A 71,708-nucleotide genomic window follows, 5' to 3' on the forward strand; every position below is an offset into this window, starting at 1 on the left:
TGAATTGGAACTAGACTGACAGGGACCAGGGGAATCTTCCCTAGCAGATCCACTGGTTATAATGGAGCTAGGGGACAAAAGAAAAAAAAAAAAAGGAAGTGGAATTTTTGGTTGATACGGGCACAACGTATTCAGTGTTAAACAAAGCTTTAATGCCTTTGGGGATGATTATATTATGGTAAAAGGGGCAACTGGCTAAGGTGAAAAGGCTTATTTTTGTAAACTATTAAAATACCAATTGGGAAAACAATGAGGCATCCGTAAGTTTTTGTATATGCCTAACTCCCCAAAAGCTCTTTTGGGGAGAGATTTGTTAGAACACTTGGGAGTGACCATTACATTCAAAGGAGGCGAGATCACTTTAAAAGTAAACAACCACCAGTACATAGAGATGTTAAAGCTTAGTTTTGATCACTAATCATGTCGAGGGAGAAGTCAGATTGAATATACTGGATCAGGTATTTCCAGGGGTACGGGCTACAAACATACCTGCAAGGGCCAGTAATGCACCCCCGATACAGATTAAGCTCAAGGAGGGAAAACAGCCACTCAGGATTAAACAATACCCCCTGAAAAGGGAAGACAGGGAAGGAATTTGCCCAATGACTGAAAATTTCCTACAGCTAGGACTGCTAAAAGAGTGCCAATCTGATTTTAACACCCTTATTTTACCTATTCCTAAACCTGATGGGTCATACCGGGTGGTACAGGACTTATGGGCTGTTAAAAACATAACTGAGGATCCTTACCCTGTAGTAGCAAATTCATACACTTTGCTAACATGCTTAACATCAGAGCTAACTTGGTTTACCATTCTAGATTTGAAGGATGCTTTCTTTTGCCTCCCTCTCCATGAATCCAGCCAGAAAATCTCTGCATTTGAATGGGAAAGCCCTAAGAGTGGGTGCAAAATCCAGCTCACGTGGACGGTGTTGCCTCAGGGATTTAAGAACAGTCCCACCCTGTTTGGAGAACAACTTTCAAAAGACTTAGAGTCCTGGGAAGCCCCACCAAAAGAGGGGAAGTTATTGCAGTACATAGACAACATCCTAATAGCTACCCAGACAGAAGAGGCCTGTGTGGCCTGGACGGTATGACAGGATGGTGTAGATTGTGGATCTACCATCATGGACTGATTGTTAAGCCTCTATATGCACTACAACAAGAATCTTCAGTGGGCAAAGGAAGCCACTTGAGCCTTCCACCAGTTAAAAAAAGCACGCCTCGATGTCGGCACCAGCCTTAAGGCTCCCAGACGTGAGTAAACCATTCTTTCTTTTCTCCCATGAGAAACAAGGAACTGCCTTAGCACAGGACTTGGGCCTGTACCGGTGAGCAGTTACTTTTTTTTCTAAGCAATTGGACTCTGCAGCTGAAGGATGGCCTGGATGCCTCAGGGCCGTTGCAGCAGTCGTACTAAACATCCCAAGATTCACCCTGGGCAGAAAATGACTATGCGGGTGTCCCATACAGTGTCTGCAGTGCTGAAAGTGAAAGGCGGGCAGTGGCTTTCCCCACAAAGGTTTCTGAAATATCAAGCCATCACGGTAGAGTGGTGGAGCAAGATAATGTAGAGATAGTGGTAACTAACATTGTCAACCCAGCTTCTTTCCTCAGCAGAAACGAAGGAGAACCAGTACACCGCGACTGCCTGGAGACTATTGAGGCCACATATTCCAGTAGTCTGGATCTGAAAGATACCCTTTTAGATGACGCGGAAACCTGGTTTACTGATGGGAGCAGCTATGTCATCAGTGGGAAATGGCATGCTGGATATGCAGTTAGCTAATAGAATCCGGACCATTACCCATAGACATCTCTGCACAGAAGGTAGAACTGATTGCTCTGACTAGAGCTCTGGAACTGGCAAAAGGAAAAAGCATAAATGTCTATACAGACTCAAGATACGCATTTGGAGTTGTGCATGCACATGGCGCCATTTGGAAGGAGAGGACTGTTGAATTCACAAGGAGAAAAAAAAACATTAAACATGCACAAGAAATATTGAGACTGTTGGAAGCAGTCCAACTACCTGAGAAGGTGGCAATTATGCACGTCAAGGCACACCAGAAGGTGAGCTCAGAATTAGAGGAAGGAAATGAGCTGGCAGACGGAGAGGCAAAAGAAGCGGCAAAAGGTGAGATAACAATTGAAGGAGCTTTAATTCCTGATGGGAAAATTTCTCTGGAAAGTAAGCCAAACTATAATAAGGAAGATCAGAAACTGATTATAGATCAAGATGGAATATTTAATGAGGAAGGGTGGGCTAGTACACCACAGGGGAAGATAATTGTTCCCTCATCTTTGTTATGGTCCTTAGTAAAGAATGAACATCAAAAACACACTGGGGAGTGGATGCTTTGTATAAGTGTTTGATAAGCAAAATTATGGCTAGAACTCTGTATGCTACTATTCAGCATGTAACTCACCAGTGTGATCTCTGCCTCCAAACAAACCCCAAAAGTAATCCTAAATCCAAAACGGGTCAAATTGGGAGGGGCAACGAACCAGGACAACAGTGGCAGATCGACTTTACAGAACTGCCAAGAAAAGGGGGATATAGATACTTGTTGGCATTAAAGGATACCTTTTCATATTGTCCAGAAGCCTTTCCAACTAGAACTGTGAAAGCTTGAGAAGAAACGCAATTGATACTAAGGACATATGCCTTGATACAGAACAAGGCATTTGTCACTTTGAAATTCATCCAGACATTACTCAAAGGACTGTACTTGCATATATATTGTATATATTGTATATACGTGTGTGCTTAAGAACTGCTTGTGCTTTTGCGAGGATAGATAATGATAATGAAATCGTCACTGTTAAGAAACATTCTAATTTTTGTATTTGTAATTTTACTAAGATCACTGGGTGTGACTTTACATATTCAGCACCAGGGGATCAAAAGGGAGGTGATCCACCATTGTTGTCTTTTGTTTACTCTAATGTTCTAGAAGTCCCAGGCATAATGAAGGGACCTGCTTTTCGGTAGCTCTGCAGGACCTAATGACATTGTAGATGCATCGTGAAGAGTTTTCAACACAAGGCAGGCAGGAACTGTGGCAGTAAGTTGTGGGTGTGCTGCAACAGCACTCCAATATGGACCAGTGTGATGACAGCAGGGTCGCTTTCTCAGCTGTAAAATATTCCAGGTTTTAGTCGTAAAGGCAAATAACTCAGACAAAGCATTCTGAGAGGTGCTTTTTTTCCAAAAAAAAAAAAAAAAAAAGAAAAAACAAACCAAGAAAACACAACTTCTTCCGTTCCAGGATGGAGAAAAAAACTTGCTCATTCTGTAAAGATAACTACCTGCAGCATTTGAATTTTGATCTCTATTCAACCTTTCAAACACCATCTCCTCACAACAGCACAGAAGACCTTCTGCGCTAGTATTGATACTAAATATGTATAGGCATATTGAGTAATCTAATGCATATGTATACCTTAAGAGAATAAATGTAGAGGGAAAAATGACCCTGGGTGTGCATACTTTGAGGGAACTATCCCCATGCACCTCAGCACTGAATAAAAGCATACCTACTTTACAACTTTAATGAGTTGTGGAGTCAGTCTGCGTATCAGTAACATGCTTTGCTAAGCATTATATTCTAATTTTATTTTATTTTTTTAATGATGGTGCAAACTACATCCATGGAGTACAGGATAAAAAATGGCTACAGTCTACTGAGGAAAAGATGCATCTTTCTTTTATAGATGACTTATTTCTAATACAATGCATTCAATTTTGGTCCTTAAATGTGACCTCTGCCTTCCCCTCTCACCCTCCCCAAACCAACAGGCCTTTTTGAATTATATAAAACCTTGTTTTCAAAAGCAGTTTCTTTGGGTGGGTTCTGGGACTTATGTGAGATGCATTGGTGAAGACTGGAGGAAATGCACTTACATCGAGCTTCATCAAAAATACTGATGGGGAGCTACTAACTGCTTTGGGAAGTCATTGAATGACAGTGATTGAAAGGAGCATGACTAGATATTCCGGTTTTTAAAAGGATTTTATCTATCATTATAAATGATCTATAAACTAGGAGAAGTCATTTAATCCATCACTGATGTATTAAATGATGTATCACTGGTGACTATTGTAAGTGCGCAGTCATTAAATTTGTCTGTAACAGTTCATGGAAATCTCAGAAAATGTCAAGAAAAGGCCTTGTCAAGAAAAAAGGAGAGAACAGAATTTCACTGCTGAATGTCAGTTTACAACAGCTTGCTGCCTAGGAAAGTGACAGTATTTTTCTTGAGTAACCCTGCAAACAAGAACATTTGAGTAGTTATTCAGTAATATAACTATTAGTTAAAATTTAACAAGTCAGCCTGTGTATGCTGCGTGACATTTGATAGCAACAGCACTTGAAACATTTACTTATTGTTTCCTTACCATTAATAATTAAATACCTAAGTTCCCTTTTGCTTTTCCCTTCTGTTAAACAAAGCACATCCATTTGTAGATTTAAACGGGCCACATTTTCTGTCATGAGCTACCAGAAATTTCAGCTATTTTTGTACGGTGCAATTTACCCTAATGTTAGAGCGAAATTATGCAGTTGTGGATTTGCTTCTAATTTTCTTCAGTGCAAGTTTCATATGATTTATTTCTTAAGCTTGTTGTTTTCTATCTCATAATCCAAAAGATTGCACCAGAGAACAGTTGATAGGAAGCTAGGTTTGGTTACAACATGGGGTGTGTTTTTGCAGAGTATATATGTATGTGCTTGAACAGGTTCTGGAGTGTGGCATCATGTTTCTAAATACAGATATTCAAGTATTGGGTGTCAAAGTAGAAGTGGCCTAGTTGACAGTATGGTGAAGGTTTGCAGCTTCACTGAAGTAAGCAGTTAAACTCTGACATCAACTGAGCTTTCTAGTAAAAGACTCAAGCTCACAGCTCTTAAATTAAAGAGGAAATTATGGTTGGTGTAGATCAAATAGAGGAGAAAATACAGGTCCAATGTACAGGTCAGGTACACATCCCTCTTCTACCCAACATGGTAAAGAGGAAGCAACAGAACAGGAATACAACCTCATCAGATGCAACAACATCCCATTAGTCTGAGGCTATAGCACCATCTATGGGTTAGATTCTTGTCCAAACCACCTGTCCTACTCTCCCCTTCTGACAGTTCTGCACAAGAAATCCCGAGCCCCAGCCCCTTGCTCCATAACCACCCCGCTCTCCAGACAGGTAGAAATGCTATGTTGCCTCCTCACAAGTACCTACTGCTTCAATGGGGAGGTCATCTTTCTTTCTGCTCTACAGGACTGTCATGGTTTAAACCCAGAAACCACACAGCTGTTCTCTCTCTCTCTTCCCCCACCCCGCTCCTGGAGGGATGGGGAGGAGAATTGAAAGAATGTAACTCCCACGGGCTGAGATAAGAACAGTCCAGTAACTACGGTATAACACAAATCACTACTGCTGCCACCAATAATAATAATGATAAAGGAAATAACAAGGGAAGAGAATACAACCGCTCACCACCTGCCAACCGATACCCAGCCTGACCTGAGCAGTGATCTAGCCCTTCCGGGTAACTGCCTCCAGTGGGCATGATGTGTGGTGGTATGGAATGCCCCTTTGGCTAGTTTGGGTCAGGTTTCCTGTCTCTGCTTCCTCCTGGCTTCCCCTCCTCCCTGGCAAAACATGAGACTCGGGAAGTCCTTGGTCAGAGTAAACATTACTGAGCAGTAACTAAAAACATCGGTGTTATCAGCGATGTTCCCAGGCTGAAAGTCAAAACCACAGCGTTGCACCAGCTACTAAGAAGGAAAAAATGACTGCTACTGCTGCACCCAGCACAAGGACCCTGGCCACATTTGAGATCCTTTCCTCAGAAGTGCCTGTGACCAGCTGCCCACCTGCACTTCAGATGCGCTGTGTGGCACACGAGTCCTCACTTGGGTCTACTTGCACCTTTAGGTAGGACCTGCTGTTTGGGGGCAGGACTTGGAAGGCACTAGGGAGGGAGAGAAAACTGACAATTTCCCTAGGGCGTTCTGGTGAGAGGCTGAAAGACAAGATCTTTCTGAAAAAGTTTTTTCCCTCCTCACAGGCCTCTGGTGTGGTGAGACATCTGTCTCAGACCAGAAGAGTTAGGGCGAGGGACATGTACACCCTGAGAGTGACTTTTGGACACGGCCAAACAAGCTGCTGGGGGCAACAGCCCCGCAAGCTTGTTATTTCTAGTCCTTAGTACTCACAACAGGGGCGACACTAGCCTTCAAACTTTTTAAGCTGGGTGAAGCAGCAGTGGGAAGGTGCTTAGGGCCTGAAGCGTTGTCAAATATGGATTCTATCTTGCTCCCACAACACACGTAGCAGGTCTGAGCCTGATGCACAACTTCCAGCGCAGCCACACTGGCAGCTGTCCCGCCGCCACGTAGCAGCCAGTATTTCTGCCTGGTACCAGTGAAATGTATGGGAGAAGGGAGCTCCTATCCTGGTTGCCTCCACAATGTCACCATGGCATGGGCAGGGGCTGCCACACGAGCTGGAAGAGCTGAGGGGACTTACAGATAACACGTTTTTAAAATTATTTTATTACTACTTTTTTTCTCATCCAGCATTCTTTGGGAGCTCTGAAGCGAGGTGGAGAAGGCATCTGGTGTCAAAGCAGTCCCTGATGAGGCAGGATGACTTTCCAGGGTTCACCGTTAGCTTCTAGGCTTTCAAAGAGCCGCCACTACCCCCGCACTCCTCCCCTCCGACACAGTACGGCCGGGATAACAAGGAGCCAGTCTCCCCCGCTGCTCCCCTTCCCATGCGAACGCCTCGGTGCGCTTCAGGTTCATTGGGTAAAGGCGGGGAGGAGCCGCAGAGCACCGCCCGGCCGGCCATCACACAGCCTCGGCGCACGCGCGGCAGTGGCACTACGCAGGATGGCGGAGGAAGAGTGAGTGTCGTGTGGCGTGGCGTGGCGTGGCGGCGGAGTGGGTGTCCGCCGCCATCCGCGGGGACTGCGCGGTGGCAGGGCTGGGCGCTGCGGTGGTGTTGGATGTGACCGGCTTCTCCTTCCTCGCAGGCCAAGGAGGCGGATACCGCTGGTGCCGGAGAACTTGCTGAAGAAGAGGAAGGTCTACCAGGCCATCAAGGCTACCCAGGCCAAGCAGGCGCTCCTCAACAAGCGCAAGGTAGGGGCTCGCTGGAGGAATGCGGGGCGGCGGTCCCCGGCCCGGCTTTGCAGCCGGGAGCTGACGCGTGGAGGAGTTGGCGGCTGGCGGCAGGAGCCTGGTTGTAAGGAACTGCAGTCCAGAGCGGATCTGCAGCGTTGCAGCAGCCGTCTGTCCACATTTTTCGGAGGAGGAAATCGTGATTCCCTGCAGGCTTAGAAACGATCTGAGTAATGAGCTTTATCTGCGAGGGGGATGCCCGAGCCCTGAGGGTGGGCAAAAGCTAGGTGCTGACACTGTATTGATAGCAGGATGATCCTTTGGGTTGTCTCTTGAGGGGAAGCTTGAGTCCATTTCTTAAGTGGTTTGAGCATTTTCTCCGTGTGTCTCTGAAGCCTCTAAAGAGGGCAGAACTTTTTGGCTTGTTATACTGAAACACGAGCTTAATGAAGTTCCTCTTAGATCAGTGATTACCAGGGTGCCTGTGTGTAAAGCCACGCGTGATAAAATGTAATGCTCCTGAGTTGTTTTGTTGCCGTGGGATTAACACTGTCTGAAACTAGTTCACCTTTGCACCATAAACCTTGATGGAGAAGGTGTGCTTTTCTGGAGCACGTTTAGAGTTAGCTGCCTGTCATGAGCTAGATAAATCTGTTAGAGCATAGGTCATCATGAATCCTTTTTCTGCATGTAGGGTGGCACGTGTTCCTAATACAGAGACTCCTTGCACACATCATGTGGCTTCCAGGCTTGCAGAGCACAGCAAACCTTTATATTTAAGAATTGCTCAGAAATGTCCTGCTATATCTCAGATAATATAGCAGGTGCCTGTCTTGGAAGTGGTTTGAAGCTTTCCCAGTGACTGTTCTTTGGAGTTGATGCAGTTATGTGCAAAGCTCCAGCCATTTTTGATAGATACTGCATTTGTGTTTTTAAATATCTCAGTAGCTTGCTGTATTTCTAAGGTGGAAATGGAGGCATAAGCAATAATGTTAAATAGCTACATGTAAGATTCTAATTAGAAAAATTACCTTAGTGATGAGATTTTGAATAGGGCTTCTCGTTTTGAAAATTCAGAATGATTTTATAGGTAATATCTAAGGTGAAATAGAAGACACATAACATCAGATTCTTTAATTTAAAATAACATATAATTTAGACAGTAGTGCATGTAAAATATTAGGAGTTGAATATGCAAGGTAGTTACCATATGATTTAGGTGGATGTACTTGTTCCTGAGCTAAGCTAAGGATAGGCATTTAAATATCTTAAAAAAAAAAAAAAAGCTCTAAATTTTCCCATAATTCTGATTTTTTTTTTTTTCCCTAAGTGCTCTGGATGTTCTGTATTTAAGTTAGTGATACTTAATAGTTATTTGAATGCTTGGATGTTGGTTGTTTTGTTGCCTGTTTGCCTTAGTAGAAGAGGACTTTAAAGCTGGTTTTATTCTTTGGGATGGTAATTTTGAGTCACACCAGGGTATTGTTGTAGCATCTGTTCTGCAGACACATAATGTTGTTTCTGCCTCTCTCAGTGACTGGCTGAGCTGTGTATGCAGTTGTGAAGCTCTGTCTTGTCTGTGGCTGTAGATGCTTCCATTTGATTTCTCCTATGCCTGCTATGCCTAGAAGTATTATAGGTCTTGTTCTGCTTTTTCTAGTGTATATTTTTTCTTGAGGGGAAAAACTGTCAGTTCACTGTATATGAATTCTAGCTAGCTACTTGTAAATTTGTATGGTTTTCCTCAGTTCTGTCTGTTTTGGGCTTAGATTACCAATTTTATTTTCTTCCAGTTCTGGAGAAAAGTAAGAAGAGTATAGTTCATCAAGTTCTGAATTTCTCTTGGCCTTTGGAGATGCAAACCCCTCAGACTGCTGGGAATGGTGATGACCTTTTATCCTTTTGCCTTTAGCACCAGAAGGGAAAACAGCTCCAGTTTAAACGCCTGGAGGCTTTTGTTCGAGATTCATGGCGCAGACACCGAGATGACACCCGGCTGAGGCGCATGGAACAGAGACCTGCGCAGATGGCTGTACCTCAGGAGCACAAACTAGCCTTTGTTGTGCGTATTGCAGAGTAAGAAACTTGTGTTACTCCTTCCCTTTATTACTGCTACGATGTATAGCTGTCATGTCTAAGCAAAGGAAGCATGATCAACCTAGACATACCTCCTTGCAGGTAATCTGAGGCCTTTTGTTGCTGTATTAGAGAAACCTGGTTACTAATAGTATTTGTTTTCTGACTCAGTATTAAGGGGGTGAGCAAGAGAGTAAGAAGAGTGATAGAGTTGCTGCGGCTCAGAAAAACCTTTACTGGAATATTTGTTAAACTGACTCCGTTATTGCTGAAGATGCTGCGGATTGTGGAACCGTATGTTGCGTGGGGGTGAGTACCAGTCTGTGACTTGGGAATAGTTTGCATGTAAAGGTCATAGCTTAGTCACTTTGCCACCAGAGAAGTAGGATAGGCTTTCCCTGTGTCTCATGTCTCTTTGTTAAAAGATCTGATGTTTTCTTTTGTACAGGCACCCTAACCTGAAATCTGTACGAGAGCTCATCCTGAAACGGGGCCAAGCCAAGATTAAGAAAAAGAGGATGCCTCTGACAGACAATATGCTGATAGAAGAACATTTAGGTGAGGAGGAGAATGAAGAAATGAATTGAGGGAAGAGGAGGATGTTACGAGTTTGTAATGTGACCTAAGAGGGAGGGAGGAAAAACTTGCAATACCTGTATATGGAGGAATGGCAATTCTGATGTAGTGTGAGGAGAGATAATAAAGTTGGCGTCTTGAGTACATCTTGGTGGGGGCAGGAGGGAGCAGGCAGCTTTTTGTTATTTTACTGATTTCTGGTTGACTGTTTTTTAATTTTGTTTTTTTTCCCTGCAGGGGACTGTGGTATTATTTGCCTGGAAGACCTTATTCATGAGATCCATTCAGCTGGGAAGCATTTCAAGAAAGTCACGAATTTTCTCTGGCCATTCCATCTGTCAGTGGCTCGCCATGCTTCACGTAACAAAGTAGGTTTCCTCAAGGAAATGGGTAAGCCTGGCTGCAGAGGCGAAGCAATCAACCAGCTTATACGTCAGCTGAACTAGTCAGGTGAGGAATGCCTGTTGTATAACTTCTGAATCTTATCCTTTATTGAGTTTCCTAAGAATAACTGCCACAGAACATGAGGGGGGCTTCTTTTTGATTCTTCACTCTACAGAAATGATGTGTATGGTAGGGAAAATAATGGAGAGTGTGGGTCCCATTAGGTGTCAGCAAATCTGTTGGATACCTCCATAAGGGTCTGGCTCCTGGGAGACTGCATTCATGTGACTTCTTTTTTTTCTTTGCTGTTCTGCAGGGTCTTTGTGAAAACTTAAGGATTTGGACCCTGTTCCTTCTCATATGCAGTTCTCATGGACGTTATCTCTGTCCAGTGATATACTCTAGCTCTTGACTGTATATATTTTTATGTACTTTTCTCTATAAATTAAAAATACACAGCTGGTTATGGAGATGGGATTTTGGGCTGGTCCTTCTTAAAGCAAATAAATTGTGCTTGGTACAAGGAAAAAGTGACTTGAACTCCCTGGAACAATCTGACTTCTGCATCTCTGCAACACAGGTTTTTTTTTTTTAATACTCATTACTGCTGGCTCTATACCTGTCACTTCCTGATCTCATATTGATAACGCGGATTAGCTCCACAACTTGTTAAAAGTTGTAAAGTAGGTATGCGTTTATTCAGCTGAGGCGCATGGGGGATAGCTCCTCCAAAGGCATGCGCACCTCAGCGGCGTCTTCCCTTTACATTTATCCTCTAAAGTTAATCATATGCATTAGGTTACTCAATACATCTATACATATTTATGTCTTATTCCCGCTTCGAATTATAATGAGCAAAAAGTCCTTTGTGCATGTGCAGTGCCTCCTGGTGGTCGTTGGGCAGGGGTCTCAGGATGAAGGGAGTTTTCTTCAGTCTAAATGTTTCACCTTTTGTTGCTGCACATGCTCTCTAGGAGTCTTCAGGAGTCTGGTTAATATCCAAGTTGCAAAAGCTGCTTTTTACGAGAATTAAGTAACTGTCTTTCATTATCAGTAGCTGATGCTCTAGTACTGCATGGTAAGCACGACAGGTATTTGCTGAGCAATATAAATGTTAAGCAGTCAAGCAGTTTAACTTGGTATCCCCTTGTATAACCCCCTGTATGGTTTATATATTCTCTTGTATGGACATTTGTACATTTCTGTACGGTTTACTTAACCCCCTTTGTACATACATCCATATATTCCCTTGTACAATAGTATATCAATATCTGGTATAAAGCAGTGGTTGTCAGTTCCTTATTTAAATGTACATTTGATTTCCGCTCACACTTTCCATCCTGTACTCCCCAGTGGAAACACTTGAAGCTTCATGCCTTGAAGTGCACTTCCTTAAGGCTAAAGGGGTGGTGCAGTCATCTCTTCAACATATATTGCTGACAGGCAGAAGGAAACAGGTGTTCCTCTGTTGCTGCAGTGCAAGCCCTAGTAGTGAACAGTGTAACATTTTTGAAGTACCTAGATTTTATTTATTTTAAAAAGCAATTATTTTCATGCTAGTGATTTACAAAAGGCTGCATTTTCACTTGTGTTAGGTTCACACTGCTGGAGCGAGCTATTTTGTGATAAAGAGCTCAGAAACTTTGTAATAGAGTGATAGAGTATATGTTTAAAGTTGTGGGTTTTTTTAATAAACTTTTAAAAATACACTGTTATAGCAGGAAGAATTGTGTGTATATGGCTCTAGAAGAGTGGAAAGAGGTAAATACTCTGCTTCAGCAGAGATTGGTGAAGGACATGAACAAAAAACACTGAAGAACCTAAACCTTTGGTTTTAAATCTCTAGTTTCTTCTAGTGTAAAAATGAGCAAATAACACAAGAGGAATGCTGTTTAACAAATATGGAAGGCACTGTGCTAAATCATTCCGGCACTGTGACTATACTGTTCCTTGAAGACTTAAGTGGGGGAAACAATCCATGAATGGATTTCAGAGTGACTCCACAGCACTCATTTTGAGACTGAAAGGGAAAAGTTACAATGCCTTTAGGGGATTAGTTCTACAGTAGTTGTAAACTTAATGTAGGATTCATAAAACCAGCTAAAGGATGAAGTACTGCAGACTGAATTAGAGAACGCTATACAGTTTCAACCTTTATTTTGTAGAACAAGAATTACAGACATAGACTGCTTGACAGACAGTAGAGACATACACATACTTAGTAAAACACCATCCCCCAGTCTCAAGCCCAACAGTCATCAATATACAAGGCTTCATCTGTAAGATTTTCCTGATAAACAAGCTGCTTTCATTGGTAAAGAGGTACAAGTCACTTTGGAATTGTTCTGCCAATTAGTTTTAGGATTGTTTCTGGTAATAAAACAGCCCAGGCTTTTACACAAAAAAACTGGCATGTCAGGAGTGAGATTTTCTGAGAGTAAACTTAAGCCTGCTAATAGGTAGCAGTTTATAAAAAAAAATACTGAAGTAGCAGGATCTGAGGACAATTCTAGCAGTTAATCTCAGATTCAGGCAGTTTTTCTATTAATGTGAATGTTTAGCGCTAGTAATTTAGCTCATATTAATAAGAGTTGAAATATCATAACAAATACCTTATTTAGACCTTTAGAAACAGTGTCAGCTCGGTCTAGTGTTACCCCATGTCATCATAAACACATCGCCTTTTTTCTGTATCAGCAAAAGCAACAGTAATGATGTGTTCATGACTTAGCTACCCTAGGAACAGAAACTATACAAGGGTATGTACAACCCCCTGCCCCATAGCTTATGGGAAGGAATCTTTTTTGTAAGCCACTGTGCTGTTCACTTTGTGGATTGTAGTAGTGAAGGAACGAAGACGAACCTCTTCTGAATTGGCTATGAATTGTGGTCCTGACTCTTCCCACTTTTCTGGCACTGCCAAATCTTTATCTGTGTATATCAGCAAGTCAAAGGCACCTGTAAGTAAGTGGGAACAAATTAACTCATGCATAAGATGGCACATCTTCTAGAGTTGAGACGTGTACCAAGGTTCACAGAAATTACACTGATACTAGTTCTGGGAAAAATAATAGTTGAAACATGAAAAACAAGTCCTGGTTATATTCATATGTAGCCATTTTAGTTTTCTCAAGCAAGTGTGATGCAAGGGTTTTTTTTAAAACGTTAAAATAATTGTGGAGCGCTTCATATGAATTCAAGAGTTACTTACACAAGCCTGTCCACAGCTAGCCGCAAAATAATTATTTGTGAAAGCTTACATTCCTCAGAGTACATATACTAGTTTCATTTAGTTAAGCTACTCTGAGTTCTGTCCTTGTCTCAGTCTAACAAAATGTGGTCCCAGAAATGTGGTGGTATATGACATGTAATAACCAAAAAGCCTCAAAGTTAGCAGAAAATATTTTCTAAAGTAGGAAGGTTGAAGTTTCTAGAAGAAGTAACCAATATCGTCAGTGAAGTCAATACTCACAGGCAGTTTCCAACAGTGGCAGAAAAGTTACCGTGGCAGTGATTTGTCTGATAACAGATCGAATTTCATCCTGAATAACTTTCTGAGATTTTTCTCGCAGTTCACTGGAAAAATAGGAAAACTCTGTTAAGAAAGAAACTTTCTACCATCCTGACAGTTTTCTTCAAATATAGTTCTCCTAATTCAGCTCTGTTGGTCTGTTACAGAATTTTTATAGTAGTGACTATGGCCTAGGATAGGTAGGCTTAGAAAAGTTAAGTGATAGTTTACCTTTACTGTTGTGAAGCTTCACAGTATTCGTAAGGAACTGTGACATTTATTCTCAGTCCAGAATGGATAAAAACATTTTGATGTAACAACGCAAAGTAGTAGTACTTAAGGGCATATACCTGGTATGGGATTTTATATACTTTGTTGAAGATTAAAAATCAAGTCCTGATCTCATGCTTTACAGAAGGAAAAAAAAAAATCACGTGAGGATTATGTTTGCTTCATATAGTTTACAGTTTACAAACATAAGGATGAGCAGTAAGAAAGAAGGAAGGCTTTGTAAGGTTTGAAGACACATCTCCCATGCTCAGTGAACTACAGCTCTCTCAACTGCTCCGAGGAACCAGAACAGCACAGATACACATGGCATGTATCGTCTTATATCTGCACAGCTACTAGATACAGGGAAGAGCAGATGTAGAGGAGCACCATTACTTACTTCTCATCCTTTGCAGTTTTGTCGCACTCGATATCAAACTGCCACCGCTCCAGAACCTCACTGTTTTCAGTACTCGAGATCACCACCACCAGGCGCTGCACAATGCACTTGTACAACCACTCTGAAAGAACACACAGCAGTTACTTGCAGCGTGCAAAAGATGAGAAGCACTGGCAGAAACATGTCAAGAAGGGCAGAGCAGCCTTCTGCCAGCAGTACTAGCTTGGCAGCCTGAAGAACCCCCCTCAGCTCCCCAGCCTGCCCCAGGCCTCCACCACCTTTCATCTGCTCTACCACGTTGTTGAGATAGTTCTTCAGCTCTGGGTCAGTAGTGATGAGGAGAGTGAGCCCATACTTCTGGACGCGGGTGAAAGTCTCAGGGGGGTAGATGCCCCGCTGATAAAGGATGCTGTTGATTCCATAGGCTGCAACAAGGAGAAGGGGAAAGTAAGGGGGGGGGTGTGAGGCAACCAGTCCGCCGTCCCTGCCGGCGGCCATGTCACCCTACAAGAGGCCTATTAGCAGCCAGTCCATTCTTTTTCCCAGCCTGGTCCCGGAGCCCCCTGCCAGTCCCTTCTGGCAGCCCCTTACAGAAAAACTCGGCGACAATCTCGGCGCTGCCCCGCAAGGTGATGCCCTGCTGATCCCGACCCACTTGTTTGGCCATGGCAGCTGAGCAGACTCTGCTTCCCCGCCGTCCTGTTCAAACCGCGCCGCGCCGCGCCCCGCCCCGCCTCTTCCCGGCCCCTCAGGCGGCGGCAGCAGCAGCAGCAGCCGCCGCGCACGCGCACCATCGATCCCGCACCTCCCTCCTCCCAGCTTGCGCACGACCGTTGGGAAGTAGACTCTTAAGGCGTGCGCGCATGCCTGGCGGGAGCTATGAGCGAGAGGTGCGTAAGGCAGTATGAGGGAAAGTTCTTAAACGTTGTTTTGTGGTGGGGTGGGGCTGTGGCGTTGCTTGGCGCTCGTTCGGCAGCGATCTGTTAGGGAAATAAGGGTCTTCTCTTGTTAAATTTTGCATCAACTCGCGGTGCTATTGTTTGGAGCTGAGGGAAAGCGTGTGAGTGGAGCGAGTCCTCACCATGGAAATGCTGCGGAAGGTCGGTTTCAGAGGCTGTTCATATGCATTCGTCCCTGTGAAGGGACTTCTGAACTTAAAAAATGATAGTTTACAGGGGCAAATAAAATTAAGCGAGTACCTCTTTTAAGGGTGGTTTTTAGTAGTAAACTGGGCAGTCGCTATCGAAAATAGAAGTGGTCTGTTCTGCGAATGCTGTCAAAAGGCAGGCAGAAAGAACCTCGGAAAGCCGGATGGAACACACTTTTCCCTTAAATCTGTACGTTAGAACGTAACATGCAAAGAAAGGTTTTAAGAGGCATTTGGAAATGTAGGGAACTCACAAGCTCATCACTCAGGGCACACCCGCCCTTGTGGTGAGGCTGCCACAGGGCGGTTGGTAGTTGGTAAAATCACCTCAATCGTGTTATTGCAGGGACAGCAAGGAAAACACTGCAGTTAGCCGTAACTATCACACGGAGACTGTCAGAGGTTAGCAGGTAAGAGACAGAGTGAAACAGCAAGTACATGTGTAGTGCTGAAATATTTATATAGAATCACGAAGAGTGGAAGCTGTAGTGTGCTGGGATACTATCAATCTAATAGGCAAATAAGTGAAAAATTAATGGATTTGTTGAGAATGGAAGAGCTGCAAATAAGATCCTTCACTGAATACAATTTTCTGAAGGTTCTGGAATGATTAGACATTATCATCTGCGGCATATCTGTATTAGATGTCCTTATTGACCTTAAAACAAACGGATAAGAACAGGCTTCAAATTAAAATGACATTCAAAACTGATACTTAAGCCTAGGATAAAAACTGCCTGGTTATTACATAGTTCAGTAGACCAGATGCTAAAGAGTGAGTCAATGCCACAATTGTTTATTTTGTCATAATAAATGGTAAAAACAAACTAAAAAGGTAAGACTTTCTGTTGGTTCCAATTTTGGCTCTAAGAGGAATTACAGTTTGTTTCAGTGTTCGCTGTGCTGTTATTAAAACCAATAGTATATCCTGAAATCATGCTGAAGTCTGAATAACTTAGTTATTAACCTAGAGGACCTTTATCCTGGGTCTTGATCATTAGTGGTTGTGTTGTATATTTGTCTTCCAAATAAAATATTTTCGTTGTTGTATTTCAAAGCCTTATGGTAGTAGAAGCATTTTTCATCTGAGTCCCAGCTTTTAGAAGCTAGATAGAGCTGTATCAGCTGTTTTTGCTTCAGACCTTAGGTACTAGCGTGCTACTTTTCATCTGTTCCAAAATGGTCTCATCCTTCCAGCCCCACTTTTTTTTCTTTTTTTTCCCCCCACACTTGAATTTTCATTCATTTTGCTTGCTTGTTTTGGAGAGCTGCTTATTTTTGATTAATAATTGCACATTTCTCGTCTAGCTGTTTTACTGTTAAAACCAAATGGAAGAAAAAAGCCAAAATACTTCTTGATTTACTAGATGTATTTTGCCACATTTCAATGTAGATGGCTTAAAGATCTGTTGTTGATGTGACTGGGCAGATATCTTTATTAACATCAGATTTAATTGCATCTTCTTTATTTCTGCCAGCATTGATCTGAAAGGTATTGAGAGTTGGTGATCCCCAGTACCTCTAAAATTCTGAGCTTCCTTCAGTAAACCTGACATATTTGGATCAGTTCTCTGTCCCTAGTTCTGTATTGCAGTTAACACTGGTTTCTGCCCTGATGTCCGTATGTTCCCCTCTGCCTTCAACAACAAAAAAAAACCCCAAACAAAAATCAGAAGGCAACCCCCTCTCCACAAACACCCAACAACCCTAAGAACACCTTTAAATTTTTTTTATTTTGATTTTTCTCTCTCTCTTTAGAGAAATACATTACCCTTTTATGATATGTTAGTAGTTATATATGCTGCAATGTAATGGCAGGAGCTGCATATTTTCAGTACTTCTCAGCTCCTAGTATTTCCCTTTGTCTTTTAACACATTATTTTTCCTTGGCCAATTAATTAGTTTCGAAAAGGTCAGTCTTTTAAGTCCACTAAGTAGTGTCTTTCTTAATCTATTTCTTCTGTTACCTTCACCTCTTTTACTTCTCATGTCATCAAGATGTGCCTCTACTTTCCCCTGCCAGTAATTCACTTGCATGAAGATTTAGTTATCTGGCAGTGTGTGTTTGCTGCTTCTTCGCTTTGTGTTCTCCGATTATCTCATTTTTTTCCTGTTACAAGTCCTAAGATCCACAAGACTTATCTTTATTGTCTCCACTTCATTTAGGTTGGTGTGACTCAGCTTCTCTTCCAGGTCAATCCAGTATCCCCCAACAGAGGCACCCAGGTACTGTGTGTTTATCTGTCGTGTAACTAGTCTGCAATTATTACCTGATCATAGCCCAGACAAGTGTGACTGGTAAAAGTGTATGTATGCACACTCCATGTGATGTTGACCCACCTATAGTTTGTGTTTAGGGCACGTCCCACTACAAATAAGAGGAAGGCTGCGGGGAGACTGCTATGTGTTAGTGAATGATACGTATGGCTGACAGCAGGCTTCCTGACCAGCTCTATGGGACTCTCAGAAATGAAGATGACAGGCTGAGTTATATATTCTGGCATATTAGGAGCTGGCTATCCTTGCTTTAATTATCTCATTCTAAAACCTTAATTTTCATAAGGAATGTGAAATCCCAGTTGTGTTTCATTTAAGTCTTTTATAATTCTCTAGTCATTGCTCTGTCTCTCAATTATAATTTGATGTTATGACATTTTTATTTTTTTTTATTCTCTTTATGTGGAAGAAAATGTCCCATGTTTAGCTTGGCTTTTTTTGCAACATTTAATGATTGCTTCCCCGTGGCAACCGACAGTGAACCTGGAACAATCCAGATCACCGATATGCCTTCAATCCTTTTAAAGCAATCCAAGTCACATTCCCATAGTTGTTCAGCAGACTAGAAGACATAATCCATTTGCAAGAGTTCATTCCCAGTTGTTGTTTTACCCTCAGGATGATGTGGACGGGTCTCTCCTTCCAGCATAGCAAAATGGTCTATAAAATGAATGTTCTGTTTGCTACAAATGCTCTTGTATCACATTAACAAATTGTCATATTAAGCCTCAGTAAAACTAGTTTTGCCTGTGCAGAGAAAGGAAGTCTTACTTTGGCCAACAGAGCCTTAGTGCTTCTCTTTTTCTGGTAGATCTCAAGCTCTTCTGAGTAATTTCTTTCTACATTTTAGGAGGTGATTCTGTGCTTTTAAGCCCATAGAAGTAGCTAGCCCTTTCGCCTTCTTCCCTATTATCTGTGCATCACTTTAATTCTCCTTAGTCTGTTAGAATGCTGTCTATCCCTGTTCTTGCCAGTACTCAAAAATCGGGGTAGGTGTTCATTCTTTTTTTGTGGATTGGATGTTCTGCTCCCTCGCTTCCTCAGCCCTGCTTGTGGAGTTTGTAGGTCATATACTGGGTGCAGCAGTTGTCAGTTTGCAGAACTGCCATGATTTTTTAGTCAAACATATTTTTCTCTATTAGCTGTTTAGGTTCGGTTCTATACAGGTTTTGACATTTGGGTGGTTCCAAGGAAAAGCTTTTCCTGAGCACAGGGTAGGCCACCAGCACAGTCAAGTACCATCACTGTTCCTTTTTGTAAGAGTTATTTTTAAATCTTCCAAGTCTCTAAATCACTTACCTATCTTTAAACCACTTTGCTGTGCATGAGCTTCTTTACTGCCTTCCACTGCATCTTCACAGCTCTCACCCAAAAATACCTTTGGTGATTTATTATTATCTGGAATTAATTCTAGAATGAATGTAAAATACTGCACTTTTTGATAGGCATTGTATTACAAAACTAATTTGCTGTTGTTCAAATTTGTTTCTAACAGTCAGTAGTATTAAAGCTTGCAGGGTAGGTACAGGTACTTTGTGTTAACTGTCAAAATAACTATAACATATATTTTCAAGTTGGATGTTGCTATTTTTTAAAACATGAGCCATGGAATATTCTTACAAATAGCAGTACTATATTCTTTCACCAACAGCAGCAGAAGAGTGATGCAAGTAGGAAGGCTTGTTTTGAATTTTAAGTATTAAAGAATTTATTTTTTTTTTTTTTAAGTAAGTATGAGCTAATAAGCTGTGCTATAACTTCTAATACGATGAGTAGACTTCGCAAAGTGACCTGACATATTTCTAAAGGATACCTAGGGAGAAAGTTCAGCAAGGTATTTGTGATGGTTTTACCTCTAAACTACCGGGAGATGGCACCAAACACGTTATCTGTACCCTTTTCAGTCTGGTTTTGAACTAGAGTGAATTTACTGTCACATGCTTTAGACAAGTTTTAGATTCATTTATTTTTGCTAGTTTTAAAAAACATTGTTCCAGAATGAAGGAAATACTTAATGTGATGCCAGGTTTTGATGTTTATGTTGCCTTAACAGCAACCTTGCTATTGCACTAAAGACAATTTAGCTGTTGAACACTTATTCTTAATAAGTGCCCATTTTCAAATGAAGACAGAAATCCTGTTTCAGAATCAGAAAGAGCAGACACTGATGAGTTTTCCAAGCCTTGAAAACTGTATAGTGCTGGATGATGTCATGTTGCAGTGTTAACAGGTAAGAATCCAGCTCTTTATGACTTAATCGCCAACCTGAAGGATGATAATTTTAGAAGACAAATATTAACCCAGTTCATTAACTCCTGTCACAGCTGAAATTTTCCTGTTAACAAATTAATGGAAAACTAAGGAGTTCTCACTCGTTTAGACTTACTAGGCAAGTATACCACACTTTAGCTTTAAATTCAGAGTGGGTCTTCTAAAGAATAATTGAACAGATTTATCAGTGGAGACTTAGACTGTCAATGGGTCATCAAGCAAAAGGGTCCAGAAGATTGATAGCATAGTAAATATCCCTAGATAAGGATTATTGATTGTTACACAATCACAGCATGTTAGATGACAATTGTTATTTCATGATTGCTTTCTGATCGTGTCACTTCTGGTATATAACCATGATCATAGAATCATAGAATCATAGAATAGTTAGGGTTGGAAAGGACCTCAAGATCATCTAGTTCCAACCCCTGCCATGGGCAGGGACACCTCACACTAAACCATCCCACCCAATGCTTCATCCAACCTGGCCTTGAACACTGCCAGGGAAGGAGCACCCACAGCCCCCCTGGGCAACCTATCCCAGTGCCTCACCACCCTAACAGGAAAGAACTTCCTCCTTATATCCAGTCTAAACTTCCCCTGTTTAAGGTTCAACCCATTACCCCCTGTCCTGTCACTACAGTCCCTGATGAAGAGTCCCTCTGCAGCACCCCTGTAGGGCCCCTTCAGATACTGGAAGGCTGCTATGAGGTCTCCACGCAGCCTTCTCTTCTCCAGGCTGAACAGCCCCAACTTCCTCAGCCTATCTTCATATGGGAGGTGCTCCAGTCCCCTGATCATCCTCGTGGCCCTCCTCTGGACTTGTTGCAACACTTCCATGTCCTTTTTATGTTGAGGACACCAGAACTGCACACAGTACTCCAGATGAGGTCTCACAAGAGCAGAGGGGCAGGATCACCTCCTTTGACCTGCTGGTCACAGTCCCTCTGATGCAGCCCAGGATACGGTTGGCTTTCTGGGCTGTGAGCGCAAACTGCCAGCTCATGTTCATTTTCTCATTGACCAGCACCCCCAAGTCCTTCTCTTCAGGGCTGCTCTGAATCTCTTCTCCGCCCAACCTGTAGCTGTGCCTGGGATTGCTCTGACCCAGGTGTAGGACTTTGCACTTGGCATGGTTGAACTTCATAAGGTTGATATCAGCCCACCTCACAAGTGTGTCGAGGTCCCTCTGGATGGCATTCCTTCCCTCCAGTGTATCAACCGAACCACACAGCTTGGTGTCATCGGCAAACTTGCTGAGGGTGCACTCAATCCCACTGTCCATGTCAGCGACAAAGATGTTAAACAAGACCGGTCCCAGCACCGATCCCTGAGGGACACCACCTGTTACTGGTCTCCAGCCGGACACTGAGCCACTCTGTGTGTGCGGCCATCCAGCCAGTTATTTATCCACCGAGTGGTCCATCCATCAAATTTATGTCTCTCCAATTTAGGGACAAGGATGTTGTGTGGGACAGTTGTCGAACGCTTTGCACAAGTCCAGGTAGATGACATCAACTGCTCTACCCTTTTCCATCAGTTCTGTAGCCCCATCATAGAAGGCCACCAAATTGGTCAGGAGGATTTCCCCTTAGTGAAGCCATGCTGGCTGTCACCAAGCACCTTGTTGTTTTTCATGTGTCTTAGCATGCCTTCCAGGAGAATGTGCTCCAAGATTTTGCCAGGCACAGAGGTGGACTTGTTCAGTTAATTGTGTTGCAAGGAATACAGTACAGCTTACATAATGCCTAAGATGTATAATGGCTGAAGAGGTAAATATATTGTGAAAAGTATATTATTAGCATTAGAAATATTTTAAGCAAAATATGAGTAATTCCTTAATTTCATCTTGAAAATTAGAGTGTTTATGAATATTTCTGTCCAGTTAGATCACCAGGCAAGTTAGGTGCCCAGTTGTCAGAACAATACTAATTACTGAAAACAGGCATGCCAAATATTCAAGTTCTTTCTCCCAAGTATTGGACAGCTTAAAATGGTGAAGGTATCTATTCCCATAAGGAGGGGGGAATTCTTCAAAGAACACAATTTATTTCAAGAAAAACATCCTTTTTCATGTGTTTTGAGAAATTTGTGCATGCCTTTCTTTAAAAAAAAAGGAAGACCAAATGGCCACCAATGTGTCATGACAATTTGATGAGCTAAAATATTGTATGAGGCACCCAGGCCACCTCAGGACTATGCCCTGAGCCATTCCTCCCCCCTCCTCCCCACTGCCTGCACTTCTCACTACACTGCTGCTTTGGGAAGTCCAGTCCTGTAGCATGGAGACAAATGCCTGACTTCTGAACTTCCTGTGATGTCTTCATCAGAACTCCTCTGCTCTGCTGGTTAATACCAGAAGAAGCATGCACAGTATAGGAGTAGCATGGATTGTTAAAAATTGAGAGCTTTAAAGCAATTAAGATGTCTGCACAAGAACAGCACTGAGCTAGGCATGGGATGTATCAGGTACAAAACCAAGCTTATAGAATTCCACTATAAATGTAAAGCTTCTCTCAGTTTGTCATAGATCACATGTAAGGTGAAAAGTCCTACTTAATTATTTTTGTATCACTCATCAAATAAGTGCCTAAGTGTTTCTTAGAGTTTAGTCATTGATTCAGTCACTTAAGAAACCAGGGAAAACTATTTTGTGTTCCATTGGCCTTTAAAAAATTGTTTATGGGTAGACAGTAGGAACATCTGCAAAATAGCTAGGAAAACAACTGAAGAAAGGATTTGTTAGTACAACTTAAGTACAATCCCTTTATTTTCTGTATCATTAGTGAGCCCAGAAGGACTGCTTGTTGTGTTAGTCAGCACTGGCTATTTTTTTTAGGTGAAAAATTAGAAAAGAGCAGAACAATACTTGAAAGCTCATGCTAGTTATCTGTATCTCCTGCACAATGGATGGCCTCATCCAAAACTCATGATCTGATGTCGCTTGGTGCATAAAAATGTAAACCAGATGGTTTGGTAATTGGAATAGCAGCTTGATGCTAACTATTCCTTACAGTCTTCCTTCCTTGAAATCCAATTTGAGGGAAAACATGGCTTTATTGCTCAAGGTAAGCTACTCCTTGGTTGTAGTCTGCCGGTTGGTGACAGGTAGACCAGGAATAGATATTTAAAGGTTAACAGAACTCTTGCCACCAAGGAAAATTCACTGAGCTAAAGCATGTCTTTGATCTGATATGTTCTTTTAAGCCTTTGAAGATGTTAGTGAAGAAGTCCATAGACTTGCACGTAATGAAGCAGCAACCTAAGCAATGATCTAACATTGTCTGAGAAAATAAAAGAAAAATATAATAAATATAGAATCATAGAATGGTTAGGGTTGGAAGGGACCTTAAGATCATCTAGTTCCAATCCCCTGGCATGGGCAGGGGTGCGTCACACTAGCCCATGTTGTTGGACAGACCAAGGCTCTGTCCAGTGTGGCCTTGAACACTGCCAGGAATAGAGCATTTACCACTGCTTTGGGCAACCTGTTCCAGTGCTTCATCACTCTCCCAGTGAAGAACTTCTTCCTCATATCTAACCTGAACTTCCCTTTTTTAACTTTAAACCCATCACCCCTTGTCCTATTGCTATAATTGCTGATGAAGCATCCTTCTCCATCATCCTTGTAGGCCCCCTTCATATACTATAAGGCTGCTATGAGGTCTGCATGCATCTCCTGTTCTTCAGGCTGAACAGCCTCAACTTTCTCAGCCTGACTTTGTACAGGAGGTTGTCCAGCCCCCTTATCACCCTTGTGGCCTCCTCTGTTTCTGCTCCAACAGCTCCATGTCCTTATTTTAAGGACACCAGAACTGCACACAGTACTTGAAGTGGGGTCTCATGAGAGCAGAGTATAGATAGATACTTTTTGTTAAATGCAGCATTACTTCAGTTTTTGCAGAAATGCAATATAATCCATTAAAACAGGAGAGAAAGGTGGAGAGAAAGGCCTGCTGCATGAGAAGTCACTGGGTGGTAACTGTTACTTGGTTACATTGAGGGGTCCTGTCACTGGTTTGCTGTGCATTTTGCTTAAGCTGCATGTTGGCCCAGGGTTTCTTTTTTTGTTACAAGCTTGCTGCAGGGACCATGCAGGGTGACTGTAAGGTGTCTTACAAGGTGATGCTGTCCCTTGTGGCTACTGCAGTTGGGAGTTGGCACTGTTTTATTTCCATCCTTGCTTGCCAGGGACTTTGTATTAACTTGGGCTAATCAGCTTAGATCTAGGTTTCCAACAAAGGATTTGTAAGTCCTGCAACTTAGGTACATTGTATTTCTGCAACTTCTGCCTTGGAGATGCCTTGTTCACTGACATCCTTTTATTTTAAAGAGCGGGGAGGTTTTACTTTTCTTTTTCTAGAGATGTGATGGTGATGATGACCACACTCACTTATTTAATACTGTGATATGAGAACAGTCATCTAGCATTGAAAAAATACCATTCTTCAATTTCACATACTTCAAGATGGGGTTGCAGTAGTCATGGTACCATAAATAATGTAGATTTGTAAATGGTTCCATGATGTTTGTATGGGCACCACTCATCAGCCATCTCTGCTTGAGAGAGTTGTTCTGATATGTGTTGTTAGAATAAACTGAACTTTACAGCTGCTGGGGATAGCCTGAACTGGAAAATGATTTGGTCTAAACTTGCATAGAAACATCACAAATGATAGACTACTGGCTGCACAGTATTTTGAGACTTCCTGAAGATGTAGGCAAACAATTTACAGGGCCCCATTTCCTGAGATGATGAATTAAGATGGTGAATCATCCTTATTAAGGATGATTTAGCCAACTGTCAGTATATTAAAAGCTCATAAAAATCATCTGTAACTATTTACAGAGCAGCTCAAGTCAGAGCTGTTGTGACAAGGGAATAACTTGTGTTTGTGTGCAGATGACAGTGCAGACCTTCTGAGAAGGTGTTGAAACACTTCTCACCTTTAAAATTCAATTCTTGTGATTTTAAAAGCATTTTGGAAAACTTAATCAAGTTCTAATTCACAAACAGCTCCTGACCCAGTAGTAATGAATAATGACCAAAACTTGTAAGACAGCGTGTATTGGTCTGAAACAAAATACTGACTCATCTACTGCAACTTCAGCTTTTCTTTATGCAGAGTATTTCTGTTGTGTTAAATGTCTCTTGGTGTTCCTTAAAACAGGCAGTATCAGTCCCCACTCAACCATGTCATGACCTTTTTTTTAACCCCCTTTCTTTTTCTGGTTCTTTCTCATTGTCTTTGAGTGGAGGAGAAGGACATGTTATGCGAATGTTGCATTAGGACTGCATGTTTCTTTTATTTCCTCTTGAGATTTGTAGTGTGAAATTGCCAGTATCTCTAATGGCATTAAGGTGAGATTTTATAGATCCAGTCTTTTCTTGTGTATGGTAAAAGTGCTGCTACTTACTTATGTGCTTGAGAATGTATTTTCTTGTATTTGCTTTATTGTATTATTAAGTGGAACACTAGAAACCATGCTTATGTTGGAAGAGGGCTGCCTTTTATAACTGGGCTCTGTTTTGTGAAGCAAAATAGCTGCTCCTAGAAAAACATACTCCTTCCCCATCAGTCCTCCGTTCTATTTGATACACTGGCTGTTCATTCTCTGGGAATATAAAAACAATTTTTAGTGATTTATGGGCTACTTTTGGTAATATTTCAGTGATTCTGTTAAAAGTTTTTCCTCAGTGCCCAGCGAAAAGTAAAGTTCTGAATAATGTAAGGAACCACGGAAGGTGTAAATTTACATGGTGTGTGGCAGTGAAATATTCACAAGTCAAGTTAAAAATATTCCTCATTTGCATTTACTGTGTTTTATGCTTTTGTATTACTCTATCTCAGACATGGTTTTATATATGTATACTTGCTCTCATGGATTTGGTTTCCTTTTCTGTAATGATTTTTTCAGATAATAAGAGTGAAAAGCTTATACGTGTATGTCATGGTTTAAACAAAGTCAGCCATAAATCACGCAGTCGCTCTTTCATTCCCCACCTTCTTGTCCTCCCTCTACTCCTGGAGGGATGGAGAGGAGAATCAAAAAGAATACAACTCTAACGAGTTGAGATAAGAACAGTTTAGTAACCAAGGTATAACACAAATCACTACTGCTACCACCAGTGATAATAATGATAAAGGAAATAACAAGGGAAGAGAATACAACACCTCAACACCAGCCAACCGATTACTCACCCCACCCTGACTGAGCACTGACTGATACCTAGTCCAACCCCGCAGTGCACTAGCCCTTCCGGGTAACTTTCCGTTACATCCTGGGCATGACGTGCTGTGGTATGGAATAGCTCTTTGGCTAGTTTGGGTCAGGTGTCCTGTCTCTGCTTCCTCCCGGCTTCCCCTCCTCCCTGGCAGAGCATGAGACTCAGAAAGTCCTTGGTCAGACTAAAACATCAGTGTTATCAGCTCTGTTCCCAGGCCGAAAGTCAAAACACAGTGCTGCACCAGCTACTAAGAAGGAGAAAAATGACTGCTACTGCCGAACCCAGGAGAATGTAATTCAACATGTACTTATTCATAACACATGTTATTTCTAGCACTTTGAAGGAGATACAGAACTGTTGAGAGCTTTTTAACAAACAATGGGCACGTGAGAGATCCAGAACTCGTGCCATTGGTTAGAGTTTGTAGTAAGGATTAACTGCCTAGTTCACAGATTACTTCTGTGGCCACGTATGTGGAAGTTCTGCAGGAGGGAAACAGCTCCCAGATGCTGAAGAGGGAAGCAATCAGATGCCTTTGCATTATGTGTAGAAACCAATCATTATAAAGCTTAAGCGTGGGACCAAGCTTGGAAGCTATGAAAGGCAGTACTCTGAAGTCAGTAAAGGTCAGTTTCTGATTATATTAATCAGCGTGCTGTCCGTTGATCTTCCGCACAGAACCACAGAATGGTTGAGTTTGTAAACGAGGTCATCTTGTACAATCCCCTGCTTGGTTGGAGAGGTCATCTTGTCCAGCTCCCCTGCCCAAGCAGGGTCACCTAGAGCAAATTTCCTAGGACCATGTCCAGATGACTTTTGAATATCTCCAAGTATAGAGATCTCTCTGGGCTGAACAGTCACAGGTCTTTCAGCCTTTCCTCATAGGAGAGATGCTTCAGTCCCTTCATAATCTCAGTGGCCTTTCTTTGGAGTCTTTCCAGTAGCTCCATATTTCTGTTGCTGGGGAGCATGGAACTGGACCCTGCACTCCAGGCACAGCCTCGTTAGTGCCAAGTGGAGATGAAAGATCATCTCCCTCAGCTTGCTGTAACAGTCCTTCTAGTGCAGCCCGGGATACCGTTAGCCTTCTTTGTGTAAAGGACACATTGCTGCCTCATGTTCAACCTGGTGTCCAGATCCTTTTTTGCAAAGCTGCTTTCTAGCTAGATGGCCCCCAGCATGTGCGGGTGCATAGGGGTTATTTTATTCTCCCACAAAAGTACATCCCCTTGTTGAACTTCATGAGGTTCCTGTCAGCCCATTTCTCCAGCCTCTTCAGCTCCTTCTGGATGGCAGTATGGCCCTCTGGTGCACCAGCCACTCTTCCCAGTTTTGTATCATCTCCAAACTTGTTGAGGGCACACTCTGCCCCGTTATCCAGATCATTAATGAAAATGTTACAGGAAAGCTCTGGATAAAGAGCTTACCAGTTTTTTCTCTGAAGAGGAAGCTTCAAAATCCTAGTAAATTAAGTGGGTCTTTTTATGTTGTGCCTCCCCTATTATTATGGTTTCTTTGGGCACTATGCACCATAGCCATCTTATGCACTCTGGTACTAAGCAGTCTTCTTTGTCTTTTGTCAGTATTAGATTTCATAGCCCCAGCCATCTCGTACACATCATAGAAAGACTTTAAGTCTCTTAATTTTCATATGAAATTTGGCAGAACAGGGGAGACCTCAGGGATCCACAGATGTGTTAAGCCTGCTAGAGGCATACATTTTACTTTTTTCTTCGAATAGGCTCAGTGTCCTCTTCTCCATCAGTGACGGCACAGTGGCTCTGCTCCTTTCAGCACCTGGGGATGGAAAGGTTGGCAGCAAAGTCTGGCATATTTGTAAAGTGAAGACGATGTTGGTTATTCCTGTGCAAGAAAACAAAACACCTAACAGAACAGTGTCTCAGTAGTGGCAAGAATCCTAACTGGTTGTATAATAGGCTATGCAGCTGGGTGTCTGATAGTGGGGTTTTGAGTTTGACCATGTTCTGTGTCTCTTTAAGTCTCTTCTTTCTCCTGAACACTTGTGCGAGTTAACTCTGCCAGTATAACACTGCATGTGATTAATAAGGAGTGAAAGGTTTCAGCCTACTCATGACATGGTAAACCCCACATCAGAATACCTTCAAGAATGATGCTTAGTAACTCATCTGTGCCCTAACAGTTAAACAATGAAACCGGTATATTTACACTATCTTTATATTCATGAAAATGGGAACAGGCTTTGGCACAATACCTATGAAGCCAGATGTCTCTCAGTAACTCACAGGAAGCAACAAGGATACAGGATATGTGTAACATGATATTTCTCTTACTTTTTAATGTTACCCAAACTGGACACCTCAGTAAATGTATTTATTTTTCAATAAATCATTCTGATGCTCATGTAAAAGTTTCTGTTTACAAATTATTGAAACAGCAGCTTTTCTTCAATAATCAACCTTAGCACATAAGCCTGCTTTTTTACAGTGAATGCTATAAAAAAGGTTTATTAAGTATTTCTGGCAGAGATTTTTCTTGTCCCTTTATGTTCATCTTATCTCAGTGCATTTTATCCTAGCGGGGATAGGCTCATTGGTAAATCTATTGAACTGTTAGTGCTGAAAGGGGGAACAAGAATAGAGGCATTCAGATAGGAAGAGCCTCAAGTTTAGTTGTTATTAATGCAGAGCACAGTCTTTTGGGCTGTTTTTATTGAAGAAGAGGAAAAAAGGAGGTAAACCTTTGATTCAGTATATTGTTCAGTGTGAAAATTAGTTAGAAGTCTTTGCTGCGCTTGCAGAGCCTATTACTATCATGGTGTGGTACAAAGCCTCTGCTAAAGTGGGGTAAATGAAGCAGTCCAAGTGCAAGGTATCTGTAGTGCCAGGTAGTCCCAGCTCAGCACTAATGTTGTTCTGTGGAGTCCCACTTCCTGCCAGTGTTACTCTAGTTTTATTCTTAGCCCCATCCTAGATGCCCAAAGTATGCACAGCTTCTTTTCTCTGCATGGCAATAGCTGGTTTACAAACCAGCAGATACCTGTCCTAAAACAGATACAAGGATCTGGTCTGGATCAAAGTGCTATATTGTTTGGAAACCGAGTTCTGTCATTTGGTTGATGACTGCTACGTAATTTCTGCTGCTTCCAGTTCAGTTGTTGAGTTAATCTCCTGAATTATGTGTATTTGTCTTTGGAGGGAGACTGTTGCTGTTCCTTTGCTGTGGGTGTGTGCTCCAGGAGGGCACTGTAACAAGGGTCTTTTTCACACAACTCTGTGTGTGCGGCCATCCAGCCAGTTATTTATCCACCGGGTGGTCCATCCATCAAATTGATGTCTCTCCAATTTAGAGACAAGGATGTTGTGTGGGACAGTTGTCGAACGCTTTGCACAAGTCCAGGTAGATGACATCAACTGCTCTACCCTTTTCCATCAGTTCTGTAGCCCCATCATAGAAGGCCACCAAATTGGTCAGGAAGGATTTCCCCTCAGTGAAGCCATGCTGGCTGTCACCAAGCACCTTGTTGTTTTTCATGTGTCTTAGCATGCCTTCCAGGAGAATGTGCTCCAAGATTTTGCCAGGCACAGAGGTGAGATCGACCGGTCTGTAACTCCCCGGGTCCTCCATTTTCCCCTTCTTGAAAATGGGGGTTATATTTCCCTTTTACCAGTCGTCATTAACTTCACTTGACTGCCATGACTTTTCAAATATGATGGCCAGTGGCTTAGCAACTTCATTTACCAGCTCCTTCAGGACCCGCAGGTCCCATGGACCTGTGCACATTCAGATTTTAAAGATGGTCTCAAACCAGATCCTCTCCTACAGTGAGCCCAAGGTCTTCATTCTCACAGTCCCTGCGTCTGCCCTCCAAGACTTGGGTGGTGTGGTCAGAGCCTTTGCCAGTGAAGACCGAGGCAAAGAAGTCATTCAGAACCTCAACCTTCTCCAAATCCTGTGTAGCCAGTACTCCCGATAGCTTCCAGAGGGGGCCTACGTTGTCCCTTGTCAGTTTTTTATTTGCTGTGTACCTATAGAATCCCTTCCTGTTATCCTTAACATCCCTAGCCAAGTTTAATTCTAACTGGACCTTAGCCTTCCTAACCTGGTCCCTAGCTTGCCGGACAACATCCCTGTACTCTTCCCAGGCCGCCTTGCTTCCACTTTTTATAAGCCTCTTTTTTCCTTTGAATTTTCCTTAGCAGTTCCTTATCCATCCAAGGAGTTCTCCTGGCCCTCCTGCTACACTTCCTTCTAGTTGGGATGCAGCACTCCTGAGCTTGTAACAGGTGATCCTTGAATATCAACCAAGAGTCTTGGGCCCCACCTTGCCCTCCAGGGCTATATCCCATGGAACCTTACTAAGCAGGTTCCTGAAGAGGCCAAAGTCTGTTTGTGGAGGATTGGCTTGTCGAAAAAGGTCAAAAGGTCACGTTCCCATCAACGAGCTGAAACAAGACATCTGTGTAGAACATGGTGCAAACCTCTCACGCCAGATAATGAGGAACTGAAGGACACCGGCAAACAGCAACATACTATGACCAATCACAGCCAAGGACACTAAGTGATAAGTGCATGAGAAGGAGGATGGTGGGGGGGTGCACGGTGTAGCTGCAAAAATATAGAGCTTACACAATGCCTTATCTGTGGCAGAACCAAGTGCCTAGTATTTGCATATTCACTGTTATATTAACCGAAGGTAGAAGCCCAATAAACGAAGCTTGCTGTTAACTCATATTGAGTTGTCCAAGTCTTCCTTTCACGACATCTGTTCTGCTGAAGTCCAGGGCAGTGAGCTTGCTGCATGCTCTTCTAACTGTCCTGACGATCTCGAATTCGACCATCTCGTGATCACTGCACCCAAGGCTGCCCTGGAGTGTCACATTTCCAACCAGCCCTTCCCTTTTGGTGAGTACGAGGTCAAGCATGGCACCTCTCCTTGTCGGCTCCTCTATTGTTTGCAGAAGGAAGTTGTCTTCCACACAGTCAAGGAACTTTCTGGATTTCTTGTGCCGGGCCATACTGTCCCTTCAACAGATATCAGGGTGGTTGAAGTCCCCTGTGAAGCCCCTGAAGGGCCTGCAAGCGTGAGGCTGTGCCTATCTGTCTATAGAGTGCTTCATCCACAGGTTCTCCTTGATCAGGCTGTCTGTAGCAGATCCCCACAGTAATATCTCCCATGGCTGTTTTCCCTTTAAACCTGACCCACAAACTCTCTGTAAATTGCTCACCTGTCCCTAGACAGAGTTCCATGCTCTCCAGCCTATCCCTAACATAAAGGGCAACTCCCCCTCTATGCCTGCCGGGCCTGTCTTTTCTAAAGAGCCTGTAACCTTTCATTCCAACACTCCAGTCATAGGAGCCATCCCGCCACGTTTCTGTGATGCCTATTATATCATACCCCCGTAGACGTGCACACATCTCTAATTCCTCTTGTTTGTTCCCCATGCTACAGGCGTTTGTATAGAGGCATCTGAGCCGAGCTCCAAATGAAGCCGGCTCCTTGGCTGGAGCATCTGGAATATATCTACATTGCTCTGAGCATTTAATATAGGTGTTGGCAACTGACTGGGTATGTTGGGATGGAATGATGCCCCCCTCCCCTAACACATCTAGTTTGAAGCCTCCTTGACCAGTCGATCAAGCCTCCTATCAAAACTGCTCTTCCCCTTCTTTATCAATCCACCCACCTCCACCAGCCCCCAGTAGACCTGGCCTACAAACTTCAGTCCTATGTTCAAGACACCCAAACCCCTGACTATGACACCACCCTTTTAACAATTTATTAACTTGGCTAATCCTCCTAGCTTTTTTTAGGTCCTCCCCTGTGTCCTGGAGAATTGACAAAAAGACTATCTGAGCTCCAGAGCCCCTAACCACCTCTCCCAGGGCTCTGTAGTCTTTCTTTATGGTCCCCAGGCTACTGGTATCTATATCCCTAGCACCCACATGGATCACTAGGAGTGGGTAATAGTCTGTGGGACTTACTAGAGCAGGCAGCCTCTCTGTAACATCCCTGATCCATGCCCCTGGTAGGCAACATCCCTCCCTCGAGACTGGGTCAGGAAGAGAGACGAGTGCTTCTGTCCCTTTCAAAGTAAAGTCCCCTACTACTACGACCTGGCGCTTTTTCTTGGCAGCACCAGTAGAGATCTTTACCAGTGCATCAGCTGGCTGTTTCTGGTGCAAGTGCATTTCCTCATTAGCCTCCTGCAGGACAGCAAAGCAGTTCTCCATGGGGACAACAGATTTAGGAGGAAGCCCCTTGCTTTTAATTGTCTTTTTCCTCCCTTTTTTTTTTTGTTTGTTTGTTTGTTTGTTTGGGTTTTTTTGTTGTTGTTTTTTTTTTTTTTTTTTTGTCACAAATTCACAGCTTCCCGGGATAACAGCCTCCTTCTTTCCTTCATGAGCTGGAGGGGAAGCTTGAGGCCCCTGCACAGTTTGGGGCTGGAGCAAGCAGCTCTGCTTCCTCTCAGCTACCCTGACATCTTGCAGCCTATTAATAGCATCCCGCAGCTCAGCCACCTGCTGCAGGAGGACCTCCACCAGGGAGCACCGAGTGCAGCCCTGCCCATTGTGTACCTTTCCCTCACAAGAGCAGTGAAGGCACTCTCTACACTCCAAGCTCTGCACTGCAGCCTCCCCTGTCATCTGCTCTGTCTGGGTGCCTACACTGGTCACAGCTGGGGCAGCCAGAGCAGAGCTCCCAGACCGGGCCCTGCTCATCCGATGACTTGCTCACCATTTTTGTTAAATGTTAGCAAATTCTGTAGTTATGTTGTGTCCATGTGTTCAGGATATCTTTCTTACACAGTTTGTTTAATCCCCTGTGCTTTCGCAACTTTTAGACAAGGGATAAGTTTGCTTGAAGAAAATTGAATTTCAGCAAGTTGGGATTCTTTCACTGTTCACTCACTTTTAATGTCCATTTTGTTGTTTTGCTATGAGAAACTGAATTATAATAGTAACCATATCAAACAAATCTGAATTACAATCATTTGAATTCCTGTTAACTCTGACTGGCTTTTTAAACTCAGTATGAGGACCAGATTATCTCTAAAGTACTCCTTTTGACAAAAAGGCTATCCCAGGGGACTCTTGGTAGACCTCCCTGTTGAGCTTTCTTACAGATTCCTGCATGCAGAAATGTAGTAGATGATTGGTGTAAAGCCACACCATTTGTTGCTATGGTACTTCCCTTAAATTCATTTTCATAACAATGCCACCAAATGAGTCATGCACTCAAGTCCAGAGTATAGTTTGGACCACAACGGAAGGGTGGTTGTGCATACTTAGAGACAAGGAAGAATACAGAATTAGTATTTCTGGTACAGTTCACAAGATATAGTGAACAGTCAAGAACATCTTCCCTTTCCAACCCTGATATTCAAGCCATTGTTTTTCCATTTCTTACTGTACCTCAGTCATGCAGCTGGTACCAGTGAAATCTTCTGCATATTATTTGTGTTCTCTTATTTGGCATGATGCGAAGGGTTAACCAGTGTACAGGGGGATTAGGGTTAAGCCTCTTGCTTAACAATGTTACTGCTCGTTCATGCTTATCATACTCGCTGTGTATGCTAGAACAAGATGTAAGGACATGGCTATTGCTAAGAGGTAGGGACCATGACTTGGTTCCCGTTCTTTGGACGCCCAGGCAGGCTGATATTGGCTCTGCGGTTTGGACAATGACCAAGTCTCCAGGGAGCATGCGTAACGACTAGGGGTGAAAAGTTCAGGCTCGAGGAAGACTCGTTTACTTCATCTTGAAACCCTTGCCTGTGACCACCAGGAGGCACTGCGCAAGCGCAAAGGACCTTTTAGCTCATTATAATACAAAGCAGGGATAGGACATGAATATGTATAGGTGTGTTGTGTAACCTCATCCATATGTATAACTTTAGAGAATAAATGTAGAGGGAAACAATGCTGAGGTGTGCATGCCTTTGGAGGAGCGATCACCCATGTGCCTCAGCGCTGAATAACGCATACCTACTTTTACAACTTGTTAAAGTTGTGGTGTCTATCCGCATATCAGGCACGCCTGACAAAGCAGAAATGTGCAGATGATACTGCTTGGTACTTCCTTACACACAGATTGTTTGCATAATTTCTTTTTCAGTTTCAGTTTACTTGGATGCATCTTAACTCTCTTGAATCTGCATATGTTCACTTTTGTAGAGATGAATGTTTTGTTTCCCACGGAAGATTTTTTTTTTATAAGTAAATATGTATTTGTTTACATGGGGGATAGACTATATGATTCTAATGCTTTTTGTATCATAAGATGACAAAAATGTCAGATTCTGTGTATTTTCCCATGTATGTTTTTCTTCTGATTCATTCTTTTTGTCCTGTGGGAAGCTGTGTTTCAGTAGAAAGCTATTTGAAAAATATAGGTAAAAGAAAATTGATCTTAAACTAATCCTTTGAGTCAATTAAATAATACTGATCTCAGTAGAACATATATTAGTGTACATGTGAAGTTACTAATACAGCATGAATTTATTACAGCTAGGGGTAGCCCAGTAAATTCCAGATGAATTCACAATAGCTGGATTCTTAAAATGCTACCAGGTTTACTTCAGGTTTTCTGTTTCCATGTGTAATTAATGCCAGAACACAGCACTGCTACCTGCTCCTGTTTGAAAAAAATAAAAAGAATAATCATGTATAAAATCAAATTGGAAACTTGAAAAGGTGTACCTGACTCTTGGTATTGTTAATCTCAAATAACAGTTTTGGAGTACCTGAAGATACTGATTTTACAGAATCAAAAGTTGTTATTCGTGTATCTCCTTCAGCACAAATCCGAACAGCCCAAATACTCCACGAACTATTTTACTGTAACTAGCTAGATTAGTAGCTTACTTGAAAAAATGATTCATATCATATTTAGAGATACCTATGTGTAAAAGTGGCTACAAAGTTATGCTTCAAGGGTATCTGTGAAAATAAAATGTATTTTCAAAGATTTGTTTGTCAGACAAGCTAATCCCATGTAGAAGCCTAGCAGCTTCTCTTAATAATAGTGGCAAAATCTGTTTGAATTGGTACTTCTTGTAAAAAGATGCTGGAAACTTGCACAGTTTCACACTGTTGGTTGGTAAGTCAGTTTGTGGGGTTTTTTATTGGGTTTTTTTTTTTTGTTTCGTTGGGTTTTTTTGTTTTTTTTTTTTTTTTTGTTTTTATTTGTCAGATGATTGTCTGAAGCTTTACCTAATGAAGTTTAGCATTTCGTGTGGAATGTGAAGTTTCACACTGGAATCTTCTGTGATGTTTAGGCCTATGTTAATACGCGGATTGACTCCACAACTCATTAAAGTTGTAACGTAGGTATTCTTTTTATTCAGCGCTGAGGTGCATGGGGATAGTTCCTCCAAAGTATGCACACCCAGGGTCGTTTTCCCCTCTACATTTATTCTCTTAAGGTATACATATGCATTAGATTACTCGATATGCCTATACATATTTAGTATCCATCCCCACTTCGTATTATAATGAGCTAGAAGGTCCTTTGCGCCTGCGCAGTACCCCTCTCTGGTCATGGGCAGGTGTCTCAAGATGAAGTAAATGAGTCTTCCTCCTGTGGGTAGGGGTCTTCAAGATGAAGTAAATGAGTCTTCCTCTTCTTAAACTTTTCACCTTTTAGTCTTCATGCATGGTCTTAGGGTTTGGTCGGTGTCCCAGCCATAAACCATCAGCTTCTCCCCCTTATCAGTAGAACCAGGTGTCTGCTTTTCCTCATCAATAGAACCAGTAGTTAGTGCGTTTGTTCTGCTTAGTAGGCATGATAGGTATTTGCAACAGACAATACTTTTGTTTAAGCAACCGAATTCCTCTAACCCCCTTGTACATTGGTCAACCCTCTTCGTCAATATAACATCACATATTTTTAATTACATTATTCCAGCTTGGTACTGGCAATTACCAGACTCAGACCCCCAACTTCGGCAAATGTATTTAGGTTTGAAGATTTCACTGGTCTCTTTTTTTCATCAGCCCTTACTGTTGGAAAACAGCAAAATTTTGTATAATAAACTTGAAATTTATAAATTAGTAGTGAAGTTTTATATATATATTACAGAATGTTATAGCTTTATAACTTTATAATTTTGTATAACTTTATAATTTTGTATCACGGCGGTTCTAATGTTGCAATATATCACAGCTGTCTTGTATCCAATGTTACAAAACATAGCATAACCGAATATGGTAATAGGTGTATAAAAGAATTTAGAAAAGTATGTACTGGAGACTATACCCAAGTAGAACCTGTGTATATGATAGCCAGAAGAGCATACCAGAAAGAAGATAAGAAAATGCTAACGTCCACACAAGGATTGGAATATACTCAAGTAAGGGAAAGGTGAAAAGGACAACCTGAGGAAGACTTCTTACTTCATCTGAGGAAGACTCTTACTTCACCGGAACGACCACCAGACGACCACCAGAGGGGGCCGCGCAAGCGCAGAAGAGGCTGATGTCGTAATAGATGGATGTGGCAATCCCTAATGCATATGTATCAGTTAAATGTTGTAACCTATGATGAATATGTATTAACTGTGAAACTTTTAGGGTATAAATTGTGGACGCGATGTGACGAGGTTGAAGCCAGATTTGGGCGAGTGCCCCTGGTTTCCCAGCGCTGCAATAAAGCACCTCATATAACCATTCCGGTGGTTATGTGTTTGTTCCTACGCTAACATTACCATATATAATGTTTCCATAGCTTAATAGACCAAATGTGTTTTGTGCACACTTAATACAAAAGCAGGGCACCAAGGACTCCAGTAACTGCTTTATGTATTAGTTATATGATGGTGTAAATCAAATCATGGACCAATGAGGCTGTTTCGTTTTTTTTTTTTTTTTGTAATGTAGAGTACATGCACTGTGAGACAAGGAGGCACAAAAGCACAAAATGGAATATAAACCTTTGTAAGTAAGTGGAATGAATCGGTTTTAAGTAATGTTAAGTTTGATGGCTTTGTAACAGTACCAATGGGAAATAACTGATGTACATGAAGATAAACCGTTGTAGTTGACATAGTTTTAGGTCCTTATGACCTTAGTACAAAAAGTGTAAGAAAAACAGGATAGAAAAACAGGACCTGGGGATGGGGAGTATCTGGGACTAGCAGATGTCCAGGATGGGCACAGTTAAACTAACTGATAAGTAGAAGAATGGGATGATTGCTGTGTCTGTAGTGTTAACGAACCTATTAAGCTAATGTAAACATCTACTGGGAAGTATCTGGGACTAGCAGGAGTCCAGGATGAGAGCGGTTAAACTAACTGATAAGTAGAAGGACAGGATGATTGCTGTGTCTGTAATGTTAATTAAGCTGGTGTAAACATCTACTGTGCCTGCTTCCAAGGCTGCTAGAAGTGATGAAGATTGTTGGAAGAAGTAAACGATCCTCAGAGACCACCACCACATTTTTGTATACATGCGGGAAACTTTCTGGAAAATTATGTAGTTCATACTTAGCCTCATGAATATGCACGTATGCCCAGTGACTATATAAGGACGGCTTGTGTAGCAATAAGAGGACGCATGTTAGGAGGAGCTATCCCCCGTGTCTGCCGGCTCTGCAGTAAGGAGTACCTCCCTGTCAATTTAAACTTTGTTGGCGAGTTTGTTCCTGTAGTTTTCTCCGAATTAACTGATAATGGAGAGTGCCAGAGCAAGTTAGAACAGTTTTTTTGTTGCTCTCTGTATATGTTGGGAGAAGGATATTTGTATCTTAGTTGTGAAACTAGCCATTTTTTACTTCCAGCTCTCATCCCAATACTTCAGAGCGCTGTAGCACTGAAGTCAGATGTCTGTTTACAACAGTACTGTTTTTTCAAAGTTTGCTTAAGTCTGACAGTGGGGAAAATTTACCAAGGTCCCCCCAGCTTTGAGATTCATAGTCTGATGACAGTTTAGGGAAGGGAATGGCAAATATGTATGTAAGATATCAACAGATTGACAACAGTCCCACACTGCTGAATAAGAACACAATTTGCCACAAACATTTAACAGTTGGTTTGCAACTCACCAGTAGGGGAAGCACAACACACACTTTTTCCTTATGCAACCATAGTGTGAGAAGAAAGGCCACATCAAGGTACGTGAAATAGTGCTGACTGACAAAGATTTTGTATTAGCATTTATATCTCTGGGACTTCCAAATGTGCATGAAAACAGAGGTCTTAGCTTTTGCTCCACTCTTGGTTAGATTCAACCACCTCCTGTGTGAGAGCTCAGGACAGAGCTGGGTGAGAGGCTGATACAGGGCTTTCAAACATAAAGAACATTGTACTAGGATGTGATGCTCACAGGTCCCTATCAGTAACCATGGTGTTCTGTTACTTTCTTGAGAAAAAGGCAGTGGACTGACAGGTTTAGAAGAAATGTTTGTGACTGTGTTTTGGTGCAGACAGAACAGATATTCCATCATATTCTCCCATGGGGCCATGCACTTTATACCTTCTTCATCAGGAGTGCTGTGGTCTCCACTTTCAGAGCCAAAGGACCTTTTCAGACTGGTAAAGCAGTAAACCCTTTTTTTAAAGAAGAAAAAAAAATCAACAAAACCACCTGCAACCTTTTCTAGATACCGTCTGGTTTCTTTCAAAGTATAGTATTCATCATGGGGCTCGGTCCTACATTTCTGGTTTTAACATGTTTAAAAATAATCTTTGAAGGGGCAATGAAGAAGCACTGAGTGAAGATAGAAACACTAACAAAAGAATGTAAAAGGAGAGCATAAAGGAGGCAAAGAGAGAAGTGAATGAAGATGGAAGATGAAATTAAGAAAGAGAATCCACACAACTACTTACAAAGAAAAAGGCAAGATTGAAATTAGGTTTTTATACGTTCAGATTTTACGTGTGGTTGGTGAAACTTAGACCTGATATTGCTGGAAGTAAGTCCAATTGGACTAATGCATTTGTACCTCATTACAACAGGGCAAAAAAGTAGCTTTTATTTTTCTCTTTTTTTCTTTAGACAAAATGCTTAGTGATTTATGAGCTAGTCTGTTTTCAGAAAGGAGTTGAGAGTATCAGGGTTTCACTGAGACTTTGGTTCCTGAGTGCCTATAGCATTTTAATTAAGCTTAGGCTAAATTTTAGAGGTGTTTGTCAATGAGGATCTTAAGTTCAGTGAAACATTTGAACATTAATACTTTTGAGAACAGTATCCGTTAAATTTTCTAGGGACAGTGAAACAACCAGGAAAGAATAATTGCTGGCTTGAACAAGAGGAACTTTTGCTTACCACGCCTGGCTGGGATGCTGTAGATGGAGAATGTATCCACGTTTTTGTTTAGTACAGCTATTTAGCAAGGTCATTCTTATTCTACAGATTTGTAAGGATGTTATTCTGCAAAGAATAATTTCATCACCTTTACAATAGCAGTACAGTTGGAAGGGACTAAGCTGTCTCATTCAGGACAATACACACAGGTCTTCTATAAAAGGCCTCATGAATAATTTAATGTAAAAGACTACAGAATATCTTTTCCTCAAGATAAAGCAGTCTGACATTGCTCTTCCTGTTAAAGGAGTTTGTGTCTTTCTCTGTAGTTTTCCAGAGTGTCCATTTGCAAGAAAAAAACATTCATAGTTCCAGGCTGCCCAACATATTCCTTCACAATACTGTTAAAAATGTTTCTCATTTTAATGTATAACCCCCTCAGAATTAACTACTGAATGTATAACTTGAAAATGTGAGCTCATGATATTCTGGGTTGGGAGTTTTTCAGTCAAAACCACATACATATTAAATCTTTGTGTCAGTGTTGGGCTGCAGAGAGGATTAAACACTCAACAAAAATGGCTCCAGCAAACATGAAGATAGAAGAAAGCAAAGGCATCTAGGTTTTGTTCCTTTATTCTGTCATGCTGGAGGAATGAGCTACAGCCTGTTGATTTAATTGTGCTAAGCCCTGTGGGCTTTCAGCTATGTTAATCATGCTCTGTGCAGAGCAGCTGGTGCTAGGCACGCCGGCTGCGAAGCAAGCCCTCCTGCATCCTACCCCTGCTTCTGGGGTTGTGGGGGTCAGGCTAGAGGGCATTTCAAAGCAGAGACCTTTGTTGCCTAAAGAAATGGCCTCATTTTCTTTAATTTTATACCTGCTGTAAAATCAATTCCAAATAATAATATCTAACCTATTACTGACACTTTATCCTGTGGGGAATAGCTGGTTTTGACTATTACAACCAACCACTGATTTTCCCCTGGCCCTTAGGGCCTCCTGTTTCCACTGAGGCAAATGTTGCTGATAAATGCCTCCTTCAAAGTGACTTTTCCAGCTGGATTGGAGGGATTCCAGTCACCCATTTGATGAAGCTTTAACCAGAAACCTGTTGGACAAATTAAATACGGGTTAGCCTCTTGCTCTGGACTATATTGAAAGCCTATAAATGCAAAATGTTTGAGTCATAGAACATTGTGCTTTGTAATTAACTATTGTAACTTCGAAAATAATGATGATCTGGAAATGTGCAGACTTGGGCTGCTCCTGGAATATTTTCAATCTAGTTGAAAATAGCTGGTCAGTGGGCTATTTGACAAGTTGAAAATGGCAAGGCTGATGTCAGCAAGTATGACAGAGTAAAATAGGCAGAGGTTGACTCTTTTCAGATTTCAGTGCAGAAGGAAAGATTTTTTGGTGTGGACATCAGGTGGCTTTTTTCTGTCTTTAGTCAGGAGGTTAATGTTTCAAAACATGGGCTCTTAAGTGAGAAAATTTTAAAGAGAGAAAAAATTTTAAAATTTTAAAGAGAGAAAAAATATTTGATGAACAAATACTGAATCTTATAATTTTATCTGGGTCAAAATATCATTCCAAGTACAATGAAATATTAATGAACATGTTTCTTGAAGAACTTCCCTCAAGTTCTGTCTCAACATTAATTGTAAATGTGCTATAATTCTCCATGCCTCTTACCAGCTGTCTTCTGGCGAACATTTGATGTTGATCTTAAGTAAATCTTAAATCTTCAGTTGTCACTAGGTTTCTTGGAAGACTTGTAAAAATGCAGTTTTCAATGGTGCTCATGCATGTGTATTTCATCATCAATCAGTATGAAAGAAGTAAGACTTAAATTCAAGCTGATATGTTATGATACTGTTTGTGCAGAAAAAGATATTTACCAAAGATGATACCTCTTTGCTTATCTATCTTAATTTTCAAATACAAGTAGCAGAGTGATAGAATAATCTTTTTGCATAAATGTGCTTTGTAAGCTAACTTCTACTTCCTTCATTAGAATATCTATGACAACATTGTATTGTGTCCGGTAAGAAATTAAGAACTGCTTGATTACTTGTGGTTCATACATAGTTATATTTCTAAATAGAATAAATAATTTTTGTCTCTCTCACTTTGCTTTAGTGGTTGTATCAGATACTCCTCTGTGATTGCATGAGACCTTGTATAATGTGGTGGTTCATGACTAGAGCTCCAAAATGTGATTACCCTATCAAGAGCGATAGTATCTTTACCATTTCTATCATGTGGTCTATTAGTCTTAAGACCTTTTCACTTCCTAAACAGGAGAATTAAAAACAGAATTATTTTTTTTTACTCTCCAATCTTTCTGATATTATCTTTATTAACATTATTCACAGAGTTGTTAGGTGAAAGGGATCAGCTAGCTCTCTTAACTTTGTAAACTCAAGCCAACCACAAGGGTAGCAATCCAAAGCATTAGAGAGGAAGTCTTTGTTCTCAGAAAAATGGAAGAATAATATGAGGTTCGTTTCATCTTGTCCTTCCAACTTAGAGTGTATAGAGATAGGGCAAGTGGAAGGCTCAGTGAGGAGATAAAACTGTATAACTTTCTTTTCCTTCTCAGTCTAAAACCACTTAGTACTTTTTAGAACACTGCAATATTGGTAAAGGACTTCCATATCTCTAGTCAGAAAATCAGAGGCAGTAAATATAAGTGTATGTGTGACTTGTGCAAGTGAATCTGGTACATACATTCAGGGGCCAGGATGATTTTCAAATGCCTTTTTTTTTTTTTTTTTTATTAGACAAAGTTTAGGTTTATGATTTTTCATTTGGGAATACATCTAGAAGTGATAAATATAAAGCCAAGCTGGTTTTACCTAAGTTCTGTGGGTTGCAAGGCAGAACTCCATCTGAAAACACTATTGTCAGCTCCCTCCCCTTATGGTTTTTAGACATTGTCAGCATTGGTATCTTCAGTGAACAGAGCTGGGAGAGCTGAGGAAAGACAATTACTGCAGCAGACTTATCTGAATCTTTCTAAATCTTCATGGAAAGAGACTGGGACCTCGCTATGGATCCTGTATTGGACTTGTAGCTCTTGCAGGGCAGGGAGCAATGAAGTCCTGTGCTCTTCCATCTGCTCTCTTCACATCATAAACTCACAGCTAATTAATCAGCTGTAATTTCCAGATGGCCTTTCAGATCAGCCTAAGGCAGTGCAAACTTCAGCAAGGCAGCATGACAGAACTCCATTATTAAAGTTTCTGGTGAAAGAAACATAATATAGTGTTTTCTACTGTATTTAGAAGGCTGAAAAACTAGGAGCTAGAGAGAACACATTGTTCAAACGTAAGTAAGCCAAGACTTTCAGCAGTGATACTTGTAATGAAACACCATTTACTGTGATGTGTGCATACTTTCATAAATAAGCTCTTCTAAAGGACTTGGAACAGAGGAAAAGGAACTTTCAATTTCATGATAATACTAGAAAACTTTTCATCTCTATTTTTATTTCCCTACACTGTGCCATACTATGGATAATTTTGAAAGAGCAAGCTACTCATAGTTCTCAGATTACCTTGGTAATCAATTACTTTGTTTGGATCATGAGTGTGATAGATTGTTGCTAACAAGTAAAAATGCTAAACCCTAAGCTTCAGTACAGTTACAATTAATTGAAAACTGAACCTTAGCACCTATAAACTTTGGCTTCATTCAAGTATTTGAAGATTATCTACTGCTGTAAGAAAACCTGTCAGATGTGTCACAGTACCAATGGGTGGAAATTGAAGATAAATTTGGTTTAATGTAAATTGTCCAGAAACAAGAATTTGTTCATGGAAACAAAGGATTTTTGAACATTTTGTTGTATTTTACAATAACTATGCTATTTGATGCTACACATAGAAGGCACTAATGTGAACAGTGGGGTTTTTTTCTCCTTTGCAAAAGGATGGGCTTATATGCTGGAATCACTAAGATAATCTTCATGTTACCTTTTTTTTAGAACTATTGTCATGCAGAGTACCATAAGACACCAAATTCTGTGCCTCTCAGTGCAGGTGAAAGAAAGGATTCTTTCTCAGAAACCTTTTAACAAGTCTTGTCTAAATAATGGTGCTAAATCTAGCTTTTGTTAAACTCAGCACCATGAAAAATTTAGGTGAGATGTAGCTGAGAATGTTTATAATAAGAATGAGGGTTTGTGTGAGTTTGTTTCTGAAAGTTGGATATGCGGGATGCAAGCTCCCACAGATACAAAATTAAATAGAATGTTTGCACAAGCTCTTGTAAAGGAAAGCCACCAAGTCTGAACAGCTCTGTTGCATAGCCTGAATATTTCTATGATCTTCCTATGTTTGCTATTTTATTCATGCCAGGACAGTTAGGGGCCTTCATTCCTTGCATAATATAACTACGAGAAGACAGGAAACTGGAGAGGTTCTGGAAAGTAGCTTTTTCTTCATCCATGACCTTGTGAGCAGAAATAAGCATTTTTATCTGGTTGGTAACCCAAAACTCTTTATAAAGTCTTGATTTTCAGAGCAAAAGTACCCAGCACTTCTGAAATTATTTTTTTTTAAGGCATTTGAAGTAATACATAATAAAACTGATCTTCTCTAAACCATTTTTAAACTTTTTAAATCTGTAATGTTAAGCACAGCAGTGTGATTCAGGGAAGTGAGTGTTTAAGCTCACTTCATATATAATATTATGCGATCTTTTTTGGTCTTTATATAGTAACAAGGACTTACCACATTAATGAGTGTCAATACTGACATGGATCCATAAAGAAGCATATTTGTGCTGATGCTTTAATTGTGGCATAGTGGTAAAAATTGAAGGAAAAATAGAGGATCTATCTTTGTGTCCTAGATTTTACTTTAGAAAATCAGTGCATAGATAGATAATGTGAAATTGCAGAGTTAGTGAAGCTTTATAACCTATTGCAGTAATACAAAGGGACCTCACAAAATTAAAATGGCAAAAAGTAGCAGAAAAGTCTTAGTGTAAATTACTGGAAGATTATGCATCTAGGAAGAAGTAAACTGTACTTGGATAATCCTGGACTCAGAACTGGAGGTTATAATTCAGGAAAGAGAGATCTTTCCATCATTGGCAGCTCCACTAAACCATTGGTTTAATGTTCTGTGGCAACCGAACCTATCACCAATGTGTCAGGCTTCCCTGAGAGAATATTGATGACAAGACAAAAGATGTGATCATGCTACTGTACAAATGGGCCCACATCTTCACACAAAAGCATACAGATAACCACACAGTTGATATATTGGATGGATTTGCTGCCATTCAGAGGGACCTTGACAGGCTGGAGAATGAGGCAGAGAGAAACCTTGTGGAGTTCAACAAAGAGAAGTACAAAGAAATCATCCCAGACACTGGTACAAGCTGCAGACCAGCTGGTTGGAAAGCAGGTCTGCAGAGAAGGGCCTGGGCATTCCGGTGGACAGTAAACTTCACAGCAAAGAAGGTGAACAGCCTCCTGGGCTGTGTTAGGCAGAGTATTTTCAGCCGGTGAGGTCTCTTGTATTCAGTACTGGTGAGACACATCTGGAGTGCTGGGTCTTCTGGGTTCCCCAGTTTATGTGTCTATATGGACTTGCTGGAGCAAGTCCAGTAGAGGGCTACAAAGATTAAAGGACTGGAGTCTTTCTCAAATACAGAAAGGGTAAGAGATCTGCAACTGTTTAGCCTGCAGAAGGATCAGGGGTCTTAAAAACTGGCCAGGTTTACCTGCTTTCTTGTAGTGACTGTCCAGGTTAGCATATTGGACAGTGTGGGCCCTTTGTTCTGAGTCAGTATGGCAGTCCTGATATCCTTCTATGGATTCCATATATTGAAACCCACGTTGTTTCTGCATTTTGTGCTGAATTTCAGTTCTGATCTGTTTCTGCTGTTATGTATCTGTATGCCACTTTGAGGCTTGTTTCCTTTTGTCTTCCCCTGGACTCTGCTTATCCATAAGCCATTTTCTTCATCTGGCATAAATTGCCCTTTAGTCTTACAAACTGTCATTATTGTATGGTTTCTGAAGTAATGTAATAGAGCAAGATGAAATCTGGCCTGTGGCAACAAGCACCAGCATCATGAAGGGTATGAAGATTTACGTTTGTTTACTGTTGCTCAGCTTTTATCCAAGTCTGAACTTTCTGCCCCTATGGACTGGTAAGTAGACTTTGCCTAACTGGAACAACTTTGCTCACTTTGAGTTAGTCTTCTGCTTGGTAAGAATGCCATGTTGTGAAGGCAATCAGAACTAGACACTCATGTAGTGAAGTCAGCTGACCTAGTTGAATTTCACAAATTAAATTGGTAAATTGATTTACTTCATTTACACTGGGCCTATGTGTCTTATAACAGTTGTTTCCTTTGAGGACAAGATGCCCAGAATTAACTCTCTGGACTACTCTGCAAAACCATTTAATTTAATAGAGAAATTTACTTTTTCGTTATAGACAGAATCATAGAATAGTTAGGGTTGGAAAGGACCTTAAGATCATCAAGCTCCAACCTCCCTCCCTCACACTAAACCATGTCAACTAAGGCTCTGTCCAACCTGGCCTTGAACACTGCCAGGGATGGAGCATTCACCACTTCCCTGGGCAACCCATTCCAGTGCCTCACCACCCTCACAGTAAAGAACTTCCTCCTTATATCTAACCTGAACTTCTCCTGCTTAAGTTTGAACCCATTACCCCTTGTCCTATCACTGCAGTCCCTGAGGAAGAGTCCCTCCCCAGCATCCTTACAGGCCCCCTTCAGATACTGGAAGGCTGCTATGAGGTTTCCATGCAGCCTTCTCTTCCCCAGGCTGAACAGCCCCAACTTTCTCAGTCTGTCTTCATATAAGAGGTGCTCCAGTCCCCTGATAATCCTCGTGGCCCTCCTCTGGACTTGTTCCAGCAGTTCCATGTCGTTTTTATGTTGAGGACACCAGAACTGTACACAATACTCTAAGTGAGGTCTCACGAGAGCAGAGTAGAGGGGCAGGATCACCTCCTTCAACTCCTTTTGATGCAGCCCAGGATATGGTTTCTGAAATAGCTGTCTATTTTGGAACTAAATAACATGTTTCATGAAAGCTTTTGAGGAAGAAAAAGTTTGGTTCCTTATGGTCTTGCAGGTGTCTAAGGAACTATTACAGATTATGAACTGTTTATGCATTTTGTGACAGCTGGCAGCATTGCTCCTTGCTCAACTGTGTATGGAAAAATAGACATTAAAAAAAAAAAAAAAAAAAAGAGTATGTTTTCCAGGAGAATGCCTGGGTGTGCTAACGCTACTTCTGTAAGTGACAAAACTGCCCTTGAATGCAGTGTGGGTGAAGGGGTTTGAAGTGGAAGCAGAATATTTTGTTGCTTGTTCTTCTGTGAGTAGAAAACAACAGAATTTGAATGTCTTTATCTCCCTACTCTTTGTTCAGTAACTCATAGCTCAACATAACTGAGACAGTAAGAATGTAAGTATAGAGCAGTGGAACATACTAGACAGTGAGATTTGCTTATCCTAAAGAATCAAAACAATGTAGTGAATATATAATCACCCAGGATATTTAGTATGCATAATGAGAGAACATTAGTTTTACCATTTATAAAATGTTGTAACATCTTTCTAAGCTCTTCACATATGGATGGATTTGATGTATGGCTGAGAATGAAATGTTTTAGAAAGTAAACTTTCCCATTGGGTTTCTTTTTTTTTTTTCTTTCCCCTGTTACTGATAACTGTTCTCTTTTATTGTTTTTACAAATGACATATGTACAGTAATTTCTAGAAGGAGGGATAGCAGCTACCAAGGCAGCAGCCTGATTAACAGACAAAGGAAATATTTTGGGCCATGACATGAAGAATAAATATGGCAAATCAAATCTGTGGTAAATAGTTAACTCTGAGCTGCAGAAAAGGGAGGAAGAAAATGATGTCTGGCTCGCTCATGGATTTACCTGTGGCATAAGCAGTGGTGTGAACACCCGTTTATTTCCAGGCATCAGTGCTTGGCTGGAGTGAAAAAAAATTACTAAACTGTGTTGAAAGATTTTTGTTTAACCCATGTTTCTTTTGCAAACCAGGGTCCTACTGTTCAACCATAAAGTTGTTCAGTACTCAGTCCTTATATCCAAGAACAAGAAAAATAGATGATTTTCCTGTACAGTTGATTTTGTTCCAGTGAGTTCCAGTAATTAAACATGGTGCTTATTTGAGCCAAGTCTTTGCTAGTGGTTATGCAGCTGCCTCAGAAGTTATCATGGCTGAAGCTCTGTTCAGAGTTAGCCACATCTCTGACCCATCCAACTGTGCTTGCCTGCTTGAGGTCATGTCTGCTCTGGCTGCTGTGCCTCTGTCTTCTCCCGATTTCTCTTCTACCTCCCTATTTATTCCTCTCCATTTCCTTCCTCCTTTTCTGTGGGGGTTTTGTGCCTGATATCTTCCTCTTGTGTGTTTTTCTAAGTTGTCCTCGATGTTTAGAAGGATCTCCCCACAAGTTAGCAAAGGCACTTCAGAACTCTTCTTCAGCCTCTGGTATTTCTATTTTGGCAGGAAGTCTACAGAAGTATTGAAAGCAAGTAAGTGTACAGATAATGTGCTGAAATGATTGATCATATTAGTGACTAATCTTAGGGGTTTTTTTTTTGTTTGTTTTTTTTTTAGTATTATCTATACGTCCATATTTGGGGGTAGCGACTGTATTTGGTTAGCAAGTGGAGTCCCTCATTTTAGACCATGTCTAAATTATTAATAATACATTTTTTTTAATATTATGATGTTGATTAAAGGCAACAGGAGTTACAAATCCTAGGGTATCACATAAATTATATAGAATGGAGAAATTTATTTTCACCCATGCAGAAATTCAGTACATGCTGAACTCTTTCTGTATTCCACATGACTTTATGCTTTTATTTATGTTATCTCTCATTGGACACTCTGCTTTTCCTCCACCCTTGTACTCTGTACAATTGGTAGATACCCTTGGGGGGTCACAGTGTATTGCCTTCAGGTTTTTTACTAGTGGCTTTCTCTTGCCTTTCAAGTGTTTTCATTCACTGGCTTAAATCTACCTTTGTTTTTCCGTAAGCCTATTAACAAAATGTCTGCACTAGTCTTCCTATTAAATTTGTAATCCAGTTGGAGAATGAACTTTGCCAGATCTTCCTAACTGATTTATAGACACGTAATCTACCCATTCGCTACGGCGTACACTCTGATTTTTTTATGTAGAATAACCTTATTTACATTGTTCTTTCTTCTGGCCAAGGAATCCTCTTATTCTCCCAAATGGAGCACTGTGAATGGTAGAGCACAGTGTATCTTTTTCAGTTGGTTGGCCTTTTTGAGGTCAAGGTGTTCCTAATCACAAGGGTTTTATGAATGCTTAACAAACAACACATCTGTCCTTTGGACTCCTTTGACTGACAAAGAGCTGCTCTACTAAATGCATCTGTGTTCCCTCCATCTGCACAAGATTATTCCCATTGAAGTTTCTGTATTTTTCTCATCAACTTAATTTCAGCAAAAATGGAATGTGAAAGGAAGTGAAATTTGGACTAAATTTACATTAGCCTAACAGCTCTGTTGTTAGAAATTACATAATAGAGAGCAGTATTCTTCAAGGAAGAAAAGTAAGTTTTGATCCAGAAACATGGGCTATTGAAGACAGGCACAGCAGTGGTGCTCAAAGGAGAGGCTGAAACTGTAACTGAATGAGAAAAGCATTTTATGAGTAAATCCAGTCTGGTGGACTACTGAGTTCCTACTTTATTAAACCTGAACACAGGCAGGCTCTTTGTGGGCTTTAGTGGTCTTTAAAACTCCTTTGTCCCATTCTCTCTTTTGTAAAGGGATAATGATAATAAAATAACTTTATTCCAGAACAAAAGATCTGCCACAAAAATCCTAAGCCTTTTTTTACCTGTGAAATTGAGATTTTGGCACTTTATCTACCTCCAGTACCAGTGGAAAGAGGGGAAAAAGAAGAAATAGGGTAAAAGTAAGTGTTGGCAAGGTGGAGAAGAGCAGTGAAAGAAGACAGAGATGCTAAGTGCAGAGAAGTAGGGGGCCAAGTTCTATGTTAGTGGTTATTTTCACTGGTTAAGACATGCAGTGTGCAGTGTCACTACTGTTTATATTGCTGCAGAATGCTGATGCTTGAGCTGAAACCTGTTTAAGTATCATACCTGTACTAGGTATGAGAAGAAACAGAAAAAGTGTCTTACCACAAATCCCCCAACACATCAATCTCACATGTGGAAATAGTCCATGTTTCTATGGTTGCATGTCAGGCTATTACTCTTAATGAAGAGGAAGTAGCTTGAAGATTGATAGACTTCGCAAATCTCAGCATAGTGTCACAGAAAAATAAACTGCACCTTGAATCTGCTTGTTCTAATAAGAGAAAAGAGGCACCTGAGTAGATGCCACAAGGTGGTCTTTGAATGACAGCCCCAGGACTTGAGAGAACCTCCCAAGGGAAGGGTAAATCTCTAGATAGCTTGTTTTCCTAAGCATCTGCTACTTAGCTTGCTGCCCCTTTGTTCTGACCAGATAGGATTTTTTCCTGTGTTGAGCAGCAGCAGATAGTAAGAAAGCAGCAGGAATGAAACAGTTAATCAGGCTTCCCACCTTAAATTTTGGCATTCCTTTTTATGGGTAACAAGAGCACTGTGAGATATAACTGATGAAGAATACCTCATGCATGTGAACAATCACATAGGACTGAAAGTTAGCATCTGAAATGTTGGCAAAATAATCCTGAAATGTAATGTCAGAAACAGTGAAAAATATGGGGCCAAACATGACTGCCACAGAATGCTGCAGAATATAATTATGTCAAACAATGATGTGATTTTTTTCTTTCTGTGGAAAAATATGCAATAACAATGAATAAAATCAAAACCATCAACACATAAGTGGGAAACTGTAACAACCATTTCTATGCTGGGGCATAGGTGATTAAAAGAAAAAATAATGTAGCTGGAAGGTGACATTAAAAATGCACCTGGCATTAGATGCAAAGGTAGTCTAAAAGAATCATAGAATCATAGAATAGTTAGGGTTGGAAGGGACCTTAAGATCATGTAGTTCCAACCCCACTGCCATGGGCAGGGACACCTCCCACTAAATCATGTCACCCAAGGCTTTGAACACTGCCAGGGATGGAGCATTCACAACTTCCTTGGGCAACCCATTCCAGTGCCTCACCACCTTCACAGTAAAGAGCTTTTTCTTTATATCTAATCTAAACTTCCTCTGTTTAAGTTTGAACCCGTTACCCCTTGTCCTACCACTACAATCGCTAATGAAGAGTCCATGGAGGATTTTACATTTTCCAAGTTTCCTTTGCTCCAGTGCAATCTTTTTAGAGAAGTAATACTCATCAGCTGTGTATGGCTACAAAAAGAGTGTATAATCCATTCTTGAAATCTAAAAACTATGTTAACACATCTTGTGTCCATGTATCTGTAGACCTTGAAAGCTGAATTCCTGAAACTGAGCCCTTGCTAATGAGGAACACTAGTCTAGTGCTCAGAACTGTGCCCTGTCATACCACATCATCAGGTATGGATGGAGAAAGCAGCTAAGATGCAAATTGGTGATTAGAATAGCCACCTGTGCTATGCTAATGAGAAAGTTAAATCAAGAAAACCCAAGTGAAATAAATAATTAATGTGGTTCTCCATGCATACCTCCCTCATCCTTCTAAATCCCTTTTTCTAACTTGGCTTTGAGAAATTTTAGACAACTCTTCTAATTCTTTTCAGTCTGCTTATTTCTAGCTTTTCAGTAAATGACAAGTATTTTTACTTGTCTCCTTTGCAAAGCAGAACCCAAAATAGCAACATGTATTTGCATGTGTTTTGTACAGGTGTACTCTTAAGGTTTCTCACATGGAATAAGAAATCATCCTTCATTCTTAATATGCTGTCGGCTAAAGACACTGAGACAATTTGGGAGAAATAGGCATATGGTGTCCTCACAAACTTACTAGAGGCAAGATTTACTCAATCTGCATATGATCAATGACCTCTGAATATTCAATAGCGAAAATCCAATAGCAAAAATTCTAATGTATATAAGTAAGAGTAGGGAAGTCTGAGTTGTATGTAAAATATAATGAAGAGGTCCTAAGCTTCAACACTGAAAAAGACAAACAGAAAACTATCAAATATTAAATAGATTTAATATTTGGTCCACATAAACATTCACAAATATGTTCTAATCTTCCATTGTTGCAGGGACATTCACTTGTACTGGTTACAAGTTTATTGCTGTTTTATCATGAAGATTAGCATAATCATGCATCTAGGCCTAAAATTTCTGATAAATAGCAGAAAGCTTATTTGCAACTCGGCAATAGGCATTTTGGGCTAAGACTGAAGCTGTTTGGACTTAGCAAACAACAAGGGAAATCTTGAATCTCAGCAATTATAGCTCTGGGTGCTCTTGGCTGTAGAATATGAAGGGTGTACGGTGATTGGTTAGATTGATATATAACATAGCAATACCTGCCTCGAAACCAGCTGGTGTGTGAAGGATTGTGATAGAGTAGTTCATGGTGTACAGCACTGGGATCACAGGTACAGAACTTCCAATGTTGTGCTTTTTGCAGAAATTCAGAAAATGGGTTGTCACTGGAATGTAAATTAGTGTGAAAATACATCTGATCCAATAGAAGGACAGTATGATACTATGTTTCATGCTTTAGGGGGTTTATCTTCTTATATGAACTTGCCATAACCTATCTGGGTATCAGTCCTGTCCAGGTTTCAGGACCTGCTCTGTTTCTCCCCTTATAAAGGAGAAGAGCAAAAAATATGGTCTTTGGTCTTCATATTGCGATTCGCTTACTAACATCCTCAATAATTTTATCGCAGAGTTTTAAGGAGTTGCTTAAGTTATCATATACTGAATTTGCTCTTCAGTCAAATATCCCATCTTTACTGGTAAAAGGATACCTTGATACTGTTTTATTGACCGTTCTTCCTTGCATTTGGTTAGGTGGTGAATGTGTATTTTGTGGTTGTACATCTGGGACAGCATTTAAGATGAGAAAGCCACAAATTTTCCTTTTTATTAGTTGCCCTTGGTTACAAACAGATTCTCATGTGAAGATCTAACCTGCCTAGGTCAGAGACACATAAATATTTTGGCAGGATTTGCTACCTCACTTTACTCCCAGTTTTCAATCTTCCTCCTCTCCCCTCCATATATTTGAACCATTCCAAACTTCCATCCTGTTTTATTGTATGTGCCCCAGTAGGCCCACTGTAATTTGCTTACAGGGCATGGACTTCCTCTCTCCATATTTTGCTGTTAGTATTGGCCATGCTGTCTGGAACAGAACTCACTACATGAGGTACTGAGTTACCACAAACTCCTAAATTCGATACCAAAGAATGCATTTTGGTTGCTTAATGAAGAATGCAAATTTGGTATCACAAATACTGGTCATTTTGCCAGGCCTTGCTTGCTGTCAGTGCAGAAGTGTGTGGCATAATACTTTATCCAAACAATTCTTCCACTGAATTAGAAAATATAATAAACTTTTTATGAAAACACAGATCAGTGTTCATGATGTTTCAGACCAACATGGGTAAACCCTTTAAATTCTTAAACCAATAAAATTACAAAAGAAATCAGTGTCTTACACTAAGGACTGTGTCACTGGCAGCCCACACTGCTTGCATGCATTCAAGATTGAGTAACTTTTCTTCAGCCAATAACTGCCATGTTCCTCACAGGTATTCTGATGCCATTAATCTACTCCTAACAGGAACAAACCCAAACACCTTTACTCACGAGGGGAGCTATTGGACCAGTATGTCCCATCACACCTTTTTCCTAGCTCAGAATTCCCAGAGTAGTATCATGCTAAAACTGATGGTAGGATTGAAGTATAATTCTTTCTAGATACATGTAAGTGCCAAAATATGTGTGCTCCTTCCATCATCTTACTGTGTATGTTGTGGTAACATTGCTTTCAAATTTTAAATGTCTATATCATGTTTTAAAAATCTAGTTTTTATCTAGTCCAAGTAGTAGATTGGAGGCCTGTAATTTAGTTCACACCTGGCTCACATGACCATATGGTTCAAAGTGAAAGTTAAAAATATGAATAGAGAATTCTAATGTTTCTATTGGTGTTTCTAGTGAAGCTGTGTGGCATGAAATGTACAATCTGAAAAGATCTCTCATGTCAAAAGTACTACATTAGTAGTCCCATGCACAGTAATTCAGAGAAGAATGTCTGAAATGTGTATCACTGCAATCCAGCCTGAGAATCGTTTCATTCATGAAAAAGGAATCACAATCTTTTTGACTCTGTAACCCACAGAAAGTAGTACTGGAAGTGTAAGTTGCACGTCCCAGCAAAAAGGCCATTTTGTTGTCATAGCCAGGTGAAAAACAAAGATTGAGTCCAAGTTCCAATCTGTTGTGGCTAGGTATGGAGCCATTGACTTTACTCCAGGACTTACTAGTATATTTACCGAGGAGCTGAGTCTGTGTGGAGCTCCAGAAAGTGATTTCAGACAGTGTGACCCAAAGAAGCTATGAAAATTGTGACAGGCACAATGACCTGGTATCAGAGGTGGTGTCTCTCCGTGTTACTGCTGTGGTTTAACTCCAGCTGGCACACACAGCTACTCATTCACTGCTCCCACCTAGTGGGATAGGGGTGAGAACTGGAAGACTAAAATTGAGATAACTCATGGGTTGAGATAAAGACAGTTTAACGGGACAGAAAAGGAAGACAATGACAATAATAATAGAATTAGAGTATACAAAACAAATGATGCACAATGCAATTGCTCACCACTTACCAACTGATGCCCAGCCGGTTCCCAAGCAGTGGCCTGTGGCCAGCTTGCCACCCAGCTTTGTGCACTGAGCATGATGCCATATGGTATGCAATATACCTTTGGGCATATGAGATCAGCTGTTCTGGCTGCATTCCCTTCCATCTTCTTGTGCCCCTCCAACCTCCTCACTGGCAGGGCATGAGAAGCTGGAAAGTCCTTGACTTAAGTTTAGAAACAGCTGAAAACATCAGTGTATTAGCAACATTATTCTCATACTAAATCAAAAACACAGCAGTACACCAGCTAGTAGGAAGAAAATTAACTCTATCCCAGCTGAACCCAGGGCAGTTATACAGACTCACTGGGGAAGAGGCTTGAGCCACTGCTTTTTGTTTTCAGTCAGTAGGGTTACTGGAAGAGCTTTGTTCCTCCTCTTTTGATTTCATTTGACTGTCTCCAGTACAGCTTAAACCCTTTCACTTTCTGTCCATGTTTCAATGATGTCCAGCTATTTGTATGGCTGTATGGAGATATCTGAAGTGTATGAGGGCACAGTCAAGAGAGCAGTATAGAAAGCTGAAATATATTAACTTGTATATTCCCTGACTTTTTCCTTGAGTTTGGGGATTTTTTTGTTGGTTTATTTATTTTTTTTTTTGGTTGGGGGGTGGTGGTGGTTTTTTGTTTGTTTTTTTCTTTTTTAAAATGCTTATTACTTTTCTGACTTTATTGAGTTTTTATTCAGTTGTTCCAAATTACAGTTTAAGGTTCTGGAATTTGGTTTTGTTATGGTTTTGTATCTGCTAATCCAAAAATAATGAATGTTTCACAAGAGACACATCTGTAACTGTTCTTTTACCACTACTAGATTTAGCTAAGCATATACAGTACAGTCATGAATAGCTTCCAACCATCTGAGAAATGCTTACCTGTCAGAGCTTTTGCAACTGCAAGGGCTTTTGCCAAGTTGCATCCACTAACACCAGGATTGAATTTGTACTATACTGATGTTTATAAATTTAGAAGCTTCCAGCAAAACAGTTGGATATGATGCTTGGAACCAAATTTGGAATGGTTATGGGCATGACTGGGTTAGAGCTTCTAATTTTGCATCTCAGCACAGTAGTATTACGTAGGGTCTATAGAAAACATGCAGATAATTTGGCTTTCAGAATTTCTATTGAAACCAAAGCTTGAAATATATCTCTGCCTTTGTTATAAGACTCAAGGATGTTTTGGCATGTGTCCTCAGGTGTGACTGACCTCTCCATGTTGGTGCACATTCTCCATGGGGCAGTGAACTGACATTCTGACAGGTTGGAAATGGTTTGTTCTAGTCTGACTGTGTTGTCAAGGACACTTCTGGAAAAAAGAGCTTGAATTTTAACAGTTTTAGTTGAAGTCTTTTGGAAGTTTCACAGTGAACTTCCCCCAGAATTGTTTTGATTGTGTGTGGCTAAGAGATCAGCAGCATTAGAGTAAATTGGGTATCAGTACCTTTAATGATAAGGGCTCAAATGAGATACAATGTGTGCACAACTCAGTCATTTCAGGTACACAAAAATGCACCTTGGTCACCACAGACCACTGCATGTTGACATAAAATAATTCATTCTGTCAAGTAAAATGTCATTGTGATCGATTCTCCTTGTAGGAGTTTTAGTACTTTTTACAGTCATTAAAATACTAGTGTTAGACTTGCTTTGCAAAACTGTGGGCAGGTATCAGGTATGTGTTGACAATTTTTGCTTTAATTTGATCTCAGCCTGATTATCAAGACGCTATTGCAGCATGCAAGATGTCTTGAAAACTCTCAAGAGTTTTCTCTTGCTGAAGAACTCTGGGATGCAGTGAAACTGTTCTGCTATTTGAAACCATATTTCAGTGTCTTAAAAAGAGCCCACTAGCCACTGTAGTAGTATGAGTTTTGCCTTTCCTCTCTACAGCGTTCTTAGTGATAGTCTAAGTGCTTGATATTTTATTCTTCTCAAAACCCAAAATCTGTTCAGTGCTTTCTCCAGAGAAGAATGTTTGGAAGTGTGATGACATTTGCAGGTGGTACTTTGTAAGAACATAAGCTTGAGGATTTTGATAGATTTGGTATTACTAGATTTGAGGATATTGCATCTTGCTTTGTGTTGTTTTGAAGATACTAGAAGTTCAGATTTCTATATTAACATCATCATCTGAGGCAGAATTTCTGATTGCCACATTTTTTCCAAATGCTGCTTTTAATTTTTTTAATTTTTTTTCCCAGTTTCTTTTTGCATAAACTAAATAAGTGAAACAACTTTGGTCTGTTAGTCTAATCTACACCTTTGAACACCTATAAATCCAGCCATAGGGAACATGGCCATTATTTTATGACCCTTTGATGTGGTTTTGGTATGACAGACTAGAAGGGCACAGCTCAGTAGAAGAGGTCACCTTGCTTTCTTCTTTGCGCTGTATCTTAATTCTGGTGATTTCCACTCTGAAGCATAGATGCAGATTATATCCTCCATCTGTTCATAATGATTACTAGATGGTACAGTGCTAGCTCTCTGGCTGATTGTCTTAAGTCTGGCATACATTTTATAGGATATGGTCTATAAACCCTAAACACCTCACCGATCAATATGAATTTTCTTTTCTTTTCCCCACTGTGTTGGTTCCCCATATTCCTACTGATGTCAAGCGCCAAAGCAGTAAATGTCCCATTTCTGAAAAACTGGAAACTTGGCCAGTATGGCTTGAGAGACTAACAGAGATAGACATAATCTGAGTTAGGCTATATTTGAGTTTCAATTAGATTTTAGTCCATAGAAAGGGAGAATAGTATTCAGTGACTCAGTGGGGTTACTATGATAAAAAAGATGTGAGATCACTAATCAATTGGGAATTCAGCCAGTCATGATATGTGTACATAGGCACTAGTTAAAAATAATTTATTTATTCTTTCCCGTAAAACACTTTAATAACAAACTTCTATGAAGTGACATTTGTGCATTATGTCCAGTAATTTCCACTGGTAGATGGTTAGCTGTTTCTTTTCTGCTGCTTGGAGATTTGGAGTGTATTAACTTCACAAACTTCATGGAAAAATTATTGCTTTTTAAAGGGATTATTCAATTACCCACTTCAGGCAAAATGCAATAAATCCTATGTTACACTAAAACCAAGCATTAATCAGCAGACCATGCAAGCATGAAGGCTCTGTTCTTCTAAATGTCCAGCAGGCTTAAGACAATATTCCTTGTCTTCATTTCATTGCTCAGAGGTACAGGTGATCAATTCTTACTGTTCTGCAGCACTTTTTGCTTCCTAACCTGTGTCTTGATTTTCTGAATTTGTTGTAACCCTTACTTGTCCTTATGCATTCTCATAGTAGTTAAAATTCTGTTCCCCTTTTAAGCAAGTTCTGTATAAATATACAGAGAAAGGCAAAATATTTCCTATTTTCCCCTAATCTCCTGTACTTTGAAAATTTCTAGGAGTCATTTTCAATATATTTTAAAAAATATTTTTAGTACAATATTGTTCTCTGTTTGAATACTCTTGTTGTCACTAGTGATAAAAATTTATGAAACTCAGCTTTGGTCCTCCAGTAACCATAAAAACGCATAAAAAGCTGCCATTTGTTAAGTTTTTATTTCAAAGTATTTTCAACTTAAATGTCAACTTACCATTTATGGTTTGCTAGTTAATGCATGGGGAATGTGTTCTGCCTGGAAAGGGAGAATGACTATTTAGAAAAACAAGAATAAGAAAGCTGTTTTCTAAACTAAGTCTTTGTGTGTGGATTTTTTTTTTTATTATTATTCATATTTTAATGGAGTTTGCACAGCCAAGAAAACTCCTGGCAGTTACACTGAAATGGCTTGTTCCTCCTCAGTGTTTGTGTGGTAAAAATTGCTTGCAAAGTCAGTGCAAGCAACTTTTTGTTTATTTGTACTGGTTATCTTACAGACTGGAAGGATCCATTACATTATATCATTGCAGTCTGATGAATGTCAACAGTAATGAGAAGCTAAGAAAATATTTTTCAAGGATGTAAATTAAAGCCTTCTTGGTGATGATAAAATAGAAATATTCACACTGCAAGAAGAAATTAGGGCATATTTTGTTGATTAACATGTCTTTTCTTGGTCTTGTAGTCCAGGTACTTTTATTCACTTTTCAGTAGATGGTGCCAGAGTCAAAGTAACCTCTCTTCACTCTCTGAGGGACTATTTTATGTTTGCTAGTTGTGTTAAAATGTAATTAAAAATGCTGTTAGTGGACATACACAAGGAAGAGGTTTTGTGTCAGAAAGCTCTTTTGGTGGATATCAATGTACTTGGTTTAATTTTTAAACTGTTGATATGAGCTTAGAAAGCAAAGAGCTGGTATGTAACAATTTTGAAATAAGCTGGTACTGAATCTGCTTTGCCTGATAACTCCAGATTTTGCATGACAGAGCAGACCTGCTGGAAACAGAAGGAAATACAAATCATAAACCATGAAACTGATTGTGAAACAAAGCACCACACCACACAGAGATAACACTGCCAAAGCCCCCTTAGCTTTGAACATCTCATAGTATTCTTGTGGCAGCTATTAGTATTTATTATTTCTACCATTCACGCATCTTTGCCCTTGTTTGTTGAAACTTTTCTGTGCCTTGGAAGAGGAAAGGCAGATTAGCAACTCTGTTTCTTGAGGTGAAAACTGAAAGTCTCCTAATTAGCAAAAAAAGAGCTGAGATCTTTGTATTTGATGTTTCCATTTTACTCAACAATGCGTTAGCTATTATACTTGCAAAACAATGGTATATTTTATTTCCTGGTTCACAAAAATATGTGAGATTTGGAATGATGCTTTTTTAAAATAGTATGTGAGGGTTAAAAAGAGTACGAAAGATAGAAATCTCAATGTAAGAGAACAGGAGATTTGAGAAAAGCAACATAACACACTTCAGAGGCTTAAGGTGAGAATTGAGAACAATTAATAGCATTAATCAAACTCATGCTCCCTGAAGTATTGCTATGGATTTCCAAAATAAATTTTTCAGCTAATTTGGTGACATGTAACTGAAGGGGAAAAAAAGCCAAAAAGATCAAAAAAATTATTTTTGTCAGGAATATGACAATATAAGATGTAGGAGACATTTAAACATGGCTTTTCTTTATCTAAGTTTGTCTCCCAGTCTTCTCAAGAGATCCTGGTTCCTGTGGGTTCTGGAGCTGCCCAGATCTATCTCAAGGCAGATCTTTCAAACTCATCTACTAGTTTGTATCTGGCTTTGCTTGGCTTTTGGGACATCTGGGGTCCTCAGGATGACTCCTGCAGTTGAGAACCCCTGAAATGGCATCCCTAAGGATGGAGCCAGACCCAGTTAGTTCCTCCAGAGGAAATAAATACCCATCTTTGAGAAATTTCAGTTACTATTGTCCCTGAAGTCTCTCAGAGATATCCTCTGGCATGGTTTCTAACCAGCTCTCATTGGAAACATTCCTACAAATATTGTCTACTATTCTGAACCTCCTGCTTTTCATCTGTATGTTGTCTTTGCTCCTGGTCTAATTTGGAATTTCTTTTGCTATTTATTTGCTTCTGTCCCTAGATGACATTCAGCTCAGCATTCCAGCTCATTCTGTATTAGGGTGAAGATCCCAACCAAAAAATACAGGACTGGATGCAGTGGTACAGATAGACCAGTTCTCACTGATTTTGTCATGCTCCCATTGCATCCAGATGATGATCATCCATTTGCTTTGGTAAAAGGAAGTTTCAACTTGTTTGTTTGCTAGCTATGTTAAGGCAAAAGGATTTTTTAAACTGTAACACCAATTGAGGGAAGATCAGGTAGCTACCTAGGGTTTTTTTTCTGCATTAAAAGGTCAGTACTTTTGTGGAGGAGTGTAAACATTAAACATTTTTAGCGCTCAGTTGCCTGCCAGGCTTTTCTCAGAGGGAAAGAGTACAGTGTGATGGCTAGGTCAGCAACATCACATCATCATGTTGGCTTTCTGCTGTGCTTGTGATTATGGAATATTTATTTGTATAAGCTTGATTAGCATCTGTAAGCCTGCGGACTTAAGCTTTCCAGTATTTGGGCTGGACAAGGCAGGACAAGCAGTCAAAGACCATCAAACTTGCTACAGCTTCAGTCCTGTTCAGGCACAGCTGTGCTACCAAATATTGTTTCAGTGTAGTAGCCATAAGTCCAGTGATGTTTGCTCTACAGTATCTCATCTGTCATCTCTGTGGTAATGATCATTTCAGAAACTCTGAAATCTGCCATATTCCGGTGCTGTATACTGCCTTCAGGATGGGAGAAAGGATATGGATTGCTGGCTATGGTCCAGTTTTTATCTAGAACAGACAACATTGTTTTGTTCTCCACTTTGAAATGCAGTTAAGTGGCTGGCCTAGTTTATTATACATTGCAATGGAAATTTCAGTCTGGGAATTGACTAACAATATGTGTGACTAAGTCAGTGTTCTGACAGCAGGCAACTATGCGAACCATTTTCAGCGTAACTCGTATACGCTGTGTTGTGTGTGATTCCCACTAAAAGTATTACTCAAATAGCCAGTCAGGACTTCACAGCTGTTTGATCAAGTGAATTGAAGCTGTATACATTACAGCATATAGAACCTGTATGTCCATGTAAGGACTTAGAGAGGTGTATACAACCACCGAAATTTTTTGGTATCTTTCTAGTCAGCCTCTAACACACTAAGACAATTCATTCATCCCTCCAGGCATGTATGTAGCTGCCTAGAAAAACTTAACACTTTTTGTTAACTTTGCTAAGTTTGGCCACAGTTACATAACATTAATTGGTGACAGGTAGAACCAGCGTTGTCCAAGAGAACACTTTTTGACTGATTACAGCAGCACATTTTAAACCTTCCTGCAGTTTAGTAGAGTGTGAAAAGTAGAGTATGCTTTAATAATAATAATGACTTTTTATGTAAAACTTCTTACCCTTAAATAACTCCACACTTTGCAAACAGAAATAGTAACATGAGGAGGAAAGTGATTAATCCAAGACTTTTGCTCATCAGCTAAGCACCAGTTCCTGGACTAGAACTCCCTCTCCCAAACTAAATCCCTTTTAGTTACCCACAAGGCAGTCACTGCTCCAGCCATAACCAGGTAGATGTGTAAGAATTTATAAATTAGAATATCTGTATGCTAGTGGATATGAACCCATTAGATTATTTCCCTGTCTGAAGCGATTTGGATACAGGACTCTGTGTGATTTCTTCACATCTCTGTATTTAGGCTGTGTTTCCATTCTTGCAGAACATTCAGAAGAAAGGGAGAACGATGCCCTCAGCATACATGTAAAGCATTGTACAAAGTAATACCAAGATAATTAAACAAATCATGCAAATACTGTACTGCAGGCTTCAGAGTCAATGACAGTCCAGATTATACAGAAAGGTAATCTCCCTACAGTACACATTAAGTTGCAGTAATGAAGTAATATGGCTACTCAAGCACATTGCGTTCAGTGATGGATTAGCATAGTCAGTTCCTGAGAGCCCAGAAAAGCCTCTAACTGGAAAGAACCATCCAGGTCACCGCCTGCAGTCTCTTCAATCACTGGCAACCACTCAGGAGCTGAAGTATTTCTAGCATTCTCAAGCAAAATTTAAACTGTAGTGAAAGGTCAGCAGCCAAACCTATTCTCAGTCCTAGCAGGAAACAGAGCAACACAGATGACTCTGTGTGTTTCATCTTGAGCTGTGTCATGTGACATGGAATCTTCTTCATTGTTGTGGATAAAATTGGTTGGGCTATGTCCTGGGTTCAGCAGTAGCAGTTATTTTTCTCCTTCTTAGTAGCTAGTGCAGTGCTATGTTTTAATTTTTTGGCCTGGGGAGAGAGCTGATAACACCGATGTTTTTAGTTGCTGCTCAAATGTTTGGTCTGGCCAAGGACTTTGTGAGTCTCATGCTCTGCCAGGGAGGAGGGGAGGCTGAGAGAAAGCAGAGACAGGACACCTGACCTAAACTGACCAAAGAGGCATTCCATACCACAGCACGTCATGCCTAGGGAGGTAACTGGGAGTTACCCGGAAGGGCACACTCTCTCTTCAGGGGGGTCGAACTCCTTCGGTGGTGGTATCGTATTCTCTTGTTATTTTCTCTTATCAATATTATCATTGGTGGTAGCAGCAGTGGTTTGTGTTATACCTTAGTTACTGGGCTGTTCTTATCTCAACCCCGGGGAGATACATTCTCTCGATTCTCCTCCCCATCCCTGCGGGAGCAGGGAGGGTCTGGGTGGGGGGCGGGGTGAGTAGACAAGCTGTGTGGATCAGTTTAAACCACAACAGGCTAGATAAATGTGACTGAAGAGCCATAATCACCTAAACCCCTTTTAGTCTCCTAGGCCTGGAACCTTTGTGGCTGTAATAGTCTAATGGAAAATATTTGAGGACTGGTTAATTTTGTGGCTATTGTAGGTAAAGATGAAAGAAATTTTTAATAATATGTTCCTGCTGTTGTCCAGCACATTGCTGTCTGCATGAATGCATGTGGAGTCCTCTCTGTAGACAGTGGAGGTAACTTAGTGCAATGGGATGGGAAAGAGGGTGTTACTGGTTATAATTCAATTGTCACAGAATGCCTGAGGTTATTCTAGCAGACACTTTGTACAGCTTCAAGATCTGAAAGCACTTTGGTGATGTGAAACATGCAATTGCTAAATGCTGGATTTGATTTATTTGTTGGAAGCTCAGAATAGAAAGGATAACTTTAAAAGGGGTGTTAATTCTTTAGCTAGGAACAGTTGCTGTCTCACCAGAGGCACATGTGTGTAGGATTAGCTCCTCTCCTAAGCCTTTGAAGCTGATCTGTAATATAAAAGAAAAATTTTGTAATATGCAGGGTCTGTGCTGACCTCCCATATGAGGGGTAAGACTTGGCAGTGACAATGTGGGTGGTAGAGTGGAAATTTCAATAAATTATGGGTGGGAGCTCCTCTGATAATTTACATTTATACTGTAGCATTTCACGACACGGACTCAAGTTGATGCAGAGACTCAAATCCTTGTTTATTACCACCAAACCCTTTTTATCCCCCTGTTCAGTACTTTTCCAACCTGCACATACATACAACGTTCAATCTCACTGGCCACTGTGAAACTCTCCAGGTAAATCACAATGTTGCAGACCCTTTCACAACCCCCAGATCCTCTGGCCTACAACTGAGATTCCCGCCACAGCTACATCCTTGCCCATCCTCCCGAGGCTTACTTGTTTACCTTCCCTGACCTTCAACGTTCCAACTCATCTCCCCAGTGCTTGCCAAGCACCAAGGCCTCAGAGCTCATTCCCAAACTCTTTCTCATGCAAATCTTACCACCTTCACTCCCCACATCTCCCCCTTCTATGTTTTGTATATTCACTATCAACACCTGCTTAAGGCCTCGATTAATAAGAAAATGTATATGCTAATAAAAACTAACAAAACACTCTTAATACAATTTTTCACTCATGCTCCTAGCCTAGCAAATAAACACTTAAAGAGCAGTTAACATTCTGCACTAACAATCGGTTTCAAACTATATAATGAAAATACAGATACATATCCATTTTTAGAGATCTTAACAAACCAATATCTTGCAGCTGTGTTGTTATACCCCCCAGCCGTCCCATGTGTCCACAGGATTCGAGGCTGCCATTGCTTTCAACAGCAGTCTGAAAGGACTCGTAGGTGTGGCAACCGACAGGCACAGGGTGTCTTGTCCTGTCTCATTGGTTCTTTTTTGGCTGGGCGGGAAACCACAGTAAGGTCAGTCCTCTTATGATGAAGAGACAGAAGACAAGACAGGATGAACCCATCGTTCAGGGACCCAGTGAGGTCCTTTATCTCTGGAAACACAAGCATACCCTCATCCCCAGTCTATTAAAGGGAAAGGGCCTTCCCATTCATGAGTTTCAAGATCACATACTTTAACATGAGCTTTCCCTGGTTCAAAATTCTTAGAACCCCCAAAATGGTGCTGTATAGGAGGTCCATCCTCCTTCCAGCGATTTAAAAATTCAAAACATAACAAACTTTCACTATACGTTCTTGTGGAGTTAACCCTGAACTCCCCCTTTTTTGTTTCATGTATCTACTATCAATAGCTGCTTTAGAACACTACCATCGTATTAGAATCTTTCTAGCTTTTGCCTTAGCGTTTTCTAGCAGCTGCTGCAACTTTGCATGCTCTAACATCTCTTTTACAAGTGACAAATCCATACAATACAAGGTGTAGTTTCTTATTAGCACCTGGCTAGTAAATACAAGTGGTTTATACACAAAATCACAGCCTCTAATAGCTACGTTACAAGAACACATATTCAAGTTGTTACTTTTCAGTTTCCCCCAAGTAATGTTTTGCAATCATTTGTTTTTCTCTTCCTCTGTCTCATTCTGCTCACGGTATTCATGGTCAGTCAGCTCCTGTAGTTTTTCCACTCCTCTGTCCAGCTCATGGTAAGGCTTGACAAACATGGCAGCTGCCATGGACCTGTAGGTAGGAGGACACAAATATACCCCCTCCCCCAGGTTATCAGTTCTTGAGAAGAAGACAGGTTAAAGTGTTTCCTTAAAGGAGAGGCATTCTGATGCAAAAGGAATGTGAAGCAGCTGCAGAAGTAAACTGCAAAGTGTTAACAGTCAAGGAGTTTGCTGTGTCGTTACCCGCAGTTAAAGGGCCAGGCAGGTTGGAAACACAGGAGCTTCACTGCCTCCTTCCTTTTTCAGGTCTGCCTCGGCTCGTTTTTTTTTCTTCTTCTTCTGCCACCCTGATGCTGCTTGGATGGCAGCTGATAAAGCCAAGAAAAAGCTGAATTTCACTATACTGTGAAGAATAGATCTATCTCCTTTCGTCCATCTATTTAAACATAAACAAACTTTGTTATATATGTAGGAAGAAGTATTTAAAATTTCAGATGACCTTTAGGTCATTGGATATCTTCATACTGTTTAATTTTGCCGGTCATGTCTATCTGGTGGGGTTTTTTTTCAATTATTAAACTCATTAATCTGAGAAAGGCTCCTACATACTCTTACAAATCCGCATTTCCCACAGTTTTTGCAACTTGGCTTTTGAATGGTTCTGGTACTACACGCATTTTGAAATGCATCTGACATCTGGAAACCTAAGTCAATTGCTTTTTCCTTTCTGCTCCTAAGAAGTTTTTTTGAAGATTAGCCTTGATCATGGTTTAAGCTACATTTTAATTATAGCATTGCTAGTACATGGTTGAGTGTTTCCCCTCCCCAGCATAGTTGTACTTAGGTTTCACAAGCTGCCATGGAGCAAGGCTTTTGGAAGCCCTCAAAACCATTATTGCTTTGTAAAACGTCAGATGTTCTGTAAAATTACTGAGAAAGGAAAAAAGAGAATCAATTAATCTTTAAAGATGGGCAAAAATAAGACTACAAAAATCAATACTTTGAGTCTAGTATTTTTCTTTGTGTAAACAAAAATAATTGGGAAACATGCAAATGAATGGCTTATTTTTATTTTTATTTTTATTTTTATTTTTATTTTTATTTTTATTTTTATTTTTATTTTAATTTCTGAAGGAAATACACAGTAGCCCTCAGACATAGACAAGGATGACCCCTGAGCATCTCACTTGCTTAGAGCATAGTTCTGAGACTTAGACAAGTCCAAGGTAGTCTTCTGCAGAGTCTGCTGGAAGCAGAAAAATTGTATTTTTAGCATAGCAACCACATTTTGCTGAAAAGTCCTGGCATTTTTAAGCTATCCAAATATGGAATTGTAAGGAAAAGGGAGAACATGCAGAAAAATGGCTTCCAGGCAGAAGACAAGGATGTAACTAAAAATATTTTTCTTTTTCCTTCTTCAAAATGTAGCATGAAGAGAGGGCAGTGACTGTGATAATAAAGGCAAATGATAAATGATAGAAGGGACACTTCAACATAATCTAGATTAACAGGAAAATTTTAAATGGACAATTTAACATGAGAGTCTGCATGGAATTATTTTTCACTAAACAATCAAAGCCTGTGATAGTGCAAATGAAATCCATTTTTAGCTGCAGGAAGTTTTGAGAATTTCAGAGGAATAAAAAAATATGAGAATAATAATATCATGATGGTAATTCACAGTAATTATAGAAAAGCATAATTACACAACACAAGCACTAATCAAAGCTCGGAAGAGTACTTTGGCAATCATCAGATTTCAGAGCTATTAACATTTACCTTTGTCGTTGGGCACTACACAACAGGCATTATTAATTTCATGTCAATCTGGAGCATAATTTCCTTTATCAAGTATCAGTTCATAATAACTAGCCAGAAATATTATCTTATCTGATACTGATTTTTGTGAAGTGTTTCAGAAAGAAAGCTTTACTGGTGATTGCTTTGGAAGTAGCAACGTTGTCCTTGATGTTAGTTTTATTTCTCAGGGTTTGGGGCTATCCTATATGTGTACAAATTCCATCAATTTATTTGCATCTACTGGCCTAAAAAAATTCAGAGCATTGTCCATGCTTTCCCTCTTGGTATATTATACGGGTAATTTTCCGAGCTTCATACCTCTATGTTAGTAAAGTGTTATTGAACTACGCATACATTTTGTGCTGCTGTGGTAGAATCATAGAATCATAGAATAGTTAGGGTTGGAAAGGAACTCAAGATCATCTAGTTCCAACCCCCCTGCCATGGGGAGGGACACCTCACACTAAACCATCCCACCCAAGGCTTCATCCAACCTGGCCTTGAACACTGCCAGGGATGGAGCATTCACAACTTCCCTGGGCAACCCATTCCAGTGCCTCACCACCCTAACAGGAAAGAATTTCCTCCTTATATCCAATCTAAACTTCCCCTGTTTAAGTTTTAACCCATTACCCCTTGTCCTATCACTACAGTCCCTAGTGAATAGTCCCTCCCCAGCATCCTTATAGCGCCCCTTCAGATATTGGAAGGCTGCTATGAGGTCTCCACGCAGCCTTCTTTTCTCCAGGCTGAACAGCCCCAACTTCCTCAGCCTATCTTCATATGGGAGGTGCTCCAGTCCCCTGATCGTCCTTGTGGCCCTCCTCTGGACTTGTTGCAACAGTTCCATGTCGTTTTTATGCTAAGGACACCAGAACTGCACACAATACTCCAGGTGAGGTCTCACAAGATCAGAGTAGAGGGGCAGGATCACCTCTTTCAACCTGCTGGTCACACTCCTTTTGATGCAGCCCAGGATACGTTTGGCTTTCTGGGCTGCGAGTGCACACTGCCGGCCCATGTTCATTTTCTCATCAACCAGCACCCCCAAGTCCTTCTCTGCAGGGCCGCTCTGAATCTCTTCTTTGCCCAGTCTGTAGCTGTGCCTGGGATTGCCCCGACCCAGGTGTAGGACCTTGCACTTGGCATGGTTGAACTTCATAAGGTTGGCATCAGGCCACCTCAGAAGCGTGTCAAGGTCCCTCTGGATGGCATCCCTTCCCTCCAGCTTATCAACTGGACCACACAGCTTGATGTCATTGTCAAACTTGGTGAGGGTGCACTCAATCCCACTGTCCATGTCAGCGATGAAGATGTTAAACAAGACAGGTCCCAACACCGATCTCTGAGGGACACCACTCGTTACCGGTCTCCAGCCAGACATCGAGCCTTTGACCACAACTCTTTGCGTGCGGCCATCCAGCCAGTTCTTTATCCACCAAGTGGTCTATCTATGAAATTGATATCTCTCCAATTTAGAGACAAGGATGTGGTGTGGGACAGTGTCAAACGCTTTGCACAAGTCCAGGTAGATGACATCAACTGCTTTACTCTTGTCCATCAATTCTGTAGCCCCATCATAGAAGGCCACCAAATTGGTCAGGCAGGATTTCCCCTTAGTGAAGCCATGCTGGCTGTCACCAAGCACCTTGTTGTTTTTCGTGTGCCTTAGCATGTTGTCCAGGAGAATGTGCTCCAAGATTTTACCAGGCACAGAGGTGAGAATGGCTGGTCTGTAATTCCCCTCGTCTTCCATTTTCCCCTTCTTGAAAATGGGGGTTATATTTCCCTTTTTCCAGTCATCGGGAACTTCACCTGACTGCCATGATTTCTCAAATATGATGGCCAGTGGCTTAGCAACTTCATTCGCCAACTCCTTCAGGACCCGCGGATGGATTCCATCAGCTCCCACGAACTTGTGCGCCTTCAGATTTTTAAGATGGTCTCGAACCAGATCCTCTCCTACAGTGGGCCCTACGTACATACATATCTCATCATTTGTGCTCACTCTAACTTCTAATAGGATGTACAGCTAGACCTAAATTATTCTATGTATTGAATTTGTTTCATTTGTTCTTTTTGTGCTTCCCTGCTGAACAGGTGTGCTTTTACTCAGACATGCTCTGACTGCCTAGCATGAGGAAGAGAACATTTTCAGTTCATATCGTACATGGATGGAGGTGAAGGGAACATTTGAGTGATCCAAAATTGAATTTAAGAAAGAAGAATATGCAGCTGGAAAAGTCATGGTGTGCTTGTGGAGAAGGGATGATCAATCATTACAAGAGGAGATGGTTTTCAAGAAAACTGGAGATAAAGGTACAAGTAAACAGTTGAAATCAGGAAGTTTGAAACTGCGGTTTCGAGAAAGGATATCCTCTATTGAATAAAGCCATGAACAACATAGGTTTTTTCCCCTAGTAAAGAATTGAAATTAACTAAAGCACAGACAACTACAGCATAATTATTTATGCTGGTGTTAAATATAAATATTTGGAATATGCATAATGTTCTCTTAAGTTCCCTAGAAGAAAAGCTGTATCTTTTGCAATAAAAGAAACAAATAAAGCAGGTCTTTAAACATGAAATGTGACTGTATGGGCTTTCATGGTTCTTTTCATAAACCTCTTTATGCATTTTTTTTTATTAAATCTTTTACTGATGTTTACAGACTTAAAAAAATTCTATACCATATGTATAGCTTTTAAGGGGAAGGGTTGTCTATATAGATGACATTGGCTTATAAGTAAAAGTATATTTAAATTTGTTGTTCAATAAAGCAAGATGCAACTTACCAACATGCAGGTGAGGTCACTTATAGAATCATAGAATCATAGAATGGTTAGGGTTGGAAAGGAACTCAAGATCATCTACTTCCAACCCCCCTGCCATGGACAGGGACACCTCTCACTAAACCATCCAACACAAGGCTTCATCCAGCCTGGCCTTGAACACTGCCAGGGATGGAGCACTCACAACCTCCCTGGGCAACCCATTCCAGTGCCTCACCACCCTAACAGGAAAGAATTTCCTCCTTATATCCAATCTAAACTTCCCCTGTTTAAATTTTAACCCATTACCCCTTGTCCTGTCACTACAGTCCCTGACAAAGAGTCCCTCCCCAGCATCCCTGTAGGCCCCCTTCAGGTACTGGAAGGCTGCTATGAGGTCTCCACGCAGCCTTCTCTTCTCCAGGCTGAAAAGCCCCACCTTCCTCAGCCTGTCTTCATACGGGAGGTGCTCCAGTCCCCTGATCATCCTCGTGGCCCTTCTCTGGACTTGTTGCAACACTTCCATGTTCTTTTTATGTTGAGGACACCAGAACTGGGCACAGTGCGCCAAGTGAGGTCTCACGAGGGCAGAGTAGAGGGGCAGGATCACCTCCTTCGACCTGCTGGTCACACTCCTTTTGCTGCAGCCCAGAATATAGTTGGCTTTCTGGGCTGCAAGCGCACACTGCCAGCTCATGTTCATTTTCTCATCGACCAGCACCCCCAAGTCTTTCTCTGCAGAGCCGCTCTGAATCTCTTCTTTGCCCAGTCTGTAGCTGTGCCTGGGATTGCTCCGACCCAGGTGTAGGACCCTGCACTTGTCGTGGTTGATCTTCATAAGGTTGGCATCAGGCCACCTCAGAAGCGTGTCAAGGTCCCTCTGGATGGCATCCCTTCCCTCCAGCGTATCAACCGGACCACACAGCTTGGTGTCATCGGCAAACTTGCTGAGGGCATACTCAATCCCACTGTCCGTGTCAGCGACGAAGATGTTAAACAAGACCGGTCCCAACACCGATCCCTGAGGGACACCACTTGTTACCGGTCTCCAGCCAGACATCGAGCCATTGACCACAACTCTTTGTGTGTGGCCGTCCAGCCAGTTCTTTATCCACCGAGTGGTCCATCCATCAAATTGATATCTCTCCAATTTAGAGAGAAGGATGTGGTGTGGGACAGTGTCAAACGCTTTGCACAAGTCCAGGTAGATGACGTCAACTGCTTTACCCTTATCCATCAATTCTGTAGCCCCATCATAGAAGGCCACCAAATTGGTCAGGCAGGATTTCCCCCTAGTGAAGCCATGCTGGCTGTCACCAAGCACCTTGTTGTTCTTCATGTGCCTTAGCATGTTGTCCAGGAGAATGTGCTCCAAGATTTTACGTGGCACAGAGGTGAGACTAGTGTCAGAAGTACTAAGTATCTTTTCCTTTTCTCAACTGTCTCATTGTCTCAGTGCTTTTCTATGGTTTGTGGCAGGATTGTTTTTCTGTTAGCAACTTATTTTTTAACACACCATTCTGACACCTTGACAGTTCATGTGCTGAATCAAACTTTACTATTACTGGCAGGCAGTTATTAGATGTATTGCACTTAATTAACTTTGCACCTAATTACAAGCAGTGCTGGCCGATTACAAAGAGCATAAGTATATTAGTGCCCTAGCTGTCACATCATGAAAATGGCTGTTTGAACAAGTCAAGCAAAAGCAATTACCACATTGTGTGCATGTGAAGTAGCAGGGTGCAGAAAGAGCAATGAACTGTTTTACTGCTTGTGGGAATTTAATTTTGCACTTTGCATTTCAGGAGACCCAGATGAACAAAGAGTACAAGGAAAGATTTTCTTTTGTTTGTATAAGCGCTTCAGGAATGTTTCATGTATGTGAAGGAAAATGAAAGTTGCATGGTAAGAACTGCTTGGGGTTTTTTTTAGCTATACACACTGTATATCTGTAGATGATAAAGCATGAGGATTACAGCATTAAGGAAGAAAAATGGTCTAATGTGAGGTACATTCTAGAGATCATAAGCAAAACTTGTGATTCAGAATGACACTGTACAACTGTTACTTATACAGTAATTGCCAAAATGAGAAGGAAAGCAAAATTTGGTCTAGTCTGTAGAGGGATATGTCGTAAAGAGCAAATGTTAGCACTCAGCAGGTGTTCTGTGGCAATCTGTCTTGCGTTAGCACAGGAAGGAGACATCTCTCCTGGAAAAGTAAGCAAGGCATTCAGAACAATATTTAAAATTTCAGAAGTAGATTTATAAACAGAGTCTATGTAAGAGATATTTCCTTCTGTATGAAGTATCTGTTCTGACCGCCACATGTTCTCTTTTGTGTGGAAAAACAGAGTGTTACAGGTGGTTTAACTACTTGTTGTTGTGCATATAGCCATTGAGG

At 40.9% G+C, this 71,708-nt stretch overlaps 2 protein-coding genes and 1 long non-coding RNA gene across 5 annotated transcripts; 2 read left to right on the forward strand and 1 right to left on the reverse strand.

The window, feature by feature from the left end:
- Positions 1–6,639: 6,639 nt before the first annotated feature.
- RPL7L1 (ribosomal protein L7 like 1) lies at positions 6,640–10,697 on the forward strand. Its single transcript, XM_065685800.1, has 7 exons — positions 6,640–6,914; positions 7,044–7,152; positions 9,044–9,207; positions 9,379–9,516; positions 9,656–9,765; positions 10,021–10,233; positions 10,484–10,697. Exons 1-6 carry the CDS (start codon positions 6,655–6,657, stop codon positions 10,227–10,229), a joined length of 990 nt encoding a protein of 329 aa, XP_065541872.1. The 5' UTR covers positions 6,640–6,654; the 3' UTR covers positions 10,230–10,233; positions 10,484–10,697.
- A 1,597-nt stretch (positions 10,698–12,294) lies between these two features.
- MAD2L1 (mitotic arrest deficient 2 like 1) lies at positions 12,295–15,092 on the reverse strand. The gene is made up of 5 exons (XM_065685811.1): positions 14,940–15,092; positions 14,627–14,773; positions 14,349–14,469; positions 13,640–13,743; positions 12,295–13,125 (listed from the first exon to the last, which is right to left on the reverse strand). The coding sequence occupies exons 1-5, from the start codon at positions 15,013–15,015 to the stop codon at positions 12,953–12,955; spliced, it is 621 nt and encodes a 206-aa protein (XP_065541883.1). The 5' UTR covers positions 15,016–15,092; the 3' UTR covers positions 12,295–12,952.
- Positions 15,093–15,152: 60 nt separating this feature from the next.
- On the forward strand, positions 15,153–30,974 carry LOC136017502 (uncharacterized). 3 transcript variants are annotated; one of them, XR_010613946.1, is made up of 4 exons: positions 15,191–15,238; positions 15,842–15,905; positions 17,662–17,721; positions 30,451–30,974. It is a non-coding gene; the product is annotated as an uncharacterized LOC136017502 (long non-coding RNA). The 3 variants fall into 3 exon arrangements; XR_010613945.1 differs by having other exon boundaries at positions 30,454–30,974; XR_010613944.1 differs by lacking the exon at positions 15,842–15,905 and having other exon boundaries at positions 15,153–15,238; positions 30,454–30,974.
- Positions 30,975–71,708: the final 40,734 nt, after the last annotated feature.

Source organism: Lathamus discolor, chromosome 1 (assembly GCF_037157495.1).
Source record: "Lathamus discolor isolate bLatDis1 chromosome 1, bLatDis1.hap1, whole genome shotgun sequence".
Taxonomy (NCBI): domain Eukaryota; kingdom Metazoa; phylum Chordata; class Aves; order Psittaciformes; family Psittacidae; genus Lathamus; species Lathamus discolor.

Bases quoted from the DNA above. Each gene is read 5' to 3' on its own strand.
- RPL7L1 (XM_065685800.1), top strand. From the start codon at position 6,655: ATGACTTTCCAGGGTTCACCGTTAGCTTCTAGGCTTTCAAAGAGCCGC. The intron at 6,915-7,043 runs GTGAGTGTCGTG...CCTTCCTCGCAG, and splicing joins CGCAGGATGGCGGAGGAAGA to GCCAAGGAGGCGGATACCGC. The intron at 7,153-9,043 runs GTAGGGGCTCGC...TTTTGCCTTTAG, and splicing joins CGCTCCTCAACAAGCGCAAG to CACCAGAAGGGAAAACAGCT.
- MAD2L1 (XM_065685811.1), bottom strand. From the start codon at position 15,015: ATGGCCAAACAAGTGGGTCGGGATCAGCAGGGCATCACCTTGCGGGGC. The intron at 14,774-14,939 runs GTAAGGGGCTGC...TCCTTGTTGCAG, and splicing joins GATTGTCGCCGAGTTTTTCT to CCTATGGAATCAACAGCATC. The intron at 13,126-13,639 runs GTGAGTATTGAC...ACTTACTTACAG, and splicing joins GCCACTGTTGGAAACTGCCT to GTGCCTTTGACTTGCTGATA.